At 41.5% G+C, this 72,089-nt stretch overlaps 1 protein-coding gene across 1 annotated transcript; it reads left to right on the forward strand.

Moving 5' to 3' along the window:
* The first annotated feature begins 17,477 nt into the window (after nucleotides 1–17,477).
* LOC127074713 (endoplasmin homolog) lies at nucleotides 17,478–45,309 on the forward strand. The gene is made up of 2 exons (XM_051016053.1): nucleotides 17,478–17,606; nucleotides 44,482–45,309. The coding sequence occupies exon 2, from the start codon at nucleotides 44,788–44,790 to the stop codon at nucleotides 45,292–45,294; it is 507 nt and encodes a 168-aa protein (XP_050872010.1). The 5' UTR covers nucleotides 17,478–17,606; nucleotides 44,482–44,787; the 3' UTR covers nucleotides 45,295–45,309.
* The last annotated feature ends 26,780 nt before the right edge of the window (nucleotides 45,310–72,089 follow it).

Here is a 72,089-nt window from a genome sequence, read left to right on the forward strand (position 1 = left end):
GCAATGGGAAGGTTTTAAGCACCCAAAACATCCTAGGTACTCCTAGGGAGCCCTTTTCACATTTGTTGTAAGGTTGGTATTTTGTGAATTTTTTTTTTGTGCAAACATGAAATTCTAGTTAACAGAATTTCGATGTCACTGGGATGTTATGACATCCAATTCTGCGCAGATAAGAGTTATGCAGAACTTGAAAAAATAAGTGCAGTAAATAACACAAGGAATTGTTTACCCAATTCGGTCTAACATGACCTACGTCTGGGGGCTACCAAGCCAGGGAGGAAATCCACTATTAGTAGTATTAATTCAGACCTTAAACCAACTGTTTAACCCTATCACTTAATACCTACCCAATGCAATTTCAATCTTACACTAAGATCAGAGTTCCTACTCAGTCCCCCTCAATCACCTCAGTGATTACAACCTTTAATTAAGATTAAAGACAATTGTGAAGTCACACTTCAAACAACTCTTGATTGTGCTTAACAACTTTAATCAAGATATACAGCACTCACGCTTAAAAGCTTAGAGTGACACAACACTTACAACTCAATGAACACCCTATACCAATGCAATCATCTCAGTGATAATAGCTTGGCTCACAAGATACACCTAATACAAGACACACAAAAATACAGCAGCGAAGTATGATGGACACACAAAATCTTCACGCCTAAAATCCCCGAGTTCTGAATGAAGGATCGCCATCCTTTTATATTGTAGCACCTGGGCCTTGTACTTGTATTTCCTGAATTTAAGGTCAAGTGCGTTAACCTAAATTCCACATCTAGGGTACTAACAAATAGGCTATTTGTTAGGTTCATTAATTGTAGCTTAGTTGTTGGTTTCCTGGATTTTAGCTCAGCTGTTGACTTCCTGAAGAATAGCCTGAGAAAAATACTGAAACAGAAAAAGTAAACAACCTACAATTTAGCATATGTTGTCAGGAGTGAATGTCACAACATTTAGTTTGACATCCAAAGCATAGACCATATGCTGAGTCTGTTATCTTTCTGAAAACAGACTGTACAAATTTGCTGTACTGTACAGGACCAATGTGTCCATTCTTCAGTAACAGCGTACATTAATAAATGTCAAAACATCCAATTTGACATTTACACAATGAGCCTTACGTCAGGTCTGTTATCCTCTTGACAAGCAGACTGAGATACATACTGAACTGTAGCAGACAACCAACCTGCCTATTATTCAGCATATGCTGTCAATGATGAATGTCATAACATCCAGTTTGACATTCAGACAGTAGGCCTTGTGCCAGGTCTGTTATCCCCTTGATAAACAGACTGGAAATAAATACTGAGTTATTAAAAAACACCAGATGTTCTAGTCCTCAGTATCTGCTGACAAGGATGAATGTCATAACATCTAGTTTGACATTCAGTAGATCCTGTATTAGCTAAACCTGCAGCATACACCTCAAGTATGTCATGACATCAGTCAATACATCAGAGTACAGTTAGATATTCTAACATACAATGCAGTCAAACAATCAACTCCACAGCATGTCATGACATCAGTCAAGACATTAGAATCCAGCTAGTGTTTTACCATACAATGCAGCCAATTAAACATCTACAAAACATGATTGAGGAGATGAGAATAGAATATAGAAGTTATTTACATTTTGTGTTTGGATGGATAAACCCATTGCCTACGTACCATCTTAAAAAAGATTAGGATCAAAACCTCGTAGTTCGGGGTAAAAATCTCAAAACAAGTTGGTGAATTGATTGGTCCAAAAGCCTTAAGGTCTTTTGTTATCCAAGGGAGAAAACTCAACCTAAAAACCACAAATCCACCATGTGAGGATAGCTTCAACATGCTAGTGAGGGGTTAACCCTAAAATAAGCATGGAAGACTCATTGTCCATCACTAAGGATATAGGTAAGTATTACATCTACCTCAAGGATAACTCAAACCTAATAGCTAAAGGTTATGAAAAAATTTGATTAAGAGAGTGGCCATTGAAAGCACAAAAAAGTATTTGAATGGGTTATATTTACCAATGAAAACTATGTATAAAATATGGTCAAAGTTGATTTAAAGGTTCAATTCAAAATAAGTGTTATTAAAAGAAAGTTTGAAAATCAAAAGCATAAGGCTTAGGTTTCTAATGTTTGAAAAGAAGTGTTAAATGTTTGCACAAATTTTTTGACTTGGGTTAGAGTGGAGGGAAGAAGAAGAATGACTAATGTCCTAATCATACAAGAGATAAGGGATAAGAAACAAGACCACAAATGGAGTTCCTCTCTTGAGATCATATTGATGATCCAAGTAGCTCCCATCCTTTGGAATATGCAAGCAAAGTAATTAATAAGCTCAAGCAATCAACATAATCAAGCAAGCTTCTTAGAAGATCCCCAATGCTTCTTGTATCTTGCACTTTGGATGAACATGGCAATGATTCTTCAAGTTGAATTCTCATAGGATCCCCTTGCACAAAAGCACACACACATCAAAGAGTCTATGAAGCAAATCAAGAATGGTCAAGAGTGAGTTTAGAGGTTTGGTCCTTTTGTTAGACTATGGCACGGATCTAGAAGGGGGGGTTGAATAGATCCCAATTAAAAACTTTAGTCGGCGCTACCAATTTAAAAGAAAAATTGGTTTTAAAAATGTTTTTGGGTGCGGAAGCGGCCGAGGAAAATTAGTCTAAAAACGAACCGTTATTGGAAAACCGGATATGCGTTAAGCTAATGGATATTTGATTGAAAGAGATACAATTCACTACTCACAATGCACAATCAATTTTATAGTTCACTTATTTGCAAGCCTAGTTTCAATGAATCAAAATACCTAATTGAAACACAATGCAAACTTAAGGCAACTTTAGCTTAGGCAATTTTACAAACACTTGGTGTGCACAAACACTCCAAGTGATTTTTGAGTTGAGTAAGTGTTTCGATTTATCCTAGTACAATATGTTCTTGTACTTAGTATTCCAACAACAGTTTGCAACACTTTCTCAACTTAAATCAATGTTTGTCAGAAGATTGCTTAAACTAAAATCACTTAAATTTTAAGCTGAAAATTAACTTGTGCAGAAAATTAAAGAAGACAGAGATTTGATGAGGCAGTTCCCCCGCCGTCCTCGCTTCGGGGTACGTCTGCCCTCAATTCTAAAATTAGAATTGAGATGATCAATAGATATAACCTGTGATGTTTAATCGTTTTTACAAGGAGTGCAGAGTATGTAAACAACAGAATTTCGCAATATGTTGAATGATACTTCTTCTCCTTGCCCCTTGATTCAAGATGAATCAAGACCTTTGATTGTTGATGTTTGACCTCCGTTTCCTGCCGCTCGTTGATGAACCTTCCGTTCTTCAACCCCTTGGCCCGGCTGATCACGAACACGAACGAATCAAACCCGGATTCTTCACTGCTCAATCACCGACTCCGCTACTAAACTGATGAAGACTTTCTCTTATCAGTTACCTTCGCTCAGCTGAATGATAATGAAGCAACCCGTCCAAAAACCCCCAAACGCAAACCGGTATTGGAGGATAAAACCCTAATGGTTTTATTCAAGAAAGAACCTGCCAAGACTTCAACTCGAACTCGATTCTTCAATCGCTACCTCGAACCTTATCACCTTCAAACTATCACAAATCGCATCAAAAGTTATTGTGTGCAGTTGATGAATTTTGGACTGTTGAAGATGAAGATGATGAATCTTTGACAACTATTTCACTCTTTCTTGTTTCCTTGAACACTTGTACTCTAAAATTCAAATGTTAGTTAATAGAAGTGTTTTTACTTCTATTTATAGTAACAGACAAAACCAAACGGACAGAACAGAAATTTAAACTTTGAAATAACTCAGAAAACTGAGTTTGCGCGCGAACGGTCGACCATAGGGTCAGCGCACGCTGACCCGTGGGGCAAGCGCTGACTGCATGCGTCGACGCCAGGGATTTTTGCGCCGACCCGTGAGTTAAGCGTCGACCCTATGCGTCGACGCAAAGGGTTCTTGCGCTGACTCCCTCCAGTTTGGCCAGAGCCTTTGCGCCGACCCGTGAGCTTTGAGCTGACCCCTATGGTCGACTCAAAGCCTTTAAATCTGCAAAAAAGCTGTGGTTAGTGATTTTCACATATTTGGTCATGATCACGCTTTGTTTATATGTCTTTAATGATTATAGTAGCTTTAGGATAATGTGAGAAAAGGATATGGTGGGTAATGTGATGCATTTGTTCGTAGACTTGCATGGTGGTCTTTTGTCATCATCGAAACTTGACATCGTATGTTGTATGAGACTTTGTCTTTACATACTCCCCCTTTTTGATGATGACAACCCGTATAACTCAGCGTGACGAACATCATGCAGTATTGACACATTTTGCACACTCCCCCTTTCTTTTGTAATCTAAGGCCATTTGCAGTTTGTCAGACTGTTAGTTTGTCAGCAATGTCAGCATTTTTCTCCCCCTTTGACAACATCAAAAAGAAAGACAGAGTAATTATTCAAGGTTGCAACGATAAATTCACAGGCAGTAGTAGATACCAATGAAATAATATCACACAAATATCATTTCTTAACAGTAGTCATTAATTAAGAATGAGAAAATACATAATGAAGTTGTGGTGCATAAACAGGCAAAACGACAACAAAATACATGCAAAAACAACAAGCAACATGTAAAGTGCATATGAATGGCTATTGTCTTAAGTGACGGTGTCCAGGATGGTAGCATACGCCTGGATTTCTGCTGGGGTCAGCCAGAGTTTCTAGGTAATCTGTAACACCTTCCAGATGCCTAAGGCTCCCGGTGACTTGCCGATCCAAATCTGCATACCGTTCATTTAGGCTTGTGGAGAGATTGTCGAGCCGCTCATTTTGGGTTTGAAGTTGACGGTTGATTTGTGCAAGTCGGTCATCTTGGGATTGCATGAATGTTTGTTGGGCAAGTTGCATGCTTTGCATCATCTCCAACAGCTCTGAAGAATCAGCTTGATGTGGAGGGGATGGAGGAAGTTCTTCCTCAACCTGGTGATATGGCTGGTAAAATTCACGTTGAGTTGTCCAACCTGAATGTTGCCATTCACCCCAGCCACCCCATTTTGGAGCATCTTCTTCATATGTATCCGGCTGCTGTACCCAAGCAGAGCCGGAGTGGTCATGCATACCAACTGGTGAAGGACTTTCATCTCCACCAATGTAAGCATCATTGTGCCTTATTTCTTCTTCTTCTTCTTCGTCTTCTTGATCTCTTTCCACTTCATCATCTTGTTCTTCACTTTCATCACTATCAACCCTTGGAGAAACATATCCTCTTCTAACAAACTTGTATTTCTTCTGCTCCTTGCACCATACATAGCCCATCATAGACATGGTTTTTGTGCTAAACTCTTTGTCAGGTGAGATTGATTTGAGCGGGAAGGATGGATGACTAACATTGGCAGATGTGAGGACTTCTTGGATGAAGGATCCGTAGGTAAGAGCGGTTCCTCGTCCGGAATCCCGAAGGCCATACATTCTACTGGCAATGTAGTATGGCCAGTTAATTTTTATCTTATTTTTCAGAATGTAAAGCAAATGAACTTCGGGCTGTTCGACTCTAGAGAGACCGCCCTTCTTGGGCCGCAGGATGCGTGAGACAATCCAGTGGAGAATCCTTTCCCCGGCGCCCAGTTTGCCTGCAGTGACGGTTCGTGGGAACAAGTCACTCTGCACAAACTCGTCAGGATATGGCTCTTCCAACATGTCATTTAATGCACTCTTAAACTCATAGCCATCAATGTGGTGAGAATCAGTCACCTCAGGCAGGGGGTTTCCAGCATCATCCACAGACAAATCAAAATATCTATTCCAAAAGTTTGATTTAACTGATACCTTAGCAGAGCCAACTTTGGAGGAGAGTTTGTGTCCGCGAAAATTCTCATGAAGACCGGAGTAGAAGACTCGGACAAGGTCTTCACTGTATTGAGAGTTGCACTCCAAGAAATTTATGAAGCCTTGATGCTGCAATAGGCCCACGATTCGAGCGAGTTGCATGCGTTCAGCGGTAAGCTTGTAGAACGCATGTTGTGGCACAACTCCTCGTTTACCTATGTCTTTGTTGAAGATTTCAACACGAGCAGGTGGAACGAGAGATACGGCAGATATGGGAAGAGATACACCGGATGATTCACGTGGTCTCTTGCCGGAAGGTCTGCGTGATGAAGAAGCCATTTGAGAGGGTTTTGAAGCCAAGTGTTTGGATGTATAGAGAAGGTTTAATGAGGGTTTTGAGAGTGATTTTTCAAGAGAGGGGTTTTTCCCAATTTATAGTGGAAAGGTTTAGGGTTTTGGGAAGATGGAAGATCAAAGAGCAATAGCCACTAGGTAGATGCAAGTTACAAAGTAGTGGGTAGTTTGAAAGGTAATGGAATGTAATTGCACATTTAATGATGTGAATGCATGAGAGATGATTTAAAATTTTGCAGAAAAACGAAATCTGTGAGCGATGCGTCGACCATACCCCTGTATGCGTCGACGCATACTGTTTGATTTTTGAAAATATGCAGAAATTAATTGTCATGCGTCGACCATAACCCTGCTGCGGTCGACTCATACTGTACAAATTTTCATTTTCCACTATTTAGCACATGCAATGACCAGTTTGATGCATAAACAACAGTGCATATAGCAGTACACAACCAAATGGATATATTAATAGTATACATATATAAAACAAATCATTTTGAGATAAAATTTTGAAGTCATGAGTTTTAGCAGAGATATAGAGAAAGAGGAACAATATCACCTTAATGCTGAAGTGACTTAGTGAACATTAGACATGTGCTTGCAACAACAGAAATTTGTTAGCAGTACAGTATTAAGGCTTAAGATGGAAGAATGTAAACAGCAGTTTAGAGTGCCCGTTCCGAAATATCGAGGATGCCAAGTTCTCGGCGAATATGAAAGAAAGGTTCATTTGCTAGCGGCTTTGTGAAAATGTCCGCTAGTTGATTTTCAGTGTTTACGTGTTCAAACACGATGTCACCTTTCTCTACATGATCCCGAAGAAAGTGGTGTCGAATTTCGATATGCTTAGTGCGAGAATGTAGCACAGGATTTTTGGTTAGGTTAATAGCACTCGTGTTGTCACAAAATATGGGAATACGTTCCAGTTTTAGGTTAAAATCCAATAGTTGTTGCTTGATCCATAAGATTTGGGCACAGCAACTACCGGCTGCAACGTATTCCGCTTCGGCGGTTGACAAAGCAACAGAAACTTGTTTCTTGCTATGCCAACTAACCAAAGAGTTTGAAAAAAGATGGCAAGTGCCACTTGTACTTTTCCTATCCGATTTGCAACCGGCAAAGTCGGAATCGGAAAAACCTACCAAAGAGCAATCATTACCTTTGGAATACCATAGTCCGTACTTGGGAGTACCTGATAAATATCGAAGTATCCGTTTAACGGCTTTTAAATGGGATTCCTTGGGACATGATTGGTACCTAGCACACATGCAAACGCTAAACATAATATCGGGACGAGAAGCAGTAAGATAAAGGAGTGAACCAATCATACCTCTATACCGTTTTACATCTACTTCCTTACCGTCTTCGTCTTTGTTCAAGTTGGTACACGTAGGCATGGGGGTGTCTATGGCCTTAGCTTTTGCCATGTCAAATCTCTTGATAAGGTCCAAACAATACTTTGTCTGGCTCACGAAAGTTCCTTCTTTGAGCTGTTTGATTTGTAGACCGAGGAAGTATGTGAGCTCCCCCATCATACTCATCTCGAACTCACCCTGCATAAGGTCAGAAAACTCTCTCACAAGTTTCATGTTAGTAGATCCAAAAATGATATCATCCACATAAGTTTGCACTAGTATCAAGTGCTTTCCTTGACGTTTAATGAAGAGGGTTGTGTCAACCTTTCCTCTTGAGTAACCTTGATCTAGTAGGAACTTGCTTAGTCTCTCATACCAAGCTCTAGGAGCTTGTTTGAGACCATACAAGGCCCTTTTTAGTTTATAAACATGATCAGGATGCTCATTGGATTCGAAACCCGGAGGTTGTGCGACATAAACTTCTTCATTAATGTGACCGTTAAGGAAGGCACTTTTTACATCCATTTGAAATAGCTTAAAATCCTTTGCACAAGCGAAGGCAAGGAGAAGGCGTATAGCCTCGAGTCGGGCAACCGGCGCATAAGTTTCCTCATAGTCGATGCCTTCCTCTTGGTTATACCCTTGCACGACTAAACGCGCCTTATTACGGGTTATTACCCCGTTTTCGTCCAGCTTGTTCCTAAACACCCATCGGGTGCCGATTACTCGATGATCTCGCGGAGGAGGGACAAGGTCCCAAACCTCATTTCTGGTGAACTGATTAAGTTCCTCCTGCATTGATAAAAACCAGTGTTCATCGAGTAGGGCTTCTTTAGGGTTTTTAGGTTCCATCTGCGAAACGAAAGCGAAGTGATAACAGAAATTACTTATCTTAGACCTAGTTGTTACACCCTTTGAGATATCTCCGATAATGTTGTCGATTGGATGGTCTTTGGAAGACTTCCAAGCTTGAGGAAGATCATCGTTTGAAAGCGGATGATCTACTTCTGTTTCATCATGGAGTACATCTTTGTCCTCCTCAATTTTGATTGTGTCGGGTTGATCAATCCCCGGCTCGCCATCATTGAGTATGTCTTTGGTAGATGTACCTGCACCATGAAAAACACTATCCTTTCCGACGTTTCTCGGATTGGATTCATCAAAGGTAACATGCACAGACTCTTCTACTGTAAGTAATCGCTTGTTGTAAATTCTATATGCTTTGCTAGATTGAGAGTATCCGAGGAAGATACCTTCGTCGGCCTTGGAATCAAATTTCCCTAAGTTTTCCTTTCCATTGTTTAACACAAAGCATTTGCAACCAAAGACATGAAGGTGAGAAACATTTGGCTTTCGCCCTTTTAAAAGTTCATACGGTGTTTTGTTTAGAATGGGGCGAATGAGCACCCTATTCAAAACGTAACAAGCCGTACTAATGGCGTCGGCCCAAAAATATTTTGGTAAGCCACTTTCATTGATCATTGTTCTTCCCAATTCTTCCAAAATTCGATTTTTACGCTCCACAACCCCATTTTGTTGAGGAGTGCGTGGAGCGGAGAAGTTATGATCAATGCCATGGTTACCGCAATATTCTTCAAATAGGTGATTTTCAAATTCACCTCCATGATCGCTTCTAATTGCAACAATGTTTGTGTTTAGTTTATTTTGAGAAAGCTTAGCAAATCGTTCAAAGGCGGCGAATGTGTCACTCTTACTAACTAAGAAAATAGTCCAACAAAATCGAGAAAAGTCGTCCACTATTACGAAACCGTAATAGTTTCCTCCTAGACTCTTAATCCTAGATGGCCCAAATAAATCCATATGGAGAAGCTCGAGAGGTCTCGTTGTTGAAACGATGTTTTTGGATTTAAAAGAGATCCTCGTTTGCTTCCCTTTTTGACAAGCATCACAAAGGTGATCCTTGGTGAATTTAATTTTGGGGAGACCTAGGACTAGATCTTTTGAGACTATTTTGTTAAGTAAGTCGAAATTAACATGTGCTAAACGTCTATGCCATAACCATGAATCTTCATTCATTGTTACAAGACATTTGTCACTTGTTAACGATACTTCATTTAAGTCAAGCATATAGACATTGTTCACACGAAGACCATTAAACATGCTCTTCTTATCATCAGTATGCACAATTTTGCAACAATCTTTTGAAAATGATACATTGTATCCTTTGTCGCATAACTGACTGATGCTAAGTAGGTTATGTTTAAGACCTTCGACAAGCAATACGTCAGAAATAGTAGTGGAAGAGGGATTACCTACACTACCTTTACCAAGTATTGCTCCTCGGTTATTGTCACCATAAGTTACATATCCCTTCTTCTTAGCCACGAAGTCAATGAAGAGAGATATGTCTCCTGACATATGCCTTGAGCATCCACTATCGAGAACCCATCTTCTCTCGGTAGTCTCGAGGCATTGTACCTGTGATAAGATAATTAACAAAAGGAGGTACCCAATGGCTTATTGGGTCCTGAGTGGTGAGAAGCAAATTGGTTGCATTTGGGCATCCATTGATAAATGCCTTTAGGAACTAAAAATCTCTTAAATCTACACTTAGCAATGGAATGACCTTTCTTGCAACAATAAAGACAAGAGAACTTTTCATTTTGATTACTTTTGCTATCTTCATCCTTTATAACATATTTGTACTTTTGATATGGATTAACCATACTTGTTCGAAAATTAGATTTATCAATAGCAAAAGTAATCTTGGGCTCAAGAGCCTTGTTAAGTTTGGCTTTTAAGTTCCTTACTTCACTTTGCCAAATGTAACAAGTATCACACCCAAAGTTCATCATTCTACTTTTAAGGTCCTCATAACTAGTTTTTGTGCTTTCCACTATAGAAGCCTTAAGTGCCTCAAGTTTCCTTTCGGATTCTTGAATTTTTTGTTCTAAATGAGAGAAAATTTTCTTATTTGAGGCAAGCCTTTTAAAGGCTTCTTTTGCTTCACAGTGTAGAGTTTCAAAAACAGTTTGCAGTTCATGATGAGACATACTAGAGGAATTTTCATATTTAGCATGTCGTACCTGTTTCTTCTTATTCTTTTGATGAGCAGAGAGACATAGATTTGCATTTTCATCTTCATCACTTGAGCTTTCATCATCGGAGGAGTCGCTATCGCTTTCCCAAGCAATATATGCCCTCCTTGGCTTTGATGGTTTCTTATGCGATTTGTATGAATCTTTTTCTTTTGTCTTTTTATTCATCGGACAGTCCGGTTTGTAGTGACCCGGCTTTCCACACTTGTAGCACGACCCTCTAGTTGTTTTTCCTTTGAAGTCATCATTTTTGGAGAACCTAGATTGCTTCCGGAAGTTAACTAAGTTCTTCTCGGAATGTTGGATGCCGTTCTTTCTCACGTAACGGTTGTAGCGTTTGACGAACAGCCCCATATCTTCACTCTTGTCCTCTTCTTCTTCGTCACTCGTAGAATAATCACTTTGCTCTTTTGCTTGAGACTTTGAGGAGGAAGTCTTTAGAGCAATTGATTTCTTTTCGCTCACCTTGGCTTTGTCTTTCTTATCTTTCCTTTCATGTTGTTCCAAGCTTAATAGAACTTGTTCGTGCTCTTGTAGTTTGCCGAACAATGTTGTTAAGTCCAAAATGGTAAGATCGTTTGCCTCTTTGATGGCGGTCACTTTTGGCTGCCATTCCCTGTTAAGACATCTTAAGATTTTATTAGTAGCAACATCATTGGAAATAGGTTTACCTAGTGAATGTAATCGATTGATTAGATGAGTGAATCTCTTTTGCATGTCGGCAATGGTTTCCCCTTGCTCCATGAAAAAGAGATCAAACTCTTGCGTTAGTGTATTGATTCTAGCCAATTTAACATCGTTCGTCCCCTCATGGGCAATTTGAAGTGAATCCCACATGGCCTTAGCAGTAGGACAATGGGATACACGATAGTATTCGTCTACCCCTAATGAGGAGATTAAGATGTTTTTGGCTTTCCAATCATAGTTGTATTTCTTTTCATCATCATCGGTCCATTGTGCTTCAGGCTTAGGCACTATTTCATTATTCTCATTGGTCATGGTTATTTCAATTGGACCATTGAGAATAACATTCCATATTTTTCTATCTATGGAATTTATGTGCACCCGCATACAGTCTTTCCAATAACTATAATTTTCACCATTGAAAACGGGAGCTCTATTGTAAGCCCCTTTAGGTTCGTTAGCCATTTTCTATCAACGTTGTATTTTTGAAGCACGGAGTGAACCGGAGCTCCTGATACCACTTGTTAGACTATGGCACGGATCTAGAAGGGGGGGTTGAATAGATCCCAATTAAAAACTTTAGTCGGCGCTACCAATTTAAAAGAAAAATTGGTTTTAAAAATGTTTTTGGGTGCGGAAGCGGCCGAGGAAAATTAGTCTAAAAACGAACCGTTATTGGAAAACCGGATATGCGTTAAGCTAATGGATATTTGATTGAAAGAGATACAATTCACTACTCACAATGCACAATCAATTTTATAGTTCACTTATTTGCAAGCCTAGTTTCAATGAATCAAAATACCTAATTGAAACACAATGCAAACTTAAGGCAACTTTAGCTTAGGCAATTTTACAAACACTTGGTGTGCACAAACACTCCAAGTGATTTTTGAGTTGAGTAAGTGTTTCGATTTATCCTAGTACAATATGTTCTTGTACTTAGTATTCCAACAACAGTTTGCAACACTTTCTCAACTTAAATCAATGTTTGTCAGAAGATTGCTTAAACTAAAATCACTTAAATTTTAAGCTGAAAATTAACTTGTGCAGAAAATTAAAGAAGACAGAGATTTGATGAGGCAGTTCCCCCGCCGTCCTCGCTTCGGGGTACGTCTGCCCTCAATTCTAAAATTAGAATTGAGATGATCAATAGATATAACCTGTGATGTTTAATCGTTTTTACAAGGAGTGCAGAGTATGTAAACAACAGAATTTCGCAATATGTTGAATGATACTTCTTCTCCTTGCCCCTTGATTCAAGATGAATCAAGACCTTTGATTGTTGATGTTTGACCTCCGTTTCCTGCCGCTCGTTGATGAACCTTCCGTTCTTCAACCCCTTGGCCCGGCTGATCACGAACACGAACGAATCAAACCCGGATTCTTCACTGCTCAATCACCGACTCCGCTACTAAACTGATGAAGACTTTCTCTTATCAGTTACCTTCGCTCAGCTGAATGATAATGAAGCAACCCGTCCAAAAACCCCCAAACGCAAACCGGTATTGGAGGATAAAACCCTAATGGTTTTATTCAAGAAAGAACCTGCCAAGACTTCAACTCGAACTCGATTCTTCAATCGCTACCTCGAACCTTATCACCTTCAAACTATCACAAATCGCATCAAAAGTTATTGTGTGCAGTTGATGAATTTTGGACTGTTGAAGATGAAGATGATGAATCTTTGACAACTATTTCACTCTTTCTTGTTTCCTTGAACACTTGTACTCAAAAATTCAAATGTTAGTTAATAGAAGTGTTTTTACTTCTATTTATAGTAACAGACAAAACCAAACGGACAGAACAGAAATTTAAACTTTGAAATAACTCAGAAAACTGAGTTTGCGCGCGAACGGTCGACCATAGGGTCAGCGCACGCTGACCCGTGGGGCAAGCGCTGACTGCATGCGTCGACGCCAGGGATTTTTGCGCCGACCCGTGAGTTAAGCGTCGACCCTATGCGTCGACGCAAAGGGTTCTTGCGCTGACTCCCTCCAGTTTGGCCAGAGCCTTTGCGCCGACCCGTGAGCTTTGAGCTGACCCCTATGGTCGACTCAAAGCCTTTAAATCTGCAAAAAAGCTGTGGTTAGTGATTTTCACATATTTGGTCATGATCACGCTTTGTTTATATGTCTTTAATGATTATAGTAGCTTTAGGATAACGTGAGAAAAGGATATGGTGGGTAATGTGATGCATTTGTTCGTAGACTTGCATGGTGGTCTTTTGTCATCATCGAAACTTGACATCGTATGTTGTATGAGACTTTGTCTTTACACCTTTTAATCCATCTTCAACATTAAAGTCCTTTTACTCCAATTTGCATAGGAAAAATCCTAGAAATTAAGTCCATTGGTCCATCTCTTTGCATTTGGTCCACAACAATCAAAACAAAACACAAGCACAATGATATATACACAATTATGTGCTCAAGTGAGCAAAAGGCAAATTGCATTAGCATAAACATGTGCTCAAATGAGCAAAGGGAAAAGCAAATGAATAATATGTACAAGAACAGTAAATTGCTTAAATATAAAGAGTAAGAATTAAATGTTAAGGGTTAATAGTTAGTGTTAGTAGTTAGTGTGCCATAAGGCAAATTTAGCGCTATGTTAAGCAATCGTAATTGGACTTAAGTAGAAGTCACAACTATCTGAGGCCGGTCAATAATAATGTAGGCAACAACACAAGTTAGAGGTCTTGATTAGTGAATCAAACTCCAACAACTTGCCATGCCAAAAAGAAGATGGAAATGATATTGTATTGATTTAGGTCCTTTGCATGATTTAGGAAGCAATATATCCTTAATGAAAAGTCATTCACTTGATCCATGATCAAGATGAATTAGATTTGAATCAAGGAAGATTAAACCTCCCTAATCAATGCTAACCACCAATCTTTAACTCATTGATCAAAAAAAGAAAAAAAGAAGAAGGAGAAGAAGAAAAATAAAGAATTAAAGTGCATTAAATGAAATGGAATGGGATAATCAACAAGCTATGACCAAAGATAGAGAAGATCAAGGTCAAGCAATAGAAAACAGAAGCAAAATGAAGATTAGAAGTCAAGAAACAAATAAAATATTTTTGGCATTTTTAATATTTAAAATAAAACTTGAATTAAAATAATAAAAGAAAGGTCAAACTTCAAATTCACTTCAAATCAACTTTGAAAAGTCCAAGTGAATTATCCCAAGTTCAACAAGGTCAAACAAAGTTTGACAAAAAATTTCAGCATTTTTAGAAGTCAGAAACTATTTTAAATCAATTAAAAATGCATAAAAATAACCTAATTGAACTAAAATCTCAAATAAATCTCAAATCAATTAATAAATTAATGAGAATATTTTTCATAGATCTATCATCATTCAAAGAGATTGAGAAAATATTTTTGTATTTTTTGAATATCAAAAACTATTTAAAATGAATTAAAAATAACCAGAAAAGAGAAAATTACTAAAAAATAGAAAATGATGAAATAAAAAATATTAAAAATCATTTTTAGATACTAGAAATTAAGATAGAAATAACGCAATTGGTCCCATAATTTTTGGACCAATAATGAGAGAGATATGAATTTTTGAAAATGAGATGGAATTAAAAAATAAAATGGAAATTAAAATCAGAATTAAAAAAGATGGAAAAGCGTGGACCGTTTGATGCACTTTCATTAATTGACGTGGATCATCACATGACCAGGAAGCGCACGCTCACCATACACCCTAGTCAACTGAATCACATGGTGCATTAAAATAAGTCATAATGTTGGACAACCAGGATTAAATCTAGAAACGTAAATGGATGGCTCAGATTGGATCTGGAGACCAGACGGTGGCCAGTGCCACCGTCTTCTCCGGCTAGCTCTGGCGAAGGCCAAAAATTACAGGGAAATAAATGTGAACCAAAACGCGCGATCCAGGTACCAAACGAAAGGTGGAGTGATGTACATCACTCCTATGCCACTCAATTTCACTCTAGATCCCTATTGAGAGAGAAATCAGAGATGGAACTTTAGTGGTGTTCAACTAAACTTGCTTAATTTCAGAAATTCAAAGCTCAATAATGATGCCTCTATGCAGAGGACTTCAGATCACACAAAATCAAGGCAAATGGAACAATATATGAGATGTTTCGAAGCAAAATGCAGTTGAGTAAAACCTTTGAATTGTGAAGAATTGAGTCACGATCTTTGAGTTCTTTTGCAAATAGAAAACTCTATGGATCAAGGTAAAGAGGTCTAGGAACTTTAGATCTGAAATTTAAATCGAGGAAATCAAAATTCAAATTTGAAATTTGAGAGAAAATTGAGATTGTTCCTTTGGTGTGGGTGTGGGATTTCAGTTGCACAGCATGTAGGGCGCCTTCAGGTTGAAGAAATGAAGCTCCAATGCAATGTATTTATAGGCAAGGCAATGTTGATTGTGTGATTTCAAATTTGCATGAATGGAAAGGGCCTCCATGCATGGGCCTGTACAGGCGCATGGAGGGCCCAATTCCACTTGGTTTGGCAAGCTGTGATCACAAATGAATGAAATAAACGTGCAAATTGGACTGTATGAGCTCATGCATGGCAATTGAATCAAGTTTCCAAAAATGCACTAAAAAGTTCCCCTCTTCGAAAATGATACTTCCAAAATTGAAACATAGTGTCATACCCCGATTTTGGTCCTGAATTTTTTATGTTTTTATTTTTGCTTTTATATGAGGATTGGTCTTGATCCAAAGTCATGGTGTTGTTCATGTGATTGTTAATGCACATATGGTCTTGGTCATCTGAACAACCAAGCTTCTTGTGTTTCAAGCCACTTGCTAGTCATGTTATTGGTTCATGGATACTATGTCAAAACCCTGACCTTATGGTCTAATTTCATGGCCTTGTTCATGTGCATTATCAGTCAAGTTATTTTTCAAAAGTCAAACATTCAAGTCATAAGACAAAACAATTTGGAAACCAACTTCAAACCATTTGTCAATCCATTTCAATCTATTTCATGTCATTGTAAACCATTACATTTGATTCTACACAAGAAAATACAAGTCTTGACAACTTTTGACCAATTGTTGACTTTGGTCAACAGTTGACTTTTTGGTCAACATTGACCAAAGTCACCCAAAATCCAAAAAAAACTCTAAAATTTCACCATAACCATTTATTCAATGTCCATTTACAAAGAAACTACAAAGAAAATTGAATTTTGACCATTTTGTTGACTTTGGTCAACAGTTGACTTTTTGGTCAACTTTGACCAAAGTCAACCTCTCCATTTGTTGACCGTCAAAAACCTAATCCAACCCATTTGGCCTTGATGCTTCATCCAAAGGTTTTGATTTGAGATACTTTTGTTTGTTTTCTTCATTTTTAAGTAATTTGGTTCATGTTCAATTTCATGTCCACCATGTTATATGTGTTGCTGCACTTCCAATCCTAACTCCATCTGGCCAAACATGTCCTGCAACCATATAAACATGGCCTGAGATACCTTGAAGCGCACAATGAAGCCTGGCTAAATCCAAAAATCAGCAAGATGGCAAAGCTCACCATGGCTGCAGGCATGAACCTTGTCTTTCCTTGCTTGCTGTTGTTGCCAATGCAAAATCCACACATCATATTTATGCCCACAAACCAATGCCTAACCTCTTGTGCAGAATCACAACACCCTGCAACCTATACAGCAGACCATAACCCCGCAGTGAATATGCACCAACACACAACATTCTTATCGGCATCATTTCTGCCATGAATATTGTGGTTCAAAGCAAGGACCAATTGTAGAGTCCTCCTACAGCAGTTGGAAAACCACAACATTGCATCATCAAGTAATGACCTTTTAATCATAAGCATAGCAGTCCAATTCAGCTAACATTTGCAACAGCCATCCAATGCTAATTGACCAAACACAACCTAGTAACATACCTGTGGGAACACTGCTGTGTAAAACCAGACCAAGGTTGAACTTAGGCGAGTGGAAATACATGGATAAGGTGTGCTGCAGAATTGACCAACATTAAACCTACAATCATCAACCCCATTCCTCATTGGAAGCATATGCTGCTAACTCAAGCCATCGACCCAGCTTGCCTTGCCATACTATGACTATACCCACCTGCATCAAGCCAAATTACCATGACCATAGCTTGCTGCAATAATCCAGGTGAAACCATGTTAAACCAATGAAGATGAAGAAGATGCTGATAAATGTGAAGACGAAGAAGAAAAGCCTAAAACAAAGACAGTGAAGGAAACAACTTATGAGTGGGAACTTTTAAATGATGTGAAGGCTGTATGGCTGCGGAGTCCAAAGGAGGTTACAGAGGAAGAGTATACCAAATTCTACAACTCTCTTGCCAAGGACTTTAGCGGCGACAAACCTTTATCATGGAGCCACTTTACTGCTGAAGGTGATGTCGAGTTCAAAGCAGTCCTTTATGCGCCACCAAAAGCACCTCAGGACTTGTACGAAAGTTATTACAATTCAAACAAATCAAACTTGAAGTTGTATGTTAGACGAGTGTTCATTTCAGATGAATTTGATGAATTGTTGCCTAAGTATCTGAGCTTTTTGATTGGTCTTGTTGATTCTGACACTTTGCCACTGAATGTATCACGAGAAATGCTTCAACAACACAGTAGTCTGAGGACAATAAAAAAGAAACTTATTAGGAAAGCCCTTGATATGATCCGTAAGCTTGCTGAAGAGGATCCTGATGAGTCCACTGACAAAGAAAAGAAAGAAGAGTCGTCTTCTGAAGTTGATGAGAAGAGAGGTCAATACACTAAGTTCTGGAATGAATTTGGAAAATCCATTAAACTTGGTATCATTGAGGATGCCACCAACAGAAATCGTTTGGCTAAACTGCTCAGATTTGAGACCACCAAGTCTGAGGGTAAATTGGTATCTCTCGACCAGTACATATCTAGAATGAAAGCTGGACAGAAGGATTTCTTTTACATAACTGGAGCCAGCAAAGAACAGCTTGAAAATTCTCCATTCCTAGAGCGGCTTAAGAAGAAGAATTATGAGATGGATTTGGAGTTTCTGTCTGATGCTGATGGCCATCTAACTGAAGTGGCAAAAGATGCAAAGACAACAAATATTCTGAGTATTCCAAAATTTTGAGTTCGACGTTGACTTCAATATTGGGACGGGCCAAGAAAAGTCTTTAACCTGAACCGATCTGTTGGTATCACAATCAGAGCTACTGCAGCAGAAGCAGATATGTTGAACCAGTCCAGTCATTGAACCTGCAGTGAACATACACAAACTCAACACCCTGAATAAAATAGATGGAACAATTGGTGATGGGATTGTTAACCTTACAAATCTCACAGTTTTGGAGCTTTACTCCAATCATTTGACAGGTTTTATTTCTAAGGATATTGGTAACCTTTTGAAATTGGAAAAGTTGCTTTTTCATGTCAACAATTTGACCGGTACGATTCCACCATCGTCGAATCACCATCATATTCACCTGCGATTCATGCATGCAGCATCATGAAGAAATGGAACGGAGTCACAAATGGATTAAGTCTATCATGAGCAATCAAATTCAAGAGAAAACTAACCGAATTGGATTGGCGATGCCGACAGGAGAAAAAGCATCACCCATAACAGGAAGCTGTCCAATCTTCAGGGTCCCTTCAAGATAATGCATCAGGAATTTCACTGCCATCTGAACCTGCAAGATCTGTCAGCTTGGATCTTTCCGAGGCACCAGCAACATCTGCAGCATTCAACATGATCCAATCCTGCAACAACCTACAAGAATCGGTTAGCACAATACCAAATAGAATTTGGCCAATTGCAGACCTCAATCACCCTTATGCAGCAAGCCTACAAAACCCTGCATTTCAAATCAGAGCAGGTTAACCTGCAGGATATTTCGAGGCCAAATGCATACTATCTCAGAATAGCCAGGGGCTTCTCAAGTTGTTAAACTTGCTAGTGGGTTGAGCAATCTAATTTCAGAAGCTGATTTGTTTCACAATTACCAACATAAGCACGATGGTACTTATCTGTAGAAGCACAACATCATACAACAGTCCAGTTGCAAAAGCCATATTCAAGACATTCTGCATCATCATCCTACTGTCAGCAAACCATTAACAAGCTGAAGAACAAAAATTGAAATTCATCAGACACCATTTTCACTGCAGTAAAAAGGTAAAGTTAATTAGCCAACAGTCAAAGTGCAAAAGTCAGAAAATTCCTAAATTGGAATAGAGATAAAGTTCAAGGAAGAAAGCATGAGCTCAGGATACCGTTTCTGACCTAGCATCAAACAGGCAATCTGATCCTGAGAGCACCAAAAGGGGTTTGCAAATTTACTTTTTTTTAGCAACAAAGACCTTTTTGAAACCCTAATCAGCAGAGGATAAAAGGAGAAGAGGAATTAACAACAGGAGGATTTGGAGGCGAAAATCTGAGGAAAAAAACCCTAAAATCCCAAAATCAATTACCTGGAGGCCAGCTTCTTCGCGTCCTTCACCGCCACCACCGCGACACTTTGTAAGAACTTCTTTTTCCTTCTTTTTATCCTTCTCATGTGCTTGTTGATGAAAATATTGTGAGAGTTGAGAGAGATTGATTCGCTGAGTTTGAGAGCGTGAGAGGGTTTCGTTGATGAGCGATTTCATAAGAGGGACGAGAGGGGCGAGTTCGTATGAGATTGCCGTTGGGTGGAAAGGGTGAGTTCGTGAGGTTGGGGAGAGGGTGAAGGAAGACAAGCGTCTGTTCTTCGTTCCCATTTCTTTTTTTTCTTTTTTTTCTTTTTTCTTTTTTTAATTTAATTTAATTTGATTTGTTTTAACAGAGATAAAAAAACATAAAAATATTTATGTGTTAGTATTTTCTTTTATTGTTCTTAATTTTTTTTTTCATTTTTTATCCCGGTTTATATATTTAACGTAGTATCACAGTAGCAGATAATCATAAGTGGTCTGGTGGAGAAGGGTAGTGTTCATATTCTTGAGTGGGGTGGGTTCAATACTCATGTGTAGCATTTTCTTTTAGCTATTTTATTTTTCTTTTAGCATTTTCATTTATTCTTATGTTTATGCCTTTATTACACTCATATTTTCATTTGTTAATAATGCAAAGTTGTTGTCTTTTAATTTAATTCAAAACCATTTTTAAAAAAAAAAAACTATAAAAATCATATTTTTCTCGATTTAATATCGAGCCCATTTTTTCCATACCCTTGTAAGTCGATTGCTTTTTAAGCATCGCCATCAACCTCACATAGCTTACTCTTGGGCTTTCTTACAATGAGCCGGTTCCTTTGCACTTACACTCATACATTGCATTGTTTATTGTTTGGACCCGATTTAATTATTCCAATACTTTGAATCCCCATTCATAACAAATGTATCCCTCTCCCATGAAATGTATAATATTTATTCTTTCATTCTTTATTCATCTGTTAATACAAGAATTAAAATGAACATTCGATAACCATTTCAAAACAAGATCAAAACCTCGATCCAACGTCGAGTAATCATTTTTCAAAACCTAACAGAACCAGCACGTATTCATCCACCCTTTTGTAAGTCGATTGCTTTATGCATCGCCATCAACCTTGTAAGTCGATTGCTTTATGCATCTCCATCAACCTTGTAAGTCGATTGCTTCATGCATCGCCATCAAACCTTTATTCCTAACACTTCTCCCTGCTCCATTCGTCGATCCTTGTTCCGATTAGGTAGCACCCATTAGATAGAACCCTTTGTATGATAACATAGGTAGGATTCCCTTATTCTTTTATATGATAACATAGGTAGGATTCCCTTATTCTTTTATATGATAACATAGGTAGAATTCCCATATTCTTTGCATGCCAACATTAGGTAGATATTCCCATTTGTAAATCCTAACACCTAAGTACATATTGCATAACAACTCTAGGGCAGAGCTTCCCCATTTCTTTTAGACCTTTCGTGCGTCTCCGATCCTGTGGCATGTAGTCCGTTCTATTGCAAAGAGGTAACTGCATAAGACTCGATTCAGCGAGCTGCGACACCTACTGCTAGGACGTGAACACATTGCCCACTCTCCTTTGACACAACTGGTGTCCTCCTTTGTAAGTCCATGTTCAGATGGCAATCCCTATGTAGCCGAACTACGGCAACTCTGATTCTCATGTTCAGATGAGATACGTAGGCACAAGATGCGATGTCTTGCCGAGTTTGACTAACAACTAACAATTAATCTTTGTTTGCTTTCGCCCTCGTTGCGATCCTTTCTCTCGCCCTCGTTGCGATCGAGACATTCCCTTTCTCTTGCCCTAGTTGCAATCGAGACCCTTATTCCCGTAGTTAGTTGAACTACGTTTTGCTCTGATTCTCATTCCCGATGAGATACGTAGGCATAAGACGCGATGTCTTGGCGAGCACACTTATCCTTAACCCTTAGGTAGCCGAGCTACGAAGACTCTGATTCTCATATTCAGATGAGATACGTATGTAGTGGATGCGACATCCGTGCGAGTCATTTTCTCTTGACCCTTTCTCTTTTAGTAAATAGTACCTTAGATAAACACACACCCTTTAGACAAGAACAACAAGAGTGGATCCCGTAGAGTACTACGGATGCGTAGGGGTGCTAATACCTTCCCTTCGCATAACCGACTCCCGAACCCAAGATTTGGTTGCGAGACCTTGTCTTTTCCTTTCCTTTCTCCAGGTTTACTTCAAGCGTTTCCTTTCCCTCCTTTGGGATGAATAACGCACGGTGGCGACTCTTCTGTCATTTTCTTTCTCGCCGATTGTTTTTTCGCACACTGTATTTTTTCAGGCTGCGACAGCTGGCGACTCTGCTGGGGACAAACTTCCCCTAAGCGAGTCCCTCCCAGCTTTTGTAGATTTCTTGTTTGTTGGGTGTTTATTCTTTTGTACAGTTATTTATTTCCAAGCATTTATCTGCTTTATCTTTTGCATTGTGTACATATCATTGTTTTGTCTGTTGGGTTGTTTGTTTGTTGGGGTAGGGATGTTCTATGAGAGATAAGCCCACTACCCAGGCTTGAGCGTACACACAGGTTTTAGAGTGGATAGTGATGAGGCTTGTGTGGCATGTTGCTACGTCAAGTCGTTCATGAAACCCACATTCCAGACGAGGTTTCTGTTGGATATATTTTGTCCTATGGGTGTTCCATAACGACAGATATTCCTTTAGAAATCGTCGACTCTGGTGACCATTTCCCGAGAACTCAGTCGAGGCCTCTCCTCCGAGACGCGTTTATGTTAGCTCTGGTGGGCGCATTCTCGCCGCTCAATCCGAGGACCCCGAGATTGGGAACTTGCTTTAGGATATCCTGTTGAGGGGAGTCAGCAGAGGTCTTTTATCCCGTAATAATGCCAAACCTTCAGTGGTAAACGTATTATTCTCGACTGAAAGGCCGAAGCTGACAAACTTCTGTTCTTAGAACCTACCAGTGAAGGGCGGGCTAAATTAAGGAAACCTTAACCTCCAACCAACCCGGTTTTCTGGAGCAGAGTTTTGATCTTATATTATATTCTTCAGTGGATTTTCTCTTCAGACAGTGCAACCCGACAGATGTTCAAGCAGATACAGCAGTCCTGATTTCCATGTCACTGCATTACATTCACGTCATCACATCATTTTGCATTCAAATCATTCAACACATGTTTATCTATTCCCAGGGGCTGATATCTTCTTCTTGATTCTGGTCGGGGTTTTTCTTACATTTTTTATCTGACGAGAGATTGGAATCAAAGGGTTAGAATACCTTTTGGAATTGATAAATATGTCATTACATTTGCATATCCATAGCATGTCTTGCATAACAGGTACCGTCGCGGTGTTCTCATTTTGTGGGGTGTTCCATTAGCAAGATAGCTGATTCAGGAATTCACCGGTACAGAACCCGCAGAAACCAGCAGAAAGCAATGGAAAGTCTACAAGCAGAACTTGCTGAGATGAGGGTCCGCATGAACCAATTCATGGATGTGGTTCAGGGAGTAGCGCAGGGACATCAAGAGATTAGACAAATGATACAAAGGAATCCCGCAACTACTCAACCAGAGGTTGTGACTGATCCTCCAATTGCAGAGGTTAATGGACTGGGGCCTGTCCCGATCCCACATAACAACCACGATCAACAACCCATTCACGATGATCAAGATGATCAGTTCTTGCTGCCAGAAGAGACTTTGGCATGGGCCATGGCATGGACCCCATGTTCAGAAGATTAGAGGAGAGGTTGAAGGCGGTAGAAGGACAAAACCCCCTGGGGGTAGATGTTTCTGACTTGGGATTGGTCCCAGGCGTGAGGGTCCCACCAAAGTTCAAAGTCCCAATCTTTGACAAGTACAATGGTAGCTCCTGCCCGAAGACCCATGTGCAAGCCTACTTTCGGAAGATGGTTGCATACTCTGATGACGAGAAGCTACTTATGTACTTCTTCCAGGACAGCCTAGCTGGGGCATCCCTGGAATGGTACATGAGGTTGGATAGAGCCCATATCCGTTGCTGGAGGGATTTGGCGGAGGCCTTCGTGAAGCAATACCAGTATAATGTAGACATGGCCCCAGACAGAACTCAACTCCAGAATCTGTCTCTTAAAAGCAATGAGTGCTTCAGGGAATACGCTCAACGCTGGAGGGAGACAGCTTCCCGTGTTCAACCTCCCATGTTGGAAAAGGAGATGGCCAACATGTTCATGAATACGTTGCCTGGACCTTAACTGGAGCGTCTGGTGGGGTGCAATGCCTCCAACTTCGCTGACGTGGTGTCTACCGGAGAGAGGGTAGAGAATTACCTGAAGACCTATAAGAGCCACAATGGAGGTGGATCTTCATCAGGAGTAAAGAAGCCATTTATGGGAGGACAGAAGCAGAGGGAAGGGGGTGTGAATTCTGTGTCTTCATACCAAAACAGGAGGAATAATTTTCAAAATTATCATCAGTAACCGTATGTTGCAGCTGTGACTATTCCGGCTGCAGCACCACTACAACAACAACAACAACCACGACATCAACAGAATCAATACCAACAACAACAACCACAACGTCAGCAAGCTCAGTATCAACAACAACAAAAACCAGGTAACAAACCCACCTATCAACAGAGGCAAAGGATGATGGACCGGCGTTTCGACACTCTTCCAATGTCGTGCGCTCAACTGCTTGCTAGTCTTCAACGGCTACAACTTGTGCAATTACGCACTCTGGCTCCTCCTGTTGGTAGACTTCCGGTGGGTTACGATGCCAACGCTAGGTGTAGCTTCCACTCTGGGGCACCTGGCCACAATATTGAGAACTGCAAAGCTTTTAAGCACGTAGTTCAGGACCTCATAGATTCAAAGGCTATCAGCCTTGCACCGGCTCCTAATGTCATTAACAATCCCATGCCACAGCATGGTGGTGCAAACGTGAATATGCTGGAAGAGGAAGCCAGGTCCGTTAAGGATGTGTTGAAGTTGAAGACTCCGTTGTGGGAAATTAAGGAATGCTTGCTGAAGGCTGATGTGTTCCCCGGTTGTGGGAAGGGTTGTTTGGATTGCGCTACACAGGGGAAGGGTTGCTTGAAACTGCAGCAGGGTATCCAGGTCTTGCTTGACAATGGTACCCTCCAAGTTGAAGACTTGTCTGTTAAAGAGTTTGCTGAAGGGGTAGTTGAAGAGGTATTTGAAGATGCTGTTGAAGAATTTACAGATGTCGTTCCTGCTGATTGTGTATTTCCCATTGATGTATTTAATTTTTCAAATGTTGTTGCTGATATACCAAACAATATGTCTGATTTTGTTGTAACTGAACTTGATTCCGGTGTTCCGGATGTTTTTGTTTCAATGAACGAGATTCCCGAGTATGACTATGATGTCGCTACTATCACCATCTTTTACCCGACTAATCAGATCAGTGTGCCAGAAGCGCAACCAGTGCCACCAGTGCGACCGGCCGCTATGACAATCACAACCTCTGGTCCTTTACCTTTCACCAGTGAAAGGGCCATTCCGTGGCATTATGGGGGGAGTGTATACACACACGATCATGGGGTGGAACGACCTTTGAAGGTAGAAGAGGGTCAAAAGTCTGAACTCGAAGTTGAAGGTCCCGCAGTGGACAATGTTGGTGGAATCGGATGATTCACCAGGAGTGGCAGACTATTCTCGCCACCCGTTACCCAAGCTGAGAGCACTGATGTCGCGGTTAAGGCCAAAGGCAAACAAGTTGTAAATGAGGGCACTTCTGCACCCCGGACTGGATCGGAGCCTACGTTCTCGAATGATGTGGACGAGCTTTTAAGAATTATAAAGAAAAGCGACTACAAAGTAGTCGATCAGTTGATTCAGACGCCGTCTAAGATATCCATTCTCTCACTCTTGTTGTGTTCGGAGGCACACAGGGAGGCACTTCTGAAGGTCCTTAATGCTGCATATGTGCCTCAGGAGATCTCAGTAAACCAGCTAGAAGGGATCATTGCAAATGTTCATGCAAGCAACGGGCTGGGCTTTACGGATTCTGACTTAACACCAGTTGGACGCAATCATAACAAGGCTTTGCATATCTCAATGGAATGCAAAGACACCGTGTTATCTCATGTTCTGGTGGATACAGGTTCCTCTCTCAATGTGCTACCCAAGAGAGCCCTGTCAAGGTTAGAAGTAGAAGGTTTGATCTTGAAACCTTCCGATCTCATGGTGAGAGCCTTCGATGGTTCTAAGAGGTCGGTGTTTGGAGAGGTAGAGTTGCCAATTCAGATTGGATCACAAACCTTCAACACCGTATTCTATGTGATGGATATCAGTCCCTCGTACAGTTGCCTTCTGGGTCGTCCTTGGATCCACAATGCTGGGGCAGTCTCCTCAACACTGCATCAGAAGATCAAGTTCCCAGTCAATGGAAGAATTGTCACCGTCTGTGGTGAGGAGGACATACTGGTAAGTAACCTGTCTACCTTCAAGTACGTAGAGGTAGAAGGTGAAATTCATGAGACTCTCTGTCAGGCCTTTGAGTCAGTTCAGATCAAGGATGCAGCTCCGGTGGAAGGGGTTAAAGCAGGAGCCCCTATCTCATCTTTCAAGCAGGCACAGGCCTTGGTGGATTCAGGTATTGCTCCCGGTTGGGGACGTCTGTTGGAGTTACCAATGAAAGACGATAAGTTCGGGATTGGGTATCAACCAGCGCTGACTTCTACAACTTCAGCACTTCAGACTCGTCAGGGGCCGATTACTTTCTCCAGTGTTGGCGTCATCCAATATGGCCAGATCTCGGCGATCAACGATGAAGATGGGGATAGTGATTGCGACATCGACAACTGGGTGCGTCCGAGGATCCCTAGTGAAGTCATCAACAATTGGTCTTCCGAGGAATTTGTCCAAGTCACTCTTCTAGAGGAGTAATTTTTCTTTGTTTATTCATGCATGTCCAAGTCTTACGTTCCGCCCAGGGCGTAATGACTCATTGTAGGGCTCATCTATGTGGATACCTGCATTGTTTATCATAAATGAAGGACGTCTTTTGCATTCAAATATTTTGTTCACTGTCTTTCTATTTTTACAGTTTTCAAAATTTCAAAAGAATAAAAATATTTGGCAATGTTTTGTTTAGTTTTCACTCACTGTTCACACTCATAAGCACATATCATCACTCATGCAGATGCACATCACCGGATACTATTGATAACGATTATGCTATGGCTCGCTTCGACTTCGAAAACCCAATCTTCCAAGCTGAAGAAGAGGGTGATGAAGACTGTGAACTTCCTGAAGAACTTGCCAGGCTGTTAAAGCAAGAGGAAAGGGTCATTCAACCACATCAAGAGGCTACTGAAGTGATTAATCTTGGCACCGAAGACGTCAAGAAAGAAATCAAGATAGGGGCTGCTTTGGAAGATGATGTGAAGAAGGGGTTGATTGAACTGTTGCAAGAGTATGTTGACGTCTTCGCTTGGTCTTATCAGGATATGCCAGGGCTTGACACAGACATTGTGGTACACCGTTTACCTCTCAAAGAGGGTTGTCCTCCGGTCAAGCAGAAGCTCAGAAGAACAAGACCAGAGATGGCTGTAAAGATAAAGGAAGAAGTGCAGAAACAGTTGGATGCAGGGTTCCTAGCGGTTACCAATTATCCGCCATGGGTCGCAAACATCGTTCCAGTACCTAAGAAGGATGGAAAGGTACGGATGAGTGTCGACTACCGGGATCTGAACAGAGCTAGCCCTAAGGATGATTTCCCATTACCTCACATTGACGTTTTGGTGGATAACACAGCTCAGTTCTCGGTATTCTCCTTCATGGATGGTTTTTCTGGCTATAACCAAATCAAGATGGCACCAGAAGACATGGAGAAGACTACTTTCATAACCCCATGGGGCACCTTCTGCTACAAGGTGATGCCGTTTGGTCTGAAAAACGCTGGGGCAACATATCAACGAGCTGTGGTGACTCTATTCCATGATGTGATTCATCATGAAATCGAGGTTTATGTGGACGATATGATTTCCAAATCTCAGACAGAAGAAGAACATTTGGTGAATCTGCAGAAATTGTTTGAACGGTTAAGGAAATTCAAGCTGAGGCTTAATCCGAACAAGTGCACTTTTGGGGTGAGATCTGGAAAATTGCTGGGTTTTATTGTTAGCGGAAAAGGGATTGAGGTGGATCCTAACAAGGTAAAAGCAATACAGGAAATGCCTGAGCCAAGAACAGAGAAGCAAGTCCGTGGTTTCTTAGGGAGGTTGAACTACATTGCAAGGTTCATCTCTCATCTAACAGCTACGTGTGAGCCAATTTTCAAATTGCTGAGGAAAGATCAGGCTATCAGGTGGAATGACGATTGTCAAAGGGCTTTTGAAAAGATAAAAGATTATTTGCAGAATCCTCCTATCCTTATGCCTCCAGTCCCAGGGAGACCGCTGATTATGTACTTGACGGTACTCGACAATTCCATGGGTTGTGTTCTCGGTCAACACGACGAGACAGGTAGAAAAGAGCATGCCATCTACTACCTGAGTAAAAAATTCACAGACTGCGAGTCGAGATACTCAATGCTTGAAAAGACATGTTGTGCACTTGCATGGGCTGCTAAGCGATTGAGACAATACATGCTGACTCACACAACCTTACTGATCTCCAAGATGGATCCAGTCAAGTATATATTCGAGAAGCCAGCTCTCACCGGAAGGGTTGCTCGTTGGCAAATGGTATTGACAGAGTATGATATCCAGTATACATCCCAGAAAGCCATCAAAGGGAGTATTCTGTCAGACTATCTTGCTCAGCAGCCGATTGATGATTACGAGCCGATGAAGTTTGATTTTCCAGATGAAGATATCATGTTCCTCAAGATGAAAGACTGTGAAGAGCCAGTTGTTGAGAAGGGACCTGATCCAGATGAAAAGTGGACTTTAATGTTTGATGGGGCCGTCAACGCCAAAGGAAGTGGAATTGGTGTTGTCATTACCACTCCGAAAGGTGCCCACATGCCTTTCACCGCTCGTCTGACCTTCGAGTGCACCAATAATGAAGCTGAGTACGAGGCCTGTATCTTGGGTATCGAGCAAGCCATTGATTTGAGAATCAAGACTCTGGACATCTTCGGAGATTCAACTCTAGTGATCAATCAAGTAAATGGTGATTGGAACACCCTCCAACCTACTCTGGTCCCCTATAGAGATTACACGAGAAGACTGTTGACTTTCTTCACAACAGTAAAGCTGTATCATATACCTCGTGATGAGAACCAGATGGCAGATGCTCTTGCTACTCTATCCTCCATGATCAAGGTGGTTCGGTGGAATCATGCTCCTAGGATCGATGTTATGCGCCTGGATAGGGCCGCGTATGTGTTTGCTGCTGAACTGGTAGTCGATGACAAGCCCTGGTATCACGACATCAAGTGCTTTCTGAAGAATCAAGAGTACCCTGCAGGGGCATCCAACAATGATAGAAAGACTTTGAGAAGATTGGCAGGCAGTTTCTTCTTGAACAAAGACGATGTGCTGTATAAGAGGAACTTCGACATGGTTTTGCTCAGATGCGTGGACAGACACGAAGCAGACATGTTGATGCAAGAAGTTCATGAGGGCTCCTTCGGTACTCATGCCGGCGGACATGCAATGGCTAAGAAATTGTTGAGAGCGGGTTATTATTGGATGACCATGGAATCAGATTGTTTCAAGTATGCTCGGAAGTGCCATAAATGCCAGATTTATGCTGATAAGGTGCATGTACCGCCGAATCCTCTGAATGTGATGTCTTTGCCGTGGCCGTTTGCAATGTGGGGCATCGACATGATTGGAAAGATTGAGCCGACTGCTTCCAATGGGCATCGCTTCATCCTTGTTGCCATCGACTATTTCACCAAGTGGGTCGAAGCAGCGTCGTTCGCGAATGTCACCAGACATGTGGTTGCCCATTTCATTAAGAAAAAAACCATTTGTCGCTATGGGATTCCCGAAAGAATCATTACTGATAATGGTTCCAATCTCAATAACAAAATGATGAAGGAGTTATGCCAGAACTTCAACATTCAGCATCACAATTCTTCCCCTTATCGTCCTAAGATGAACGGTGCTGTTGAGGCAGCAAATAAGAACATAAAGAAGATTGTGCAAAAGATGGTCGTTACGTACAGAGATTGGCATGAGATGCTACCCTTCGCCTTGCATGGGTACCGCACTTCAGTACGTACGTCGACCGGGGCAACCCCTTACTCCCTTGTGTATGGTATGGAAGCAGTCCTACCTGTTGAAGTGGAGATTCCTTCTCTAAGGGTCCTGTTGGATGTCAAGCTAGACGAAGCTGAATGGATTCGAACAAGGTTCAATGAGTTGAGTCTTATTGAAGAGAAGCGAATGGCAGCCATTTGTCATGGGCAGTTGTATCAAAGTCGGATGAAGAGAGCCTTTGATCAGAAAGTGCGTCCTCGTTGTTTCCAAGTCGGAGATTTAGTGTTAAAAAGGATTCTTCCTCCTCAGACAGATCACAGGGGCAAGTGGACTCCTAACTATGATGGACCGTATATTATCACCAAGGTTTTTGATGGTGGGGCCTTAATGCTTGCAACGATGGATGGTGAAGACTTCACTTCCCCGGTAAACTCAGACGCAGTTAAAAAATACTTCGCATAAGATAGACCCGCTGGACAGTAAAAAGAATAGTCCAGGAAAAAATGGGCATCCCGACGAACCAAGAAAATGAAAAGGGTTCGGGCAAAAGTTAGGGATTAAAATTAAAAGATTGTACACCCGGTAAGTTGAAAACCTGAAAAGGCAACTTAAGCAAAAATGGGTATCTCGGTGGATTGAAAACCCGAAAGGGCGATCCAGGCAAAAGTTAGGGATTAAGCGAATGACTGTGTTCTGAGTAGTTCTGAATCTTATCTTGTGTCGATGACTGGAAGCTTTCAAAGAATAGAAACAGTCCAATCACCTTTTTTAGAAGGTTGATCATCTGGAGGATCTTGAAGACGAGCAAGTCATAGCAGAATTGGAACCCGATAGAAATCTATTTCACATTGCCATTAAATTATTTTCTGTTTTTTTTCTTTTTTGCGATTACCTCTTCCCAGGGATTGCTTTCTGATGTAAATGCCTATTCAGAGGCCATTCAATCAATAAAATCATGTTATTCAGCACATCTCTGTGTCCATTTTCGTTTTACTGTTTTGTTTGCAAAAATGACGTCCGAATTTTTGATAAACATTGCATCATGAAACATAAGAGCTTTACAGGTACATGCTTAATGAACATTTTAAATTGCTGTAAATTTTAAGTACTTTGAATCATCTATTCAGAACAGGTACACTCGGGGCATTTCCTTAAGATTCCCAGCAGGTTCTCACTACTGTACTCCCCAAGCGGTTGTTTTCTATTGCAAAGAGGTAACTGCATAAGACTCGATTCAGCGAGCTGCGACACCTACTGCTAGGACGTGAACACATTGCCCACTCTCCTTTGACACAACTGGTGTCCTCCTTTGTAAGTCCATGTTCAGATGGCAATCCCTATGTAGCCGAACTACGGCAACTCTGATTCTCATGTTCAGATGAGATACGTAGGCACAAGATGCGATGTCTTGCCGAGTTTGACTAACAACTAACAATTAATCTTTGTTTGCTTTCGCCCTCGTTGCGATCCTTTCTCTCGCCCTCGTTGCGATCGAGACATTCCCTTTCTCTTGCCCTAGTTGCAATCGAGACCCTTATTCCCGTAGTTAGTTGAACTACGTTTTGCTCTGATTCTCATTCCCGATGAGATACGTAGGCATAAGACGCGATGTCTTGGCGAGCACACTTATCCTTAACCCTTAGGTAGCCGAGCTACGAAGACTCTGATTCTCATATTCAGATGAGATACGTATGCAGTGGATGCGACATCCGTGCGAGTCATTTTCTCTTGACCCTTTCTCTTTTAGTAAATAGTACCTTAGATAAACACACACCCTTTAGACAAGAACAACAAGAGTGGATCCCGTAGAGTACTACGGATGCGTAGGGGTGCTAATACCTTCCCTTCGCATAACCGACTCTCGAACCCAAGATTTGGTTGCGAGACCTTGTCTTTTCCTTTCCTTTCTCCAGGTTTACTTCGAGCGTTTCCTTTCCCTCCTTTGGGATGAATAACGCACGGTGGCGACTCTTCTGTCATTTTCTTTCTCGCCGATTGTTTTTTCGCACACTGTATTTTTTCAGGCTGCGACAGCTGGCGACTCTGCTGGGGACAAACTTCCCCTAAGCGAGTCCCTCCCAGCTTTTGTAGATTTCTTGTTTGTTGGGTGTTTATTCTTTTGTACAGTTATTTATTTCCAAGCATTTATCTGCTTTATCTTTTGCATTGTGTACATATCATTGTTTTGTCTGTTGGGTTGTTTGTTTGTTGGGGTAGGGATGTTCTATGAGAGATAAGCCCACTACCCAGGCTTGAGCGTACACACAGGTTTTAGAGTGGATAGTGATGAGGCTTGTGTGGCATGTTGCTACGTCAAGTCGTTCATGAAACCCACATTCCAGACGAGGTTTCTGTTGGATATATTTTGTCCTATGGGTGTTCCATAACGACAGATATTCCTTTAGAAATCGTCGACTCTGGTGACCATTTCCCGAGAACTCAGTCGAGGCCTCTCCTCCGAGACGCGTTTATGTTAGCTCTGGTGGGCGCATTCTCGCCGCTCAATCCGAGGACCCCGAGATTGGGAACTTGCTTTAGGATATCCTGTTGAGGGGAGTCAGCAGAGGTCTTTTATCCCGTAATAATGCCAAACCTTCAGTGGTAAACGTATTATTCTCGACTGAAAGGCCGAAGCTGACAAACTTCTGTTCTTAGAACCTACCAGTGAAGGGCGGGCTAAATTAAGGAAACCTTAACCTCCAACCAACCCGGTTTTCTGGAGCAGAGTTTTGATCTTATATTATATTCTTCAGTGGATTTTCTCTTCAGACAGTGCAACCCGACAGATGTTCAAGCAGATACAGCAGTCCTGATTTCCATGTCACTGCATTACATTCACGTCATCACATCATTTTGCATTCAAATCATTCAACACATGTTTATCTATTCCCAGGGGCTGATATCTTCTTCTTGATTCTGGTCGGGGTTTTTCTTACATTTTTTATCTGACGAGAGATTGGAATCAAAGGGTTAGAATACCTTTTGGAATTGATAAACATGTCATTACATTTGCATATCCATAGCATGTCTTGCATAACAGGTACCGTCGCGGTGTTCTCATTTTGTGGGGTGTTCCATTAGCAAGATAGCTGATTCAGGAATTCACCGGTACAGAACCCGCAGAAACCAGCAGAAAGCAATGGAAAGTCTACAAGCAGAACTTGCTGAGATGAGGGTCCGCATGAACCAATTCATGGATGTGGTTCAGGGAGTAGCGCAGGGACATCAAGAGATTAGACAAATGATACAAAGGAATCCCGCAACTACTCAACCAGAGGTTGTGACTGATCCTCCAATTGCAGAGGTTAATGGACTGGGGCCTGTCCCGATCCCACATAACAACCACGATCAACAACCCATTCACGATGATCAAGATGATCAGTTCTTGCTGCCAGAAGAGACTTTGGCATGGGCCATGGCATGGACCCCATGTTCAGAAGATTAGAGGAGAGGTTGAAGGCGGTAGAAGGACAAAACCCCCTGGGGGTAGATGTTTCTGACTTGGGATTGGTCCCAGGCGTGAGGGTCCCACCAAAGTTCAAAGTCCCAATCTTTGACAAGTACAATGGTAGCTCCTGCCCGAAGACCCATGTGCAAGCCTACTTTCGGAAGATGGTTGCATACTCTGATGACGAGAAGCTACTTATGTACTTCTTCCAGGACAGCCTAGCTGGGGCATCCCTGGAATGGTACATGAGGTTGGATAGAGCCCATATCCGTTGCTGGAGGGATTTGGCGGAGGCCTTCGTGAAGCAATACCAGTATAATGTAGACATGGCCCCAGACAGAACTCAACTCCAGAATCTGTCTCTTAAAAGCAATGAGTGCTTCAGGGAATACGCTCAACGCTGGAGGGAGACAGCTTCCCATGTTCAACCTCCCATGTTGGAAAAGGAGATGGCCAACATGTTCATGAATACGTTGCCTGGACCTTAACTGGAGCGTCTGGTGGGGTGCAATGCCTCCAACTTCGCTGACGTGGTCTCTACCGGAGAGAGGGTAGAGAATTACCTGAAGACCTATAAGAGCCACAATGGAGGTGGATCTTCATCAGGAGTAAAGAAGCCATTTATGGGAGGACAGAAGCAGAGGGAAGGGGGTGTGAATTCTGTGTCTTCATACCAAAACAGGAGGAATAATTTTCAAAATTATCATCAGCAACCGTATGTTGCAGCTGTGACTATTCCGGCTGCAGCACCACTACAACAACAACAACAACCACGGCATCAACAGAATCAATACCAACAACAACAACCACAACGTCAGCAAGCTCAGTATCAACAACAACAACAACCAGGTAACAAACCCACCTATCAACAGAGGCAAAGGATGATGGACCGGCGTTTCGACACTCTTCCAATGTCGTGCGCTCAACTGCTTGCTAGTCTTCAACGGCTACAACTTGTGCAATTACGCACTCTGGCTCCTCCTGTTGGTAGACTTCCGGTGGGTTACGATGCCAACGCTAGGTGTAGCTTCCACTCTGGGGCACCTGGCCACAATATTGAGAACTGCAAAGCTTTTAAGCACGTAGTTCAGGACCTCATAGATTCAAAGCCTATCAGCCTTGCACCGGCTCCTAATGTCATTAACAATCCCATGCCACAGCATGGTGGTGCAAACGTGAATATGCTGGAAGAGGAAGCCAGGTCCGTTAAGGATGTGTTGAAGTTGAAGACTCCGTTGTGGGAAATTAAGGAATGCTTGCTGAAGGCTGATGTGTTCCCCGGTTGTGGGAAGGGTTGTTTGGATTGCGCTACACAGGGGAAGGGTTGCTTGAAACTGCAGCAGGGTATCCAGGTCTTGCTTGACAATGGTACCCTCCAAGTTGAAGACTTGTCTGTTAAAGAGTTTGCTGAAGGGGTAGTTGAAGAGGTATTTGAAGATGCTGTTGAAGAATTTACAGATGTCGTTCCTGCTGATTGTGTATTTCCCATTGATGTATTTAATTTTTCAAATGTTGTTGCTGATATACCAAACAATATGTCTGATTTTGTTGTAACTGAACTTGATTCCGGTGTTCCGGATGTTTTTGTTTCAATGAACGAGATTCCCGAGTATGACTATGATGTCGCTACTATCACCATCTTTTACCCGACTAATCAGATCAGTGTGCCAGAAGCGCAACCAGTGCCACCAGTGCGACCGGCCGCTATGACAATCACAACCTCTGGTCCTTTACCTTTCACCAGTGAAAGGGCCATTCCGTGGCATTATGGGGGGAGTGTATACACACACGATCATGGGGTGGAACGACCTTTGAAGGTAGAAGAGGGTCAAAAGTCTGAACTCGAAGTTGAAGGTCCCGCAGTGGACAATGTTGGTGGAATCGGATGATTCACCAGGAGTGGCAGACTATTCTCGCCACCCGTTACCCAAGCTGAGAGCACTGATGTCGCGGTTAAGGCCAAAGGCAAACAAGTTGTAAATGAGGGCACTTCTGCACCCCGGACTGGATCGGAGCCTACGTTCTCGAATGATGTGGACGAGCTTTTAAGAATTATAAAGAAAAGCGACTACAAAGTAGTCGATCAGTTGATTCAGACGCCGTCTAAGATATCCATTCTCTCACTCTTGTTGTGTTCGGAGGCACACAGGGAGGCACTTCTGAAGGTCCTTAATGCTGCATATGTGCCTCAGGAGATCTCAGTAAACCAGCTAGAAGGGATCATTGCAAATGTTCATGCAAGCAACGGGCTGGGCTTTACGGATTCTGACTTAACACCAGTTGGACGCAATCATAACAAGGCTTTGCATATCTCAATGGAATGCAAAGACACCGTGTTATCTCATGTTCTGGTGGATACAGGTTCCTCTCTCAATGTGCTACCCAAGAGAGCCCTGTCAAGGTTAGAAGTAGAAGGTTTGATCTTGAAACCTTCCGATCTCATGGTGAGAGCCTTCGATGGTTCTAAGAGGTCGGTGTTTGGAGAGGTAGAGTTGCCAATTCAGATTGGATCACAAACCTTCAACACCGTATTCTATGTGATGGATATCAGTCCCTCGTACAGTTGCCTTCTGGGTCGTCCTTGGATCCACAATGCTGGGGCAGTCTCCTCAACACTGCATCAGAAGATCAAGTTCCCAGTCAATGGAAGAATTGTCACCGTCTGTGGTGAGGAGGACATACTGGTAAGTGACCTGTCTACCTTCAAGTACGTAGAGGTAGAAGGTGAAATTCATGAGACTCTCTGTCAGGCCTTTGAGTCAGTTCAGATCAAGGATGCAGCTCCGGTGGAAGGGGTTAAAGCAGGAGCCCCTATCTCATCTTTCAAGCAGGCACAGGCCTTGGTGGATTCAGGTATTGCTCCCGGTTGGGGACGTCTGTTGGAGTTACCAATGAAAGACGATAAGTTCGGGATTGGGTATCAACCAGCGCTGACTTCTACAACTTCAGCACTTCAGACTCGTCAGGGGCCGATTACTTTCTCCAGTGTTGGCGTCATCCAATATGGCCAGATCTCGGCGATCAACGATGAAGATGGGGATAGTGATTGTGACATCGACAACTGGGTGCGTCCGAGGATCCCTAGTGAAGTCATCAACAATTGGTCTTCCGAGGAATTTGTCCAAGTCACTCTTCTAGAGGAGTAATTTTTCTTTGTTTATTCATGCATGTCCAAGTCTTACGTTCCGCCCAGGGCGTAATGACTCATTGTAGGGCTCATCTATGTGGATACCTGCATTGTTTATCATAAATGAAGGACGTCTTTTGCATTCAAATATTTTGTTCACTGTCTTTCTATTTTTACAGTTTTCAAAATTTCAAAAGAATAAAAATATTTGGCAATGTTTTGTTTAGTTTTCACTCACTGTTCACACTCATAAGCACATATCATCACTCATGCAGATGCACATCACCGGATACTATTGATAACGATTCTGCTATGGCTCGCTTCGACTTCGAAAACCCAATCTTCCAAGCTGAAGAAGAGGGTGATGAAGACTGTGAACTTCCTGAAGAACTTGCCAGGCTGTTAAAGCAAGAGGAAAGGGTCATTCAACCACATCAAGAGGCTACTGAAGTGATTAATCTTGGCACCGAAGACGTCAAGAAAGAAATCAAGATAGGGGCTGCTTTGGAAGATGATGTGAAGAAGGGGTTGATTGAACTGTTGCAAGAGTATGTTGACGTCTTCGCTTGGTCTTATCAGGATATGCCAGGGCTTGACACAGACATTGTGGTACACCGTTTACCTCTCAAAGAGGGTTGTCCTCCGGTCAAGCAGAAGCTCAGAAGAACAAGACCAGAGATGGCTGTAAAGATAAAGGAAGAAGTGCAGAAACAGTTGGATGCAGGGTTCCTAGCGGTTACCAATTATCCGCCATGGGTCGCAAACATCGTTCCAGTACCTAAGAAGGATGGAAAGGTACGGATGTGTGTCGACTACCGGGATCTGAACAGAGCTAGCCCTAAGGATGATTTCCCATTACCTCACATTGACGTTTTGGTGGATAACACAGCTCAGTTCTCGGTATTCTCCTTCATGGATGGTTTTTCTGGCTATAACCAAATCAAGATGGCACCAGAAGACATGGAGAAGACTACTTTCATAACCCCATGGGGCACCTTCTGCTACAAGGTGATGCCGTTTGGTCTGAAAAACGCTGGGGCAACATATCAACGAGCTGTGGTGACTCTATTCCATGATGTGATTCATCATGAAATCGAGGTTTATGTGGACGATATGATTTCCAAATCTCAGACAGAAGAAGAACATTTGGTGAATCTGCAGAAATTGTTTGAACGGTTAAGGAAATTCAAGCTGAGGCTTAATCCGAACAAGTGCACTTTTGGGGTGAGATCTGGAAAATTGCTGGGTTTTATTGTTAGCGGAAAAGGGATTGAGGTGGATCCTGACAAGGTAAAAGCAATACAGGAAATGCCTGAGCCAAGAACAGAGAAGCAAGTCCGTGGTTTCTTAGGGAGGTTGAACTACATTGCAAGGTTCATCTCTCATCTAACAGCTACGTGTGAGCCAATTTTCAAATTGCTGAGGAAAGATCAGGCTATCAGGTGGAATGACGATTGTCAAAGGGCTTTTGAAAAGATAAAAGATTATTTGCAGAATCCTCCTATCCTTATGCCTCCAGTCCCAGGGAGACCGCTGATTATGTACTTGACGGTACTCGACAATTCCATGGGTTGTGTTCTCGGTCAACACGACGAGACAGGTAGAAAAGAGCATGCCATCTACTACCTGAGTAAAAAATTCACAGACTGCGAGTCGAGATACTCAATGCTTGAAAAGACATGTTGTGCACTTGCATGGGCTGCTAAGCGATTGAGACAATACATGCTGACTCACACAACCTTACTGATCTCCAAGATGGATCCAGTCAAGTATATATTCGAGAAGCCAGCTCTCACCGGAAGGGTTGCTCGTTGGCAAATGGTATTGACAGAGTATGATATCCAGTATACATCCCAGAAAGCCATCAAAGGGAGTATTCTGTCAGACTATCTTGCTCAGCAGCCGATTGATGATTACGAGCCGATGAAGTTTGATTTTCCAGATGAAGATATCATGTTCCTCAAGATGAAAGACTGTGAAGAGCCAGTTGTTGAGAAGGGACCTGATCCAGATGAAAAGTGGACTTTAATGTTTGATGGGGCCGTCAACGCCAAAGGAAGTGGAATTGGTGTTGTCATTACCACTCCGAAAGGTGCCCACATGCCTTTCACCGCTCGTCTGACCTTCGAGTGCACCAATAATGAAGCTGAGTACGAGGCCTGTATCTTGGGTATCGAGCAAGCCATTGATTTGAGAATCAAGACTCTGGACATCTTCGGAGATTCAACTCTAGTGATCAATCAAGTAAATGGTGATTGGAACACCCTCCAGCCTACTCTGGTCCCCTATAGAGATTACACGAGAAGACTGTTGACTTTCTTCACAACAGTAAAGCTGTATCATATACCTCGTGATGAGAACCAGATGGCAAATGCTCTTGCTACTCTATCCTCCATGATCAAGATGGTTCGGTGGAATCATGCTCCTAGGATCGATGTTATGCGCCTGGATAGGGCCGCGTATGTGTTTGCTGCTGAACTGGTAGTCGATGACAAGCCCTGGTATCACGACATCAAGTGCTTTCTGAAGAATCAAGAGTACCCTGCAGGGGCATCCAACAATGATAGAAAGACTTTGAGAAGATTGGCAGGCAGTTTCTTCTTGAACAAAGACGATGTGCTGTATAAGAGGAACTTCGACATGGTTTTGCTCAGATGCGTGGACAGACACGAAGCAGACATGTTGATGCAAGAAGTTCATGAGGGCTCCTTCGGTACTCATGCCGGCGGACATGCAATGGCTAAGAAATTGTTGAGAGCGGGTTATTATTGGATGACCATGGAATCAGATTGTTTCAAGTATGCTCGGAAGTGCCATAAATGCCAGATTTATGCTGATAAGGTGCATGTACCGCCGAATCCTCTGAATGTGATGTCTTTGCCGTGGCCGTTTGCAATGTGGGGCATCGACATGATTGGAAAGATTGAGCCGACTGCTTCCAATGGGCATCGCTTCATCCTTGTTGCCATCGACTATTTCACCAAGTGGGTCGAAGCAGCGTCGTTCGCGAATGTCACCAGACATGTGGTTGCCCGTTTCATTAAGAAAAAAACCATTTGTCGCTATGGGATTCCCGAAAGAATCATTACTGATAATGGTTCCAATCTCAATAACAAAATGATGAAGGAGTTATGCCAGAACTTCAACATTCAGCATCACAATTCTTCCCCTTATCGTCCTAAGATGAACGGTGCTGTTGAGGCAGCAAATAAGAACATAAAGAAGATTGTGCAAAAGATGGTCGTTACGTACAGAGATTGGCATGAGATGCTACCCTTCGCCTTGCATGTGTACCGCACTTCAGTACGTACGTCGACCGGGGCAACCCCTTACTCCCTTGTGTATGGTATGAAAGCAGTCCTACCTGTTGAAGTGGAGATTCCTTCTCTAAGGGTCCTGTTGGATGTCAAGCTAGACGAAGCTGAATGGATTCGAACAAGGTTCAATGAGTTGAGTCTTATTGAAGAGAAGCGAATGGCAGCCATTTGTCATGGGCAGTTGTATCAAAGTCGGATGAAGAGAGCCTTTGATCAGAAAGTGCGTCCTCGTTGTTTCCAAGTCGGAGATTTAGTGTTAAAAAGGATTCTTCCTCCTCAGACAGATCACAGGGGCAAGTGGACTCCTAACTATGATGGACCGTATATTATCACCAAGGTTTTTGATGGTGGGGCCTTAATGCTTGCAACGATGGATGGTGAAGACTTCACTTCCCCGGTAAACTCAGACGCAGTTAAAAAATACTTCGCATAAGATAGACCCGCTGGACAGTAAAAAGAATAGTCCAGGAAAAAATGGGCATCCCGACGAACCAAGAAAATGAAAAGGGTTCGGGCAAAAGTTAGGGATTAAAATTAAAAGATTGTACACCCGGTAAGTTGAAAACCTGAAAAGGCAACTTAAGCAAAAATGGGTATCTCGGTGGATTGAAAACCCGAAAGGGCGATCCAGGCAAAAGTTAGGGATTAAGCGAATGACTGTGTCCTGAGTAGTTCTGAGTCTTATCTTGTGTCGATGACTGGAAGCTTTCAAAGAATAGAAACAGTCCAATCACCTTTTTTAGAAGGTTGATCATCTGGAGGATCTTGAAGACGAGCAAGTCATAGCAGAATTGGAACCCGATAGAAATCTATTTCACATTGCCATTAAATTATTTTCTGTTTTTTATCTTTTTTGCGATTACCTCTTCCCAGGGATTGCTTCCTGATGTAAATGCCTATTCAGAGGCCATTCAATCAATAAAATCATGTTATTCAGCACATCTCTGTGTCCATTTTCGTTTTACTGTTTTGTTTGCAAAAATGACGTCCGAATTTTTGATAAATATTGCATCATGAAACATAAGAGCTTTACAGGTACATGCTTAATGAACATTTTAAATTGCTGTAAATTTTAAGTACTTTGAATCATCTATTCAGAACAGGTACACTCGGGGCATTTCCTTAAGATTCCCAGCAGGTTCTCACTACTGTACTCCCCAAGCGGTTGTTTCAGACTATACACTCCCTAGTAGAGTTAACAGTGCCAGACTGTATATCCCCCAGCGGAGTTAACAGTGTCAGACTGTATATCCCCAACGGAGTTGACAGTACCAGACTGTATCTTCCCAGCAGAAGCAGCTGCTCCTCGGAGTTCGATGTCAGATCGGTGTTTTCAATCCCAGATCGATGATCTCTTTCCTGGAAGCATAACCTCGGTACCGTATCGGTGTTTGCCCCCCCTGCTGAGTCATCTCTCGCAGATCGTGGTTGCCAGAACCACTATCGCTTTCCCCAACAACAGGTTTGCAGCGCCGTTCTCTCCCCAGTCAGAGCCTCGGCATCTCGCCATTGGCAGAACACCGCGTGGCCGGTCATTTCCCCACATAGTTCATTATGCTGTGCATCTCCAAAAGTAGTGCCAGGGTCCAGAAGATTGTGATCATTCCCCAACAGGATTCCTTACTTCGGCTTGGCATTCTCCCCAGCATTTCGCATCCCTGCATGTAGAATCATATTGCATTGCATCCTCCCAAATCGCGTAGCATTTCCATTTTCATGGAGCATTACGCCATTGAAAAATTCAAACATACGCATGTAAGCATAAAACATTCTCGGTATCCCAAGTGATAAGCCATAAGTTTGTTTCCAGTGCTCAGACTGAAGTTTGTTCATGACTTATTATCCCCAGCATGGGTCGTTGGCCCACGTGCCGCCTCAATTATCATTTTCCCTATTTCTGCCGATGCTGACAGGCATGAAGTTTCCGGTATCCAGATCGAAGTGGCATTCAGGCCAGTTTTTCCGGTATCCAGACCGAAGTGGCATTCAGGCCAGTTTTTCCGGTATCCAGACCGAAGTGGCATTCAGGCCAATTTTTCCGGTATCCAGACCGAAGTGGCATTCAGGCCAATTTCTCCGGTATCCAGACCGAAGTGGTATTCAGGCCAGTTTCCGGTATCCAGACCGAAGTGGCATTCAAGTCAGTTTCCGATGTTCAGATCGAAGAAGTTTCCGACGATCAGGTCGAAGTACTTGTGGCATTCAGGCAAGTTCCCGGTATCCAGACCGAAGTGGCATTCAGGCCAGTTTTTCCGATACTCAGATCGAAGAAGTTTCCGACATTCAGGTCGATGCAACTTGTGGCATTCAGGCCAGTTCCCGGTATCCAGACCGAAGTGGCATTCAGGCCAGTTTTTCCGATATTCAGATCGAAGAAGTTTCCGACATTCAGGTCGATGCAACTTGTGGCATTCAGGCCAGTTCCCGGTATCCAGACCGAAGTGGCGTTCAGGCCAGTTTTCGATTTTCAGATCGAAGAAGTTTCCGACATTCAGGTCGATGCAACTTGTGGCATTCAGGCCAGCTCCCGGTATCCAGACCGAAGTGGCGTTCAGGCCAGTTTTCGATTTTCAGATCGAAGAAGTTTCCAACGATCAAGTCGAAGTACTTGTGGCGTTCAGGCCAGTTTTCCGATTTTTAGATCGAAGTGGTGTTCAGACCAGATTTCCGGTGACCAGACCAACATTGATACTCTCATATTCCTATGCTTAGTGTTCAGACTAATGTGCGGCGTTCAGGCCATGGGTATTCCTTTGTTACCATTTATTTTGGTATCCAGGTCAACTTTCTGTTTCGGTACTCAGGCCGATTTTCACCGTACCAGACGGATTCTTCTTTTGAGATTGCTTCTTCGCCGATTCTGACAGGCATTGTTATTTATTTCATAGGGATTCAAGATCAAAATCCGGGTCTTCTTAGTATTTAACCATCTCCCACTATGATCATATGAAGAACGTCCTGCTTCATATTCTCTAGTTGAAGACGCTTAAATAGGGGCAACTGTCATACCCCGATTTTGGTCCTGAATTTTTTATGTTTTTATTTTTGCTTTTATATGAGGATTGGTCTTGATCCAAAGTCATGGTGTTGTTCATGTGATTGTTAATGCAAATATGGTCTTGGTCATCTGAACAACCAAGCTTCTTGTGTTTCAAGCCACTTGCTAGTCACGTTATTGGTTCATGGATAGTATGTCAACACCCTGACCTTATGGTCTCATTTCATGGCCTTGTTCATGTGCATTATCAGTCAAGTTATTTTTCAAAAGTCAAACATTCAAGTCATAAGACAAAACAATTTGGAAACCAACTTCAAACCATTTGTCAATCCATTTCAATCTATTTCATGTCATTGTAAACCATTACATTTGATTCTACACAAGAAAATACAAGTCTTGACAACTTTTGACCAATTGTTGACTTTGGTCAACAGTTGACTTTTTGGTCAACATTGACCAAAGTCACCCAAAATCCAAAAAAAACTCTAAAATTTCACCATAACCATTTATTCAATGTCCATTTACAAAGAAACTACAAAGAAAATTGAATTTTGACCATTTTGTTGACTTTGGTCAACAGTTGACTTTTTGGTCAACTTTGACCAAAGTCAACCTCTCCATTTGTTGACCGTCAAAAACCTAATCCAACCCATTTGGCCTTGATGCTTCATCCAAAGGTTTTGATTTGAGATACTTTTGTTTGTTTTCTTCATTTTTAAGTAATTTGGTTCATGTTCAATTTCATGTCCACCATGTTATATGTGTTGCTGCACTTCCAATCCTAACTCCATCTGGCCAAACATGTCCTGCAACCATATAAACATGGCCTGAGATACCTTGAAGCGCACAATGAAGCCTGGCTAAATCCATAAATCAGCAAGATGGCAAAGCTCACCATGGCTGCAGGCATGCACCTTGTCTTTCCTTGCTTGCTGTTGTTGCCAATGCAAAATCCACACATCATATTTATGCCCACAAACCAATGCCTAACCTCTTGTGCAGAATCACAACACCCTGCAACCTATACAGCAGACCATAACCCCGCAGTGAATATGCACCAACACACAACATTCTTATCGGCATCATTTCTGCCATGAATATTGTGGTTCAAAGCAAGGACCAATTGTAGAGTCCTCCTGCAGCAGTTGGAAAACCACAACATTGCATCATCAAGTAATGACCTTTTAATCATAAGCATAGCAGTCCAATTCAGCTAACATTTGCAACAGCCATCCAATGCTAATTGACCAAACACAACCTAGTAACATACCTGTGGGAACACTGCTGTGTAAAACCAGACCAAGGTTGAACTTAGGCGAGTGGAAATACATGGATAAGGTGTGCTGCAGAATTGAGCAACATTAAACCTACAATCATCAACCCCATTCCTCATTGGAAGCATATGCTGCTAACTCAAGCCATCGACCCAGCTTGCCTTGCCATACTATGACTATACCCACCTGCATCAAGCCAAATTACCATGACCATAGCTTGCTGCAATAATCCAGGTGAAACCATGTTAAACCAATGAAGATGAAGAAGATGCTGATAAAGGTGAAGATGAAGAAGAAAAGCCTAAAACAAAGACAGTGAAGGAAACAACTTATGAGTGGGAACTTTTAAATGATGTGAAGGTTGTATGGCTGCGGAGTCCAAAGGAGGTTACAGAGGAAGAGTATACCAAATTCTACAACTCTCTTGCCAAGGATTTTAGCGGCGACAAACCTTTATCATGGAGCCACTTTACTGCTGAAGGTGATGTCGAGTTTAAAGCAGTCCTTTATGCGCCACCAAAAGCACCTCAGGACTTGTACGAAAGTTATTACAATTCAAACAAATCAAACTTGAAGTTGTATGTTAGACGAGTGTTCATTTCAGATGAATTTGATGAATTGTTGCCTAAGTATCTGAGCTTTTTGATTGGTCTTGTTGATTCTGACACTTTGCCACTGAATGTATCACGAGAAATGCTTCAACAACACAGTAGTCTGAGGACAATAAAAAAGAAACTTATTAGGAAAGCCCTTGATATGATCTGTAAGCTTGCTGAAGAGGATCCTGATGAGTCCACTGACAAAGAAAAGAAAGAAGAGTCGTCTTCTGAAGTTGATGAGAAGAGAGGTCAATACACTAAGTTCTGGAATGAATTTGGAAAATCCATTAAACTTGGTATCATTGAGGATGCCACCAACAGAAATCGTTTGGCTAAACTGCTCAGATTTGAGACCACCAAGTCTGAGGGTAAATTGGTATCTCTCGACCAGTACATATCTAGAATGAAAGCTGGACAGAAGGATTTCTTTTACATAACTGGAGCCAGCAAAGAACAGCTTGAAAATTCTCCATTCCTAGAGCGGCTTAAGAAGAAGAATTATGAGATGGATTTGGAGTTTCTGTCTGATGCTGATGGCCATCTAACTGAAGTGGAAAAAGATGCAAAGACAACAAATATTCTGAGTATTCCAAAATTTTGAGTTCGACGTTGACTTCAATATTGGGATGGGCCAAGAAAAGTCTTTAACCTGAACCGATCTGTTGGTATCACAGTCAGAGCTACTGCAGCAGAAGCAGATATGTTGAACCAGTCCAGTCATTGAACCTGCAGTGAACATACACAAACTCAACACCCTGAATAAAATAGATGGAACAATTGGTGATGGGATTGTTAACCTTGCAAATCTCACAGTTTTGGAGCTTTACTCCAATCATTTGACAGGTTTTATTCCTAAGGATATTGGTAACCTTTTGAAATTGGAAAAGTTGCTTTTTCATGTCAACAATTTGACCGGTACGATTCCACCATCGTCGAATCACCATCATGTTCACCTACGATTCATGCATGCAGCATCATGAAGAAATGGAACGGAGTCACAAATGGATTAAGTCTATCATGAGCAATCAAATTCAAGAGAAAACTAACCGAATTGGATTGGCGATGCCGACAGGAGAAAAAGCATCACCCATAACAGGAAGCTGTTCAATCTTCAGGGTCCCTTCAAGATAATGCATCAGGAATTTCACTGCCATCTGAACCTGCAAGATCTGTCAGCTTGGATCTTTCCGAGGCACCAGCAACATCTGCAGCATTCAACATGATCCAATCCTGCAACAACCTACAAGAATCGGTTAGCACAATACCAAATAGAATTTGGCCAATTGCAGACCTCAATCACCCTTATGCAGCAAGCCTACAAAACCCTGCATTTCAAATCAGAGCAGGTTAACCTGCAGGATATTTCGAGGCCAAATGCATACTATCTCAGAATAGCCAGGGGCTTCTCAAGTTGTTAAACTTGCTAGTGGGTTGAGCAATCTAATTTCAGAAGCTGATTTGTTTCACAATTACCAACATAAGCACGATGGTACTTATCTGTAGAAGCACAACATCATACAACAGTCCAGTTGCAAAAGCCATATTCAAGACATTTTGCATCATCATCCTACTGTCAGCAAACCATTAACAAGCTGAAGAACCAAAATTGAAATTCATCAGACACCATTTTCACTGCAGTAAAAAGGTAAAGTTAATTAGCCAACAGTCAAAGTGCAAAAGTCAGAAAATTCCTAAATTGGAATAGAGATAAAGTTCAAGGAAGAAAGCATGAGCTCAGGATACCGTTTCTAACCTAGCATCAAACAGGCAATCTGATCCTGAGAGCACCAAAAGGGGTTTGCAAATTTACTTTTTTTGAGCAACAAAGACCTTTTTGAAACCCTAATCAGCAGAGGATAAAAGGAGAAGAGGAATTAACAACAGGAGGATTTGGAGGCGAAAATCTGAGGAAAAAAACCCTAAAATCCCAAAATCAATTATCTGGAGGCCAGCTTCTTCGCGTCCTTCACCGCCACCACCGCGACACTTTGTAAGAACTTCTTTTTCCTTCTTTTTATCCTTCTCATGTGCTTGTTGATGAAAATATTGTGAGAGTTGAGAGAGATTGATTCGGAGAGTTTGAGAGCGTGAGAGGGTTTCGTTGATGAGCGATTTCATAAGAGGGACGAGAGGGGCGAGTTCGTATGAGATTGTCGTTGGGTGGAAAGGGTGAGTTCGTGAGGTTGGGGAGAGGGTGAAGGAAGACGAGCGTCTGTTCTTCGTTCCCATTTCTTTTTTTCTTCTTTTTTTTCTTTTTTCTTTTTTTAATTTAATTTAATTTGATTTGTTTTAACAGAGATAAAAAAACATAAAAATATTTATGTGTTAGTATTTTCTTTTATTGTTCTTAATTTTTTTTTCATTTTTTATCCCGGTTTATATATTTAACGTAGTATCACAGTAGCAGATAATCATAAGTGGTCTGGTGGAGAAGGGCAGTGTTCATATTCTTGAGTGGGGTGGGTTCAATACTCATGTGTAGCATTTTCTTTTAGCTATTTTATTTTTCTTTTAGCATTTTCATTTATTCTTATGTTTATGCCTTTATTACACTCATATTTTCATTTGTTAATAATGCAAAGTTGTTGTCTTTTAATTTAATTCAAAACCATTTTAAAAGAAAAAAAACTATAAAAATCATATTTTTCTCGATTTAATATCGAGCCCATTTTTTCCATACCCTTGTAAGTCGATTTCTTTTTAAGCATCGCCATCAACCTCACATAGCTTACTCTTGGGCTTTCTTACAATGAGCCGATTCCTTTGCACTTACACTCATACATTGCATTGTTTATTGTTTGGACCCGATTTAATTATTCCAATACTTTGAATCCCCATTCATAACAAATGTATCCCTCTCCCATGAAATGTATAATATTTATTCTTTCATTCTTTATTCATCTGTTAATACAAGAATTAAAATGAACATTCGATAACCATTTCAAAACAAGATCAAAACCTCGATCCAACGTCGAGTAATCATTTTTCAAAACCTAACAGAACCAGCACGTATTCATCCACCCTTTTGTAAGTCGATTGCTTTATGCATCGCCATCAACCTTGTAAGTCGATTGCTTTATGCATCGCCATCAACCTTGTAAGTCGATTGCTTCATGCATCGCCATCAAACCTTTATCCCTAACACTTCTCCCTGCTCCATTCGTCGATCCTTGTTCCGATTAGGTAGCACCCATTAGATAGAACCCTTTGTATGATAACATAGGTAGGATTCCCTTATTCTTTTATATGATAACATAGGTAGGATTCCCTTATTCTTTTATATGATAACATAGGTAGAATTCCCATATTCTTTGCATGCCAACATTAGGTAGATATTCCCATTTGTAAATCCTAACACCTAAGTACATATTGCATAACAACTCTAGGGCAGAGCTTCCCCATTTCTTTTAGACCTTTCGTGCGTCTCCGATCCTGTGGCATGTAGTCCGTTCTATTGCAAAGAGGTAACTGCATAAGACTCGATTCAGCGAGCTGCGACACCTACTGCTAGGACGTGAACACATTGCCCACTCTCCTTTGACACAACTGGTGTCCTCCTTTGTAAGTCCATGTTCAGATGGCAATCCCTATGTAGCCGAACTACGGCAACTCTGATTCTCATGTTCAGATGAGATACGTAGGCACAAGATGCGATGTCTTGCCGAGTTTGACTAACAATTAACAATTAATCTTTGTTTGCTTTCGCCCTCGTTGCGATCCTTTCTCTCGCCCTCGTTGCGATCGAGACATTCCCTTTCTCTTGCCCTAGTTGCAATCGAGACCCTTATTCCCGTAGTTAGTTGAACTACGTTTTGCTCTGATTCTCATTCCCGATGAGATACGTAGGCATAAGACGCGATGTCTTGGCGAGCACACTTATCCTTAACCCTTAGGTAGCTGAGCTACGAAGACTCTGATTCTCATATTCAGATGAGATACGTATGCAGTGGATGCGACATCCGTGCGAGTCATTTTCTCTTGACCCTTTCTCTTTTAGTAAATAGTACCTTAGATAAACACACACCCTTTAGACAAGAACAACAAGAGTGGATCCCGTAGAGTACTACGGATGCGTAGGGGTGCTAATACCTTCCCTTGGCATAACCGACTCCCGAACCCAAGATTTGGTTGCGAGACCTTGTCTTTTCCTTTCCTTTCTCCAGGTTTACTTCGAGCGTTTCCTTTCCCTCCTTTGGGATGAATAACGCACGGTGGCGACTCTTCTGTCATTTTCTTTCTCGCCGGTTGTTTTTTCGCACACTGTATTTTTTCAGGCTGCGACACATAGGCTTATGGGTAATGGTTGGAAAGCTTGTTGCACAAGGAAAAAATTCTATGTTGATCAAAACTCCAATTGGGCCTTGGAAATTAATGAAAATTTAACTTGAAGTGTAGGGTGTAAAACATGCACATGTGAAATTTCCAAAATTGGCCAATGTTCAAGCCCCTCTGTGTCAATGATGCAAGCTCCAAATGATAAAATCTTCAACATGAAAGTTGTATATCTTATCAAGAAAATCAATTTGGACTTAAATTTTGCATCATTTCGATTTTTGATGAAGAAGTTATGGGCACTTGAAGTTGGACCTTTTCACATTTCAATGCATTTGGGCCAAAGTGACCTATAATTTTTTGCATTATCACATGTATTTATTTTGCAATTTTGCAATTTTTCTCAACATAACATCTGAATTAGACACATTAAGCTTTCCAATGCATTTGATACCACCGATAAATCATGAAAAATGAGTGAGTTATGTTCTTGGGAAGTTGACCCAAAATTAGGGTTTCAGTCAAAATGACCTATAATGTCTTGGAATGGATGATGACCTTCCATGATTCAAATCAATTTTTGATGAACATGAAAGTTGTTCATATTGTCCTTAAGAACATGTTTGATCTTGGGGTCATCTCAATTTGACCAACACATAAAACGTTAGGTCTCAGTGCATTTCAAAATAGTCAGATGAATTGACTGATCAACTTCTCAAGTCCAAAACTCATATCTTGATGAATGGATGATTGAGGATACTCAAATAAGTTGAAATATGCATGGAATAATGAAATAAGGAACTTCCCTTGATTATATTTGACCATGGGTTGAGGTTGCTTCATGAGCAAGGCACTGTTGATGAACTGATGAATTAGGGTTTCCTTGGGAAACAAGCCTCAAACCTCTTGACTTGCTTTGATCAAAATGATGAATTGAGATACTTGGGAGGCATATTTGATGGATGATAGCTTTGGGAACCATTACCATGCTTGCTTTCATCTTTTCTTGACCATCTCATTGCACAAAGGATCTCCTAGAAGCTTTACACCTTGTGACTGCTCAAGCTACAAACAAAAGATGTTAGTGACATATTTTTGTGATTTTGGTTAGTGAATAAAATGAGAAAAGAAATAATATACAATTCAAGCATGCTTGGTGACCTCAAACCAAATCTCAAGAGATCCCACCCAAAGGCCAAGAGCCAAGATGCTTATGATCCTTGAGGCTATGCAAATGCAATATTATGATGCCATGAGGGATCTTAGGGTCAAAATTAGGGTCTTACACCATGATGGTTGTGCAATTTGCAGTGTAAACCCTCGAGGGTGTGTCATTGTCAAGAGAGATATTCAAAGGCTGATGGATGAGGGTATGATTCATATTTTTTAGTCTCGTCAATTGGGTGACGATGTCAAAGCGATTGTTTCTGTGTTTAACACCTCGAAGCGGGTATTGATTCAATTTAATAGCAGCATAAATATTAGCGTCAACAGTTCGGTATCACCGTTAGTAATACGGTTAGTGGGCCCCGTCCCGTATGCATCCAATAAAGCTATTCCTTATCAGTATAATGCTATAATGATGGAGAATGGTCAAAAGGTTCAGTTGCCTACGACAAATTCTATGGTAAATATAGCAGATATTACGAAGGTGACCCGTAGCAATCGTGTTTTTGGTCCAGTTTTCCCGAAGGATGTAGAAGAAGTTACGGTTGGTAAGAAGGTTGATGTGCCTGCAGTAAACCTGGTTAGTGCTCCAATGCGTCAGTCTGGTGAATCCAGCAAATTGAAGCCTAACAATGATGATGAGGTATTGAGATTGATAAAGAAGAGTGAATTTAATGTGGTGGAGCAGCTTCTCCAAACTCCTTTGAAGATTTCAGTGTTGTCTCTGCTGATGAATTCCGAAGTGCACAGAGAAGAATTGCAAAGAGTGTTGGAGCAAGCCTATGTTGAGCACGATGTAACTGTGGATCAGTTTGACCACATTGTGGCTAACATTACTTCCTGCAACAACTTAAGCTTTTGTGATGAAGAAATTCCCGAGGAAGGCAGAAATCACAACCTGGAACTACATATATCGATGAATTACAAGGAGGATGCGTTGTCAAATATGTTGGTTGATACCATTTCTTCTCTGAATGTACTCCCAAAATCAACTCTATCCAGATTATCCTACCAAGGCACCCCTATGAGATACAATGGTGTGATCGTCAAAGCATTAATGGTTCTTGCAAGACCGTCATTGGAGAAGTGGACCTTCTAGTGAAGATAAGTCTGAGTGATTTTCAAATTATTTTTCAAGTAATGGATATCCACATGGCCTATAGTTGTTTGTTGGGAAGTGTCGCATCCGTGAAAAACAACCGGCGGGCAAAACAAAACAAACAAAGCCGCCACCGTGCGTTATTTATCCCAAAAGAGGGAAAGGAAACGCTCGAAGTAAACCTGGAAAAGACATGGTCTCGCGGCCAAAGAGAGATGGGATCGGGAGTCGGTTATGCGAAGGGAAGGTATTAGCACCCCTACGCATCCGTCGTACTCGACGGGATCCACGCTCAAAAGGAAAGAAGAAAGGTTGCTAAAACTGCTCACAAACATCACACACACACACTGGAAACAACACAGGTGGGAGAAGAGGGGAAAGGACTCGCTAGGATATCGCATCCTATGCCTACGTATCTCATCTGGAATGAGAATCAGAGCTACCGTAGTTCGGCTCACGCACGCCGAAACAAAACACACACAAACAGGCAAACATGGAAACCGAATGCCAATCGCTGGACTTACATCAGACTCCGAACCAACAAACCCACACTGGAAACCAAATGCCAACTGCTGGACTTATATCGGACTCCAAGCACACAACAATAGGATATGGAATGCCAATCGCTGGTCTTACATCCATCTCCTAACACACAAGAAGGTTAACAAACAACAAGTTACTAAGGAGTCTGGCACTCGAGCCTAGCAATTGTCAAGCAAACACACACAAAAAAGAAAAAGGGTGCCCAGAGAGATCTCGCACGATCTCCTACCTACGTACCTCATCTGGTATGAGGATCAGGGCAACGTAGTTCCCCTTAACAGGGGAGAAACTTTCTCCTATCCAGAGACTGGGAATTGACAAACTAGAAGGGAGACTGACTCAAGCCTAATAGCTATCATGTAATCCACAATGGTCCTAGGTTGAGGTTTCTATCTAACTTTCACAGGCAGCAAGCTATCCTAAACAACACAAGCAAAGCAAACATACACATAATTAGCACACACTATATACAAACAAAGTGGGCTCACACAAGGCTAGGCTGTGAAACACAAGCCAACTGGAATCGGGTGTAGTTAGCTCTTAACCCTAACATTGAGAGTTAGGGTGAAGCAGATGAAATGGGAAGTGAGGGTAAGACCTCACAGCTCTTATCCCTGGCCTGGGAGAGCTTCAGACAAATGAAAGTGTGGGAGTTCAGAAAGTTGAAACTCTTCTCCACATATGACTGACTCAACAAAGATCTTGGGTTAATATCCACAATGCATCAACACAAGGTGTGTGAGCAAAGTGGATGACACACTGAATAGCAGGAGATGGATTGCACATCTCTTGTATCTGTCAATTGCCTCATAGAGGTCTTTTCCTGCTTGGCACAAACATAAACATACACAAGCATTGCCTCTTAAGGAGGGCTTCAGACAGGTGCCTGCCCAAGTAACAGGACAGGTCTTCCAGACTACATGAAGTCAGAGAGTTTATACCTATGTGGTTAAGCAACCAAGCAAAAGCAAGTTCAAATTGAACTTAAGCAACTTATGTACCTGTGGAAACATCAAACAAATCAGTTCAACTGTACAGACAAACAGACAATCATGAATATCAAACAGTCAAACCCAATGAGCAAAGGCATAAGCCAACAAGCCAAACTCAAATGAGTTAACAACCCTACAAAACACACAAGGTTAATAGTCAAAAGTAAACACCAAAGGCTCAAGTGATAGAGCATCAACAACTATGGAACTTGAGTGCTCAACCTGAAATCAAAACTCAAACATGAGAGGCAAACCACTAGGTCAAAGCCTAGGGTCAAAGATGGAGAAAAAATTCAAAACAGAACATGAAAATTGACATGAATCAACTTCAATCAATTAAGAACATCATCCAAAAAATCCCACATCAATATCAATTACCAAATTCATTTTATGAACTAAGCATGACAAGGTATGCAAGTTGTGACCACATTGCAACATCAGAATGAACAAATGCACAATAATTCAAAAATGATTCAAATAATTTGGCAAAATTCATGAGTAAACAGAACATACAACATGATCGTCACACAAAAAGTTAGAGCATTTGGACAACATTAGGCATGGTAATCAAATTGCATAAGCCAAGGCAAGCACAATCAAGCACATATGTGACACAACTTGATACATCAACTTAGCACAAGCCTAAAACAAAAATGGTAATTGGTAAAAACCTCAAACCAAAGCCAAAACACCATTCAACATGTCTAGAAATAGTGTGCAAAATTTCACATCCATTAGATAAAGAACAAGCATTTCACAATCACATGAAGATCAAGACACTTCAAAAGCTCAAAAATGACCATCCAGAATGAAAAATCTCAATCAAATCATAAATCAAACCAAAAATTCCACAAAAAATCATGAGCATTCACAACATTCATATCAAGCACCATACAAAAACTCAGGACATTTGGAATTTATTTGGCATGGCAAATTAATCAATCAAGATGAACATCTCAAGGTGTGACACAAATTGTCACACCTAACTTAGAAAAATCATAAATCAGCAATGGCAATTGATAAAAATGCAAACTCAACACCAAAATGTCCAGCAAGATGTCTAGTTTCAACATGCAAAATTTCATGAGCATTGGATAAAAATTGAGCATTTCACAAATGAAGAAGCAAGGCAAGGTCAAGAATGGACATGTATACACAAACCCTAGAAACCAATTATTTTCCAGCCATGCACAATTTGCAAAATAATATTCACAAAAAACTAGACAAAAAATGTGACATAATGCAAAAAACCACACAATTTTTGGATCATTATTCTATTTATTATGAATTTTTAAAGTTGAAGAAAAATTAAAAATCATGTAATGGAAGCATGTATGATCAATGGAGGGAAAAGGAGAATAAGCATGAACATTTTGAAAAAATGACACCGCCTGGAATCGAACCAGGCGCGTTTTCAAACAGGAAATGGCGCGCCAAGCTTGGCCAATCAGAGCGCATGCATGAGCGCTTCATGCAGCCAATGGCGCTAAAACCCTAAGGAACAAAGGCAACGGTTTTTTGGACAGATCAAAGCGTGGCCTAAACAACTGCATCGTCTTCTTCAACCAAAACGTGCATGAACAGTAACCAATCAACAATCTCAAGAACTAATTTCTCAGTTTTTGCAATTAAGCACATGAACATGAAGATCTTTCATCACATAACAAGAATCCACAATCAATTTAACAAGAAACAACAAAACATGCATGAATCGAATCAATCAAGTTCCATCATCCAAACTTAAATCACATGGTTCTTCATGGATATGGCACCAAATCGCTCGATTCAAAGTGCAGAATCATCACCATTAAGAGATCTACAAGAATATATCAACAATTTAGAGAATTAAGGAAGTCGAAAAAGTGACCTCTTGATGAGCAGCTTTGGAATTCACGCGTTTCAGGCCGTGCAATGCTTCAATCTTCCTCTAGCAAGCTTGTACAAGTGTTTGGATGAAGGCTTGAGGTCCAATTGTCCTTGATTCAACCGAATTTGGATTTCACCATTGATGAGCTTCAAGCTTGAGCTGCTCCAATGTGCACGAATTGCCTTGGTTTCAAGTCCAATAATGATCAATGATGCTTCAGAGTGATGAATTAGGCAAGGAAATGTGGTTTGATTTGAAGAAATTGAGAGAAAAAATTGAGAAAAAAAAGTGTGAAAAATTTGAGATCTGAAAATTATAAAGTGTTCTTGTGAAATTCTGTTAGGGTTTCATGTTATATACTCCCTCATAATCATGTTTAATTAAGATTAACCAATGTGCTAATGAAAATTAGGGAAGTTTGGAGGTGTTTTGTCAAATTGGGATTTCACCCTTATGCATGGACATGGCATGTGAACAGTACACGAATCCCTTGTATCTTCACTTAAAATGAGTTTTTGAAACCAATGGTGAAGGCAAAATATCCAAATTATGCACCAAATTTAAATAATGAAATTTCCCTCCAAAAGTCCCAAAATTGGTAAGTGCTCATGAAATGACAAATTATGCAATGTTATGCAAGATTTGGAAATTATAGGTCAAAACAAGAATTTAGCAAAAAGAGCCACTTGATTTGGACATTTGATGAAGAAGTTATGCTCATTTGAAGTTCCATGTTCATTTGGCCAAGTTTGATCCATATCTCTTCAACCACACATGCGAAATTGATGATCTTGGACTTTTTGGAAATGGGAGAGAAAGATCTATAACTTTCATGTTCAACAAAATTTCATTTGAAGCTTTCTTGATGATGTAATCTTGAGTTGAAAACCTTTCCATTTTTGGCAAATTTGAATTAGAGGTCACTTTCTATTTTTGGAAAGTTTTGTCCTGACTTTATTTTCTTCAATGTTGATGTTTGAAATGTCAAATGATACTTGTTTGAACATGAATGAAGTATTTCCAACCATCTCCCACCTCCAAATCCAACAGTTGACTTGCAGTTGACTTTTGCAGTTGATAGATGACTTGGCCATGCAAAGATGAATTTGAGCCTCAACCTCTTGATGAAATGGATCCAAGATGAAACCCAAGCTTATACAAGCTCAATAAAATCACATGATGATCCCCATCTCAATGAAGACCTCATCTCCTTAAAAACCCTGATTGGCACAATTCAACTGATTAGGGTTGACCAGAGGTCAAAACCCTAATCCCAAGGAATCTGATCAGGAACAATGAACCTCTTGGTGATGATAAGACCATGATGATGTACCACTTCAACCAAGATAATGACCAATCTCCTTGAGGAACCAAGAAACCCTAATTGAAGCACAAACCCTCAGATGGCTAGTGATCAATTCAATAAGACCCTTAGGCTTGCATCTCTTAACCTCTCCATCTTCTGATAAAGACCTAGGAGGATGACTTGCTTATTGTACATGATATGCAAATATGCAATGCCTAATGTCTTAAAAATGCAATGTAGTATGCTAAGCTAGCCCCAAAAGAGGAGGGCAAATTTTGAGGTGTTACAGCTGCCCCTATTCAATCCACTGTGAACTTGTCGATATGAATAGCCTCGGCTTTCAGATGATCAGGGTGAAGAGTGATTGAATACCAAGAACAGACGAACAATTTGCACTCTGATGGGAAATAATTAACAATGCCTGTCATAATCGGCGAAGAAGCAATCTTGAAAGAAAAATCCGTCTGGTACGAAGAAGTCGGCCTGAATACCGAAACAGAATATTTGACCTGTATACCAAAATAAATGGTAGCACAGGAATAACACGGCCTGAACGCCACTCATCAGTTTAATTACTGAGTATCAGAATATGAGAGTACTAATGTCGGTCTGAATACCGGGAGATTGGCCTGAATGCCCAACAACTGGCCTGAACACCGGAAAATTGGCCTGAACGCCACAAGCTGCATCGATCTGGACTTCGGAAGCTTCTTCGACCTGAATATCGGAAACTGGCCTGAATGCCACAAGTTCTTCGACCTGAACGTCGGAAACTTCTTCGATCTGAAAATCGGAAACTGGCCTGAATACCACAAGTTCTTCGACCTGATCGTCGGAAACTTCTTCGATTTGAAAATCAGAAACTGGTCTGAATACCCACCTCGGTCTGAACACCGGAAGATTGGCCTGAATGCCACAAGTACTTCAACCTGATTGTTGGAAACTTCTTCGATCTGAAAATCGGAAAATTGGTCTGAATACCACAAGTTCTTCGACCTGAACGTCGGAAACTTCTTCGATCTGAAAATCGGAAACTGGCCTGAATACCACAAGTTCTTCGACCTAATCGTCGGAAACTTCTTCAATCTGAAAATCGGAAATTGGTCTGAATGCCATAACGGTTTGAATACCCGAAACTCGTCATGCCTGTCAGCATCGGCAGAGATAAAAACAGTAATAACTGAGTCAGCATGCGTGACAACGACCCATGTTGGGGAGTAGCAAGCCACGAGCATACTATCCTTTATCCAACCCTAGTAAACGAACAATTTATGCTCCGCTGGGGATTATTCTTTCTCTTGCTTGCTTTTCTTTTTGAACCCCGACATCTCGTTGATTATCATTTCCATCTCCGCTCGACAGAAACCCTTCCTCCAATATCGCACTACTGGGGAACATTGTTGATTAAAAATCATGATGCCCAACTCCTCGGAGTAACACCTCCACCTTCGGGAGAAACCACCTCTCAAACAATAACCACGGTCTGAGACTAGCTTATGCTTGCAATGCTGATGCATGACTGATTTTTTCAGCATAATGCTCCATAATCATGGAAATGCTATGCAATTTATTATGCAACATGCTATGCTTATCTACATGATGAATGCATAAAAAGTATCCCCCTCAAGGGACTCTTCTGGGGAGCTCGAGGCACTCTGCTGAGGAACTCGACAACACTCTAACCTCCACCCTGCTGGGGAATAACACTGCTGCTGGGAAATAGGCCACCCTCACCAGGAATAACCTCCTCTGCACCCGATCCGCTTGGGGACTTTGCTGGGGAAAGAACCACCAACGTACTCTGTGGGGAAACCAACAATCGCTGACTTGCTGGGGATATAACAATCCCGACTCCGCTTGGAAAACCACTACCAATAGATACCTCCGCTGGGAAATAGCAACCTTCAGACCTGGCTGCTGAGGAAACACCGACCTAAAACCTGCCGGGGAGATGACCATCCCGACCCTGCTAGGGGAAACACAGACCTCGAATCTGCTGAGGAGGTAACAATCCCAACTCTGCTTGGGGAAACCAGGAAAGTCTGGTACCGAACACCCGTCGACTCGTCGAACCATGGCATTCATCGTCTAAATCCACTGTCAGCTTTCCAATATTGAGAACTCCCAGACTCGTCTGGACTTTTCTGATTCATCACCTTGTATTCTCGACTGCTCCGCACTCTACAGCGAGCGAACTCCTTAAAATGGTACAAACTTTCTAATCTTCAGACTTTGAAGAGTCTTCTTGATTAATATCCAGGACCGTCGTACGTCTTTCGTCGTCTTTTCACCGTTCTCCATTTCATTCGTCCCTGATTGGACTCCACGAGAATCTTTCGTCAAAAGCTTCCACATCACAACCTGCAAGTGAGTGAAAATACCTAACAGTACCTGCAAAAGAGATCATCAGATAAAAACGTGCCCCATGCGTGTCAAGATTTCAACACTTGAGTCACTCAACCTTCCGAATAAGATTTCAAGTTTTCAATCTTATAAGCATGCATTGGAAGGGACCTGTATGTCTTAAAATGCAAAGATTCTTTATCAAAAATAATTGGATGTTTTTGCAATCAAAGCGATAATGAAAACAAAAACACAATTATTTGACTGAATATGCATTTTATTGATTGAAAAAGGTGTGGCTCGAAACTGAGCAATACAAAGGAAGCAATTCCTGAAAAGAGGTAATTGCCCACAAAAGGAAACATCTATCCTAATGGCAATGTGAAACCATGATTTCATCGAGTTCCACCTCAGTTACACCCCATATGTCCTCAGACTCTCCGTGCTTTCTGCCTTCTAAACAAAGCGCTTCTGACTGATCCCTACCGGGGATTATCCATGTGTCATATCCAAAGTATAAACGATCATGCTAGACGCAGTTGTTCGTTTCAATCCCTCTTTTGCCTGGACCGCCCTTGCGGGTTTTCAGTCCACCGGGATACCCTTTTTTGCCCAAGTCGCCTTTTCAGGTTTTCGACTTGCCGGGTGTACAATTTTTTCATTTTTATCCCTAAATTTTGCCCGAACCTTTTTCATCATTTTTTCCGGTTCGCCGGGATGCCCATTTTTTCCTGGACTATTTTATTCTTTTCGTCCAGGGGGTCTCTTTATACGAAGTATTTTTTAACTGCGTCTGCATTCACAGGGGATGGAAAATCCTCGCCATCCATGGTCGTTAGCAACAAGGCTCCACCAGAGAAAACCTTCTTGACCACGAATGGACCTTCGTAATTGGGTGTCCACTTGCCCCTACGATCGTTCTGAGGAGGAAGGATCCTTTTCAGCACCATATCACCCACGTGATACACACGAGGTCGTACCTTTCGGTCAAAAGCACGCTTCATCCGCTGCTGGTTCAACTGCCCATGACAAATAGATGCCAGCCTCTTTTCCTCAATCAGGCTTAACTCCTCATACCGAATCCTTACCCATTCAGCCTCTTGTAATTTTACGTCCATCAGGACTCTCAAGGAGGGAATTTAAACCTCAACCGGTAGCACGACTTCCATTCCATATACCAAAGAGAAAGGTGTTGCCCCAGTAGATGTACGCACCGAAGTTCGATACCCATGCAATGCAAACGGAAACATCTCATGCCAGTCTTTATAGGTCACGACCATCTTCTGCACAATCTTCTTTATATTCTTATTGGCTGCCTCAACCGCCCCATTCATCTTCGGACAATAAGGAGAAGAATTGTGATGCTCGATCTTGAATTCCCGGCACAGTTCTGCCATTATCTTGTTGTTCAAATTAGAACCATTATCGGTAATGATTCTCACGGGAACCCCATATCTGCAAATGATGTCTCTCTTGAGAAATCTGGCAATGACCTGCTTCGTCACGTTCGCATAAGAGGCTGCTTCCACCCACTTGGTGAAGTAATCAATAGCCACTAATATGAATCGGTGCCCATTCGAAGCCGTAGGCTCAATCTTCCCAATCATATCAATGGCCCACATAGCGAACGGCCACGGAGACGACATCAAACTCAACGGATTCGGAGGCACGTGCACCTTGTCGGCATAAATCTGGCATTTATGACACTTCCGCACGAAATTAAAACATTGGGCCTCCATTGTCATCCAATAATAACCTACCCTTAGCAGCTTCTTCACCATTACATTCCCACTGGCATGGGTACCGAACGACCCTTCGTGAACCTCTTTCATTAATTGGCTTGCTTCTTTATCATCCACACATCTGAGCAAAACCCAATCGAAATTCCGCTTGTACAAAACCCCATCCTTATTCAAATAGAACACCATAGCCAACCTCCGCAGAGTCTTTCGGTCCTTCTTGGATGCTCCCTCAGGATACTCTTGAGTCTCCAGATAGCGCTTGATATCGTAATACCACGGCTTCTCATCGTCAGGCGCTGTGTCAACAGCAAACACATAAGCCGGTCTATCCAGACGTCCCACCTCAACACTAGGGAACTGATTCCACCACTGCACCTTAATCAAGGCAGCCAAAGTAGCCAAAGCATCTGCCAATGGATTCTCTTCTCTAGGCACATGATGCATCTTCACCTTGGTGAAAAACGTCAACAATCTCCTCGTATAGTCCCGGTATGGAACTAAATGAGACTTATGCGTATACCATTTTCCGTTAACCTGATTCACAACCAAAGCTGAATCTCCATATATAACAAGGTTCTTGATCCTCAAATCAATCGCCTATTCAATCCCCAAGATACAAGCTTCGTATTCAGCCATGTTGTTGGTGCACTCAAATGTTAGCCGGGCAACAAAAGGAATATGGGATCCTTTCGGCGTAACCAAAACAGCACCAACTCCGCTACCATTCACGTTAACGGCCCCATCAAACATCAGAATCCATTCGGATTCAGGGTCAGGCCCCTCCTCCGGGATTGGTTCCTCACAATATTTTGATTTGAGAAACATGATGTCCTCATCAGGGAATTCAAACTTCATCGGTTGATAATCCTCAATGGGTTGCTGGGCGAGGTAATCAGACAATACACTCCCCTTGATTGCTTTCTAAGAGGTATACTGGATATCATATTCAGTCAAAATCATTTGCCATCTAGCAACCCGTCCGGTCAATGCTGGTTTTTCAAAAATGTACTTGATTGGATCCATCTTGGAAATCAATAAAGTGGTATGAACCAGCATATACTACCTCAGTCGGCGAGCAGCCCAGACCAAAGGACAGCAAGTTTTCTCGAGCAGTGAATATCTTGTTTCATAGTTGGTAAACTTTTTGCTAAGGTAGTATATGGCATGCTCTTTTCGACCAGACTCGTCATGCTGTCCCAAGACACACCCCATAGACTCCTCGAGGACCGTCAAGTACAGGATTAACGGTCGTCCCTCCACAGGAGGCATCAGAATCGGAGGCTCCTGCAAATACTCTTTTATCTTTTCAAATGCCGCTTGGCAATCATTATTCCACCTGACCGTTTGATCTTTTCTCAACAACTTGAATATAGGTTCACACGTGGCTGTCAGATGAGATATGAACCGTGAAATGTAGTTCAATCTACCTAAGAAACCATAAACCTCCTTCTCTGTTCTCGGTTCAGGCATTTCTCTTATCACTTTTACTATAAATCATGAAAAATGAGTGAGTTATGTTCTTGGGAAGTTGACCCAAAATTAGGGTTTCAGTCAAAATGACCTATAATGTCTTGGAATGGATGATGACCTTCCATGATTCAAATCAATTTTTGATGAACATGAAAGTTGTTCATATTGTCCTTAAGAACATGTTTGATCATGGGGTCATCTCAATTTGACCAACACATAAAACGTTAGGTCTCAGTGCATTTCAAAATAGTCAGATGAATTGACTGATCAACTTCTCAAGTCCAAAACTCATATCTTGATGAATGGATGATTGAGGATACTCAAATAAGTTGAAATATGCATGGAATAATGAAATAAGGAACTTCCCTTGATTATATTTGACCATGGGTTGAGGTTGCTTCATGAGCAAGGCACTGTTGATGAACTGATGAATTAGGGTTTCCTTGGGAAACAAGCCTCAAACCTCTTGACTTGCTTTGATCAAAATGATGAATTGAGATACTTGGGAGGCATATTTGATGGATGATAGCTTTGGGAACCATTACCATGCTTGCTTTCATCTTTTCTTGACCATCTCATTGCACAAAGGATCTCCTAGAAGCTTTACACCTTGTGACTGCTCAAGCTACAAACAAAAGATGTTAGTGACATATTTTTGTGATTTTGGTTAGTGAATAAAATGAGAAAAGAAATAATATACAATTCAAGCATGCTTGGTGACCTCAAACCAAATCTCAAGAGATCCCACCCAAAGGCCAAGAGCCAAGATGCTTATGATCCTTGAGGCTATGCAAATGCAATATTATGATGCCATGAGGGATCTTAGGGTCAAAATTAGGGTCTTACACCATGATGGTTGTGCAATTTGCAGTGTAAACCCTCGAGGGTGTGTCATTGTCAAGAGAGATATTCAAAGGCTGATGGATGAGGGTATGATTCATATTTTTTAGTCTCGTCAATTGGGTGACGATGTCAAAGCGATTGTTTCTGTGTTTAACACCTCGAAGCGGGTATTGATTCAATTTGATAGCAGCAGAAATATTAGCGTCAACAGTTCGGTATCAGCGTTAGTAATACGGTTAGTGGGCCCCGTCCCGTATGCATCCAATAAAGCTATTCCTTATCAGTATAATGCTATAATGATGGAGAATGGTCAAAAGGTTCAGTTGCCTACGACAAATTCTATGGTAAATATAACAGATATTACGAAGGTGACCCGTAGCAATCGTGTTTTTGGTACAGTTTTCCCGAAGGATGTAGAAGAAGTTGCGGTTGGTAAGAAGGTTGATGTGCCTGCAGTAAACCTGGTTAGTGCTCCAATGCGTCAGTCTGGTGAATCCAGCAAATTGAAGCCTAACAATGATGATGAGGTATTGAGATTGATAAAGAAGAGTGAATTTAATGTGGTGGAGCAGCTTCTCCAAACTCCTTTGAAGATTTCAGTGTTGTCTCTGCTGATGAATTCCGAAGTGCACAAAGAAGAATTGCAAAGAGTGTTGGAGCAAGCCTACGTTGAGCACGATGTAAGTGTGGATCAGTTTGACCACATTGTGGCTAACATTACTTCCTACAACAACTTAAGCTTTTGTGATGAAAAAATTCCCGAGGAAGGCAGAAATCACAACTTGGAACTACATATATCGATGAATTGCAAGGAGGATGCGTTGTCAAATATGTTGGTTGATACCATTTCTTCTCTGAATGTACTCCCAAAATCAACTCTATCCAGATTATCCTACCAAGGCACCCCTATGAGATACAATGGTGTGATCGTCAAAGCATTAATGGTTCTTGCAAGACCGTCATTGGAGAAGTGGACCTTCTAGTGAAGATAGGTCTGGGTGATTTTCAAATTATTTTTCAAGTAATGGATATCCACATGGCCTATAGTTGTTTGTTGGGAAGTGTCGCATCCGCGAAAAACAACCGGCGGGCAAAATAAAACAAATAGAGTCGCCACCGTGCGTTATTTATCCCAAAAGAGGGAAAGGAAACGCTCGAAGTAAACCTGGAAAAGACATGGTCTCGCGGCCAAAGAGAGATGGGATCGGGAGTCGGTTATGCGAAGGGAAGGTATTAGCACCCCTATGCATCCGTCGTACTCGACGGGATCCACACTCAAAAGGAAAGAAGAAAGGTTGCTAAAACTCCTCACAAACATCACACACACACACTGGAAACAACACAGGTGGGAGAAAAGGGGAAAGGGCTCGCTAGGATATCGCATCCTATGCCTACGTATCTCATCTGGAATGAGAATCAGAGCTACCGTAGTTCGGCTCACGCACGCCGAAACAAAACACACACAAACAGGCAAACATGGAAACCGAATGCCAATCGCTGGACTTACATCAGACTCCGAACCAACAAACCTACACTGGAAACCAAATGCCAACTGCTGGACTTATATCGGACTCCAAGCACACAACAATAGGATACGGAATGCCAATCGCTGGTCTTACATCCATCTCCTAACACACAAGAAGGTTAACAAACAAAAAGTTACTAAGGAGTCTGGCACTCGAGCCTAGCAACTGTCAAGCAAACACACACAAAAAAGAAAAAGGGTGCCCGGAGAGATCTCGCACGATCTCCTACCTACGTACCTCATCTGGTATGAGGATCAGGGCAACGTAGTTCCCCTTAACAGGGGAGAAACTTTCTCCTAACCAGAGACTGGGAAATGACAAACTAGAAGGGAGACTGACTCGAGCCTAATAGCTATCATGTAATCCACAATGGTCCTAGGTTGAGGTTTCTATCTAACTTTCACAGGCAGCAAGCTATCCTAAACAACACAAGCAAAGCAAACATACACACAATTAACACACACTATATACAAACAAAGTGGGCTCACACAAGGCTAGGCTGTGAAACACAAGCCAACTGGAATCGGGTGTAGTTAGCTCTTAACCCTAACATTGAGAGTTAGGGTGAAGCAGATGAAATGGGAAGTGAGGGTAAGACCTCACAGCTCTTATCCCTGGTCTGGGAGAGCTTCAGACAAATGAAAGTGTGGGAGTTCAGAAAGTTGAAACTCTTCTCCACATATGACTGACTCAACAAAGATCTTGGGTTAATATCCACAATGCATCAACACAAGGTGTGTGAGCAAAGTGGATGACACACTGAATAGCAGGAGATGGATTGCACATCTCTTGTATCTGTCAATTGCCTCATAGAGGTCTTTTCCTGCTTGGCACAAACATAAACATACACAAGCATTGCCTCTTAAGGAGGGCTTCAGACAGGTGCCTGCCCAAGTAACAGGACAGGTCTTCCAGACTACATGAAGTCAGAGAGTTTATACCTATGTGGTTAAGCAACCAAGCAAAAGCAAGTTCAAATTGAACTTAAGCAACTTATGTACCTGTGGAAACATCAAACAAATCAGTTCAACTGTACAGACAAACAGACAATCATGAATATCAAACAGTCAAACCCAATGAGCAAAGGCATAAGCCAACAAGCCAAACTCAAATGAGTTAACAACCCTACGAAACACACAAGGTTAATAGTCAAAAGTAAACACCAAAGGCTCAAGTGATAGAGCATCAACAACTATGGAACTTGAGTGCTCAACCTGAAATCAAAACTCAAACATGAGAGGCAAACCACTAGGTCAAAGCCTAGGGTCAAAGATGGAGAAAAAATTCAAAACAGAACATGAAAATTGACATGAATCAACTTCAATCAATTAAGAACATCATCCAAAAAATCCCACATCAATATCAATTACCAAATTCATTTTATGAACTAAGCATGACAAGGTATGCAAGTTGTGACCACATTGCAACATCAGAATGAACAAATGCACAATAATTCAAAAATGATTCAAATAATTTGGCAAAATTCATGAGTAAACAGAACATACAACATGATCATCACACAAAAAGTTAGAGCATTTGGACAACATTAGGCATGGTAATCAAATTGCATAAGCCAAGGCAAGCACAATCAAGCACATATGTGACACGACTTGATACATCAACTTAGCACAAGCCTAAAACAAAAATGGTAATTGGTAAAAACCTCAAACCAAATCCAAAACACCATTCAACATGTCTAGAAATAGTGTGCAAAATTTCACATCCATTAGATAAAGAACAAGCATTTCACAATCACATGAAGATCAAGACACTTCAAAAGCTCAAAAATGACCATCCAGAATGAAAAATCTCAATCAAATCATAAATCAAACCAAAAATTCCACAAAAAATCATGAGCATTCACAACATTCATATCAAGCACCATACAAAAACTCAGGACATTTGGAATTCATTTGGCATGGCAAATTAATCAATCAAGATGAACATCTCAAGGTGTGACACAAATTGTCACACCTAACTTAGAAAAATCATAAATCAGCAATGGCAATTGATAAAAATGCAAACTCAACACCAAAATGTCCAGTACGATGTCTAGTTTCAACATGCAAAATTTCATGAGCATTGGATAAAAATTGAGCATTTCACAAATGAAGAAGCAAGGCAAGGTCAAGAATGGACATTATACACAAACCCTAGAAACCAATTATTTTCCAGCCATGCACAATTTGCAAAATAATATTCACAAAAAACTAGACAAAAAATGTGACATAATGCAAAAAACCACACAATTTTTGGATTATTATTCTATTTATTATGAATTTTTAAAGTTGAAGAAAAATTAAAAATCATGTAATGGAAGCATATATGATCAATGGAGGGAAAAGGAGAATAAGCATGAACATTTTGAAAAAATGACACCGCCTGGAATCGAACCAGGCGCGTTTTCAAACAGGAAATGGCGCGCCAAGCTTGGCCAATCAGAGCGCATGCATGAGCGCTTCATGCAGCCAATGGCGCTAAAACCCTAAGGAACAAAGGCAACGGTTTTTTGGACAGATCAAAGCGTGGCCTAAACAACTGCATCGTCTTCTTCAACCAAAACGTGCATGAACAGTAACCAATCAACAATCTCAAGAACTAATTTCTCAGTTTTTGCAATTAAGCACATGAACATGAAGATCTTTCATCACATAACAAGAATCCACAATCAATTTAACAAGAAACAACAAAACATGCATGAATCGAATCAATCAAGTTCCATCATCCAAACTTAAATCACATGGTTCTTCATGGATATGGCACCAAATCGCTCGATTCAAAGTGCAGAATCATCACCATTAAGAGATCTACAAGAATATATCAACAATTTAGAGAATTAAGGAAGTCGAAAAAGTGACCTCTTGATGAGCAGCTTTGGAATTCACGCGTTTCAGGCCGTGCAATGCTTCAATCTTCCTCTAGCAAGCTTGTACAAGTGTTTGGATGAAGGCTTGAGGTCCAATTGTCCTTGATTCAACCGAATTTGGATTTCACCATTGATGAGCTTCAAGCTTGAGCTACTCCAATGTGCACGAATTGCCTTGGTTTCAAGTCCAATAATGATCAATGATGCTTCAGAGTGATGAATTAGGCAAGGAAATGTGGTTTGATTTGAAGAAATTGAGAGAAAAAATTGAGAAAAAAAAGTGTGAAAAATTTGAGATCTGAAAATTATAAAGTGTTCTTGTGAAATTCTGTTAGGGTTTCATGTTATATACTCCCTCATAATCATGTTTAATTAAGATTAACCAATGTGCTAATGAAAATTAGGGAAGTTTGGAGGTGTTTTGTCAAATTGGGATTTCACCCTTATGCATGGACATGGCATGTGAACAGTACACGAATCCCTTGTATCTTCACTTAAAATGAGTTTTTGAAACCAATGGTGAAGGCAAAATATCCAAATTATGCACCAAATTTAAATAATGAAATTTCCCTCCAAAAGTCCCAAAATTGGTAAGTGCTCATGAAATGACAAATTATGCAATGTTATGCAAGATTTGGAAATTATAGGTCAAAACAAGAATTTAGCAAAAAGAGCCACTTGATTTGGACATTTGATGAAGAAGTTATGCTCATTTGAAGTTCCATGTTCATTTGGCCAAGTTTGATCCATATCTCTTCAACCACACATGCGAAATTGATGATCTTGGACTTTTTGGAAATGGGAGAGAAAGATCTACAACTTTCATGTTCAACAAAATTTCATTTGAAGCTTTCTTGATGATGTAATCTTGAGTTGAAAACCTTTCCATTTTTGGCAAATTTGAATTAGAGGTCACTTTCTATTTTTGGAAAGTTTTGTCCTGACTTTATTTTCTTCAATGTTGATGTTTGAAATGTCAAATGATACTTGTTTGAACATGAATGAAGTATTTCCAACCATCTCCCACCTCCAAATCCAACAGTTGACTTGCAGTTGACTTTAGAGTTGATAGATGACTTGGCCATGCAAAGATGAATTTGAGCCTCAACCTCTTGATGAAATGGCTCCAAGATGAAACCCTAGCTTATACAAGCTCAATAAAATCACATGATGATCCCCATCTCAATGAAGACCTCATCTCCTTAAAAACCCTGATTGGCACAATTCAATTGATTAGGGTTGACCAGAGGTCAAAACCCTAATCCCAAGGAATCTGATTAGGAACAATGAACCTCTTGGTGATGATAAGACCATGATGATGTACCACTTCAACCAAGATAATGACCAATCTCCTTGAGGAACCAAGAAACCCTAATTGAAGCACAAACCCTCAGATGGCTAGTGATCAATTCAATAAGACCCTTAGGCTTGCATCTCTTAACCTCTCCATCTTCTAATAAAGACCTAGGAGGATGACTTGCTTATTGTACATGATATACAAATATGCAATGCCTAATGTCTTAAAAATGCAATGCAGTATGCTAAGCTAGCCCCAAAAGAGGAGGGCAAATTTTGAGGTGTTATAGCTGCCCCTATTCAATCCACTGTGAACTTGTCGATATGAATAGCCTCGGCTTTCAGATGATCAGGGTGAAGAGTGATTGAATACCAAGAACAGACGAATAATTTGCACTCTGATGGGAAATAATTAACAATGCCTGTCAGAATCGGCGAAGAAGCAATCTTGAAAGAAAAATCCGTCTGGTACGAAGAAGTCGGCCTGAATACCGAAACAGAATATTTGACTTGTATACCAAAATAAATGGTAGCACAGGAATAACACGGCCTGAACGCCACTCATCAGTTTAATTACTGAGTATCAGAATATGAGAGTACTAATGTCGGTCTGAATACCGGGAGATTGGCCTGAATGCCCAACAACTGGCCTGAACACCGGAAAATTGGCCTGAACGCCACAAGCTGCATCGATCTGGACTTCGGAAGCTTCTTCGACCTGAATATCGGAAACTGGCCTGAATGCCACAAGTTCTTCGACCTGAACGTCGGAAACTTCTTCGATCTGAAAATCGGAAACTGGCCTGAATACCACAAGTTCTTCGACCTGATCGTCGGAAACTTCTTCGATTTGAAAATCAGAAACTGGTCTGAATACCCACCTCGGTCTGAACACCGGAAGATTGGCCTGAATGCCACAAGTACTTCAACCTGATTGTTGGAAACTTCTTCGATCTGAAAATCGGAAAATTGGTCTGAATACCACAAGTTCTTCGACCTGAACATCGGAAACTTCTTCGATCTGAAAATCGGAAACTGGCCTGAATACCACAAGTTCTTCGACCTGATCGTCGGAAACTTCTTCAATCTGAAAATCGGAAACTGGTCCGAATGCCATAACGGTTTGAATAACCGAAACTCGTCATGCCTGTCAGCATCGGCAGAGATAAAAACAGTAATAACTGAGTCAGCATGCGTGACAACGACCCATGTTGGGGAGTAGCAAGCCACGAGCATACTATCCTTTATCCAACCCTAGTAAACGAACAATTTATGCTCCGCTGGGGATTATTCTTTCTCTTGCTTGCTTTTCTTTTTGAACCCCGACATCTCCTTGATTATCATTTCCATCTCCGCTCGACAGAAACCCTTCCTCCAATATCGCACTACTGGGGAACATTGTTGATTAAAAATCATGATGCCCAACTCCTCGGAGTAACACCTCCACCTTCGGGAGAAACCACCTCTCAAACAATAACCACGGTCTGAGACTAGCTTATGCTTGCAATGCTGATGCATGACTGATTTTTTCAGCGTAATGCTCCATAATCATGGAAATGCTATGCAATTTATTATGCAACATGCTATGCTTATCTACATGATGAATGCATAAAAAGTATCCCCCTCAAGGGAATCTTCTGGGGAGCTCGAGGCACTCTGCTGAGGAACTCGACAACACTCCAACCTCCACCCTGCTGGGGAATAACACTGCTGCTGGGAAATAGGCCACCCTCACCAGGAATAACCTCCTCTGCACCCGATCCGCTTGGGGACTTTGCTGGGGAAAGAACCACCAACGTACTCTGTGGGGAAACCAACAATCTCTGACTTGCTGGGGATATAACAATTCCGACTCCGCTTGGAAAACCACTACCAATAGATACCTCCGCTGGGAAATAGCAACCTTCAGACCTGGCTGCTGAGGAAACACCGACCTAAAACCTGCCGGGGAGATGACCATCCCGACCCTGCTAGGGGAAACACAGACCTCGAATCTGCTGAGGAGGTAACAATCCCAACTCTGCTTGGGGAAACCAGGAAAGTCTGGTACCGAACACCCGTCGACTCGTCGAACCATGGCATTCATCGTCTAAATCCACTATCAGCTTTCCAATTTTGAGAACTCCCAGACTCGTCTGGACTTTTCTGATTCATCACCTTGTATTCTCGACTGCTCCACACTCTACGGCGAGCGAACTCCTTAAAATGGTACAAACTTTCTAATCTTCAGACTTTGAAGAGTCTTCTTGATTAATATCCAGGACCGTCGTACGTCTTTCGTCGTCTTTTCACCGTTCTCCATTTCATTCGTCCCTGATTGGACTCCACGAGGATCTTTCGTCAAAAGCTTCCACATCACAACCTTCAAGTGAGTGAAAATACCTAACAGTACCTGCAAAAGAGATCATCAGATAAAAACGTGCCCCATGCGTGTCAAGATTTCAACACTTGAGTCACTCAACCTTCCGAATAAGATTTCAAGTTTTCAATCTTATAAGCATGCATTGGAAGGGACCTGTATGTCTTAAAATGCAAAGATTCTTTATCAAAAATAATTGGATGTTTTTGCAATCAAAGCGATAATGAAAACAAAAACATAATTATTTGACTGAATATGCATTTTATTGATTGAAAAAGGTGTGGCTCGAAACTGAGCAATACAAAGGAAGTAATTCCTGAAAAGAGGTAATTGCGCACAAAAGGAAACATCTATCCTAATGGCAATGTGAAACCATGATTTCATCGAGTTCCACAAAAGGAAACCATGACTGATCCCTACCGGGGATTATCCATGTGTCATATCCAAAGTATAAATGATCATGCTAGACGCAGTTTTTCGTTTCAATCCCTCTTTTGCCTGGACCGCCCTTGCGGGTTTTCAGTCCACCGGGATACCCTTTTTTGCCCAAGTCGCCTTTTCAGGTTTTCGACTTGCCGGGTGTACAATTTTTTCATTTTTATCCCTAAATTTTGCCCGAACCTTTTTCATCATTTTTTCCGGTTCGCCGGGATGCCCATTTTTTCCTGGACTAATTTATTCTTTTCGTCCAGCGGGTCTCTTTATACGAAGTATTTTTTAACTGCGTCTGCATTCACAGGGGATGGAAAATCCTCGCCATCCATGGTCGTTAGCAACAAGGCTCCACCAGAGAAAACCTTCTTGACCACGAATGGACCTTCGTAATTGGGTGTCCACTTGCCCCTACGATCGTTCTGAGGAGGAAGGATCCTTTTCAGCACCATATCACCCACGTGATACACACGAGGTCGTACCTTTCGGTCAAAAGCACGCTTCATCCACTGCTGGTTCAACTGCCCATGACAAATGGATGCCAGCCTCTTTTCCTCAATCAGGCTTAACTCCTCATACCGAGTCCTTACCCATTCAGCCTCTTGTAATTTTACGTCCATCAGGACTCTCAGGGAGGGAATTTGAACCTCAACCGGTAGCACGACTTCCATTCCATATACCAAAGAGAAAGGCATTGCCCCAGTAGATGTACGCACCGAAGTTCGATACCCATGCAATGCAAACGGAAACATCTCATGCCGGTCTTTATAGGTCACGACCATCTTCTGCACAATCTTCTTTATATTCTTATTGGCTGCCTCAACCGACCCATTCATCTTCGGACGATAAGGAGAAGAATTGTGATGCTCGATCTTGAATTCCTGGCACAGTTCTGCCATCATCTTGTTGTTCAAATTAGAACCATTATCGGTAATGATTCTCTCGGGAACCCCATATCTGCAAATGATGTCTCTCTTGAGAAATCGGGCAACGACCTGCTTCGTCACTGTAAGACCCCAATTTTGTCCCTAAGATCCCTCATGGCATCATATCATATCATTCATTGCCTCAAGGATCATTGTGCACCTTTGCTTCCCTCCTAGTGGGTGGGATACCTTTTGAGTGTGGTTCTTGATCACCAAGCATGTATTGCATTTGTATATCATTTCTTTTCATATGTTTACTAACCAAAAGTACAAAAATATTGTCATCTAACCTTGTTACTTGCAGATGAAGCAAACTAGGTTAAACAGTCAAAATCAGCCATTGAGCA

This window comes from Lathyrus oleraceus, chromosome 4, assembly GCF_024323335.1.
Source record: "Lathyrus oleraceus cultivar Zhongwan6 chromosome 4, CAAS_Psat_ZW6_1.0, whole genome shotgun sequence".
NCBI classification, from domain to species: domain Eukaryota; kingdom Viridiplantae; phylum Streptophyta; class Magnoliopsida; order Fabales; family Fabaceae; genus Lathyrus; species Lathyrus oleraceus.

Bases quoted from the DNA above. Each gene is read 5' to 3' on its own strand.
- LOC127074713 (XM_051016053.1), top strand. From the start codon at position 44,788: ATGCTTCAACAACACAGTAGTCTGAGGACAATAAAAAAGAAACTTATT.